Source organism: Thunnus thynnus, chromosome 17 (genome assembly GCF_963924715.1).
Source record: "Thunnus thynnus chromosome 17, fThuThy2.1, whole genome shotgun sequence".
NCBI lineage: Eukaryota > Metazoa > Chordata > Actinopteri > Scombriformes > Scombridae > Thunnus > Thunnus thynnus.
The window spans coordinates 25,867,402-25,920,000 of record NC_089533.1 but is presented as its reverse complement, the minus strand read 5'-3'; the positions used below and the strand labels follow the sequence as shown (position 1 = coordinate 25,920,000).

The 52,599-nt window shown below is 39.1% G+C and overlaps 1 protein-coding gene across 1 annotated transcript; it reads left to right on the top strand.

The window, feature by feature from the left end:
* The first annotated feature begins 28,375 nt into the window (after positions 1 to 28,375).
* rarab (retinoic acid receptor, alpha b) lies at positions 28,376 to 47,904 on the top strand. Its single transcript, XM_067615996.1, has 9 exons — positions 28,376 to 29,582; positions 40,841 to 40,995; positions 41,553 to 41,694; positions 42,253 to 42,413; positions 42,696 to 42,872; positions 43,023 to 43,227; positions 43,382 to 43,449; positions 44,950 to 45,040; positions 45,962 to 47,904. Exons 1-9 carry the CDS (start codon positions 29,384 to 29,386, stop codon positions 46,228 to 46,230), a joined length of 1,467 nt encoding a protein of 488 aa, XP_067472097.1. The 5' UTR covers positions 28,376 to 29,383; the 3' UTR covers positions 46,231 to 47,904.
* Positions 47,905 to 52,599: the final 4,695 nt, after the last annotated feature.

Genomic DNA, 52,599 nt, shown 5'->3' with positions numbered 1-52,599 from the left:
AAATATCTTTCTTTTTTTTTAATTCTGGAGGCATTTTCTATACTCATAATAAGAGGACCTGCTTACTATCAACACTGTCTTCTTGCAGTGGGAAACACAGCAACTCTTGTGTGCGTGAGTGGGTTTACATCGATCTGAAAATTGGTGCTTCAGTAATTTATACACAATACACAGCTAGTAGAGGCTAGCCATAGTGGCTGCTAGTCACATGCTAAAAGGGAAATCAGAGACATAATCCACCAAATTCTCAGTTTTATCAATACACCCATTTCTTTATTTTCTAATGAATCATCGTACTGTGAATCGAGGCAAAATGGTTCTGAATGAATTCACAAAAAATTGTTTACATGTTTTATAAAGCCAATAGCATATTTTACATCCCCCATGATATGATATCATAAAGTGAATATATTTACAATAATGATAATAATACTAAGAAGAAGAAGAAAAAGAAGAAGAAGAAGAAAAGGAAGGAGAAGAACAAGAAGAACAAGAACAAGAAGAAGAAGAAGCGGAAGAAGAAAAAGAGGAAGAAGAAGATATATATATATATACATATATATATATTTCCACTCTTGAATGAGAGAGAGTGGCTGCACCAGAGATGGGCTCCTGAATACATCTCAAACTTGGACCTAAAAAGTGGGACATTTTGCAAAATAACCTTCAAATCATCTTCAGAAAAGATTCTAAAGAAGAGGTAACAGCATTAATTAGCAGGAACAGAGGAGGAATTACCATCTTTGGAAGTATTTTTTAAATCAAAACAACTAGCTAGCTGTCTGCTAACTGCTACCTGCCACTGTTACCAACCTTCCAAAGGAAAAACTGCACTGAGGAAGCTAACGAGAAGAGTTAAGACACAGTAGTGTCGAAACGTTAGTCTGTTTGCACAATTAAAGGCTGCAAATTAATCAGTGTGCTCCATTCCCTTCTCTTTTTTTTAGAGTCTGCTGTCCTCAAACTGAGAAGCACCTGGTTCAGCTGCTTTTTGTTGGAAGATGCGTGGAGTACCCTGTTTCTACTAACAGAAGAGTTATTTTGTGAAGAGAAAGGAAGGGGCCCTTGTTGGTGGTATTCTCTCTCTCTCTCCATGAACTGGTGTGATGGCGGCGCGACCGATGTTTGCAGCAGCCTCTCCTAGTTCAGACTATGCAATGTCTTTGTCCATGTCTACGTCTACATCTGTGTCATTGTGTGGAGTGCAAGGGAAATATGTCTATGATTGTCACTTTGTTTTGGACATTTGTAACAAAGACTTTTGCTCCTCAGCTGAGCTTGCTTGGTCTGCGACGCCCAGTGGACCCAAAGGAGACCATGGTCTTGCCTGGAGCTGCACCGGAGAGGAAACATCAAAAGCAGTGCGACAGGACACGGAAGCTGGGCAAGCATGAGAGAATGCAAACTAGGCTAACTGTTAACCCATACAAACCGTACAGCAGTTCCAACAATCATGCTGCCTAATGTTCTCTGGACAGCAAAATGGATTATTTCACTCCCCCATCAGTGCTGGTCACTCGTTGACATGCCAGAGCTGTCTACATCCAACTGAGACATTTACTTTCTTTATCCTTTCTGTTATTGTTTCACTGCTGTGGGCTGGGAGGAACAGCATTTCATTTTTTTTTGTGTATGCAAATGCACAAGAAAATGACAATAAACTAAATCTTGAATCTTGAATATGGCAAATTAATGAAGAAAACAAAAAGGTATGGGACAGATTCCGTCCCAAATTAGAAGTGTGAAAAAGACACTCATTAAAATGCCTCACATAGCTGAGCCCTCACATCCTCACAACAAACTGTTTTCAAATCCTTCATAGCGTTACGCTGTCGTCATTTTCAAACACAAGCCTGTTTCAACCTGCCATGGAGAGAAAAAGTTATAAAAGTGTTTATGATACACCAGAGAAAAGTATGATCCGGTGAAGTAGAGGAGAAAAGGAACATAGAGGGGAAAGTGATTTAGAGAGCGGTTGAGGTATGTAATAAGAGACAGTAAGGTGTGATTTAGGGCTGAGAGGAAAATGGAGGAGTGGGGGCGCGTTCTTGGCAAAGATTGAGTGTCATTTAATGCGGGAGTGAGTGGAGAAATTATTGCATGGCTGCTACACTAGCTGACTATAGATGTGACACATCGCTCATAAGGCTGCTATCCCAGCTGAATGGGAATTACCCCATTAACGCAAGCTGAATGCTAACTGTTACGGCACATATTGGCCTGGCAGCAAAGAGCTGAGCTGGCTAATGACTGTATGTCACTGTAATGGTGTGTCTCTATCAAGTGGCTCTGCCTCTGCGGGATGCTTAGCTCTTCGTCGCTCCGCCCGGCCTCGACTTTTCTTCATCCTGCCACTGGATGACCTTCCAACTGGAGATTTAGCTGAAGAAGTCGTCTCTGCTAGAGGTCACAAGCACCTTGTATATATCTTCATCTTCTGCTTTGATATAGTATTGCCTCATTGTAACTTTTAAGCTACCTGGCTTGTAGACAGATGGCATTTTCTTAAATTATAGTCTCATCCAAGTAAGAAAGATTCAGATTACCCCTTTCACACGACTTGGGAACAATTAGCTCTAATGATCCAGGTGCTTCCCATATAGAAGGCAATTCTCCTTGGGCATCCTTCACTGAAATGTCCTATGAGCTGTCACCGTATAGAAAAATAGATGTGTTTAGATGTTGGGTTCCACGATGCTCCAGACATGATTTTTCACACCAAGCATAGCAGAATTTGATACAGCTCTTAGTCCTGATCTTGATTGGGGTCATTTTTGCAGGGTCAACATACCCAGGAGGATGCTTTCACACTGGCTATCTACCACTTGCGCCTGTCTTGGATCACTAGCTACTGTATGTGTGAAAAGGCATACTGAATTCAAAATATGAAATGTAATGCCTTTGATAGCAGTTGTTGGAGAGTTTAACCCTATAAGATAATTGCAGATTATTTCAGTTTTCTTTTTTCATCGGTTTGATTATTGTATTGGTTACTCGCCAAGTTCATTCCTAAGATCTGAAAACAAGGTCATATCAGTAAAACCAGTTGAGCAAGAAAGTTGTTTTGTGATAGGTTTTTTATTTTTTGTTACTGTAGGACAAAGCAAATGTAGTCATTATGTCACGTCATCATGTGCCCATGCACACATACATGAAAATGTAGATAGGAAATATCTTAGTAAGATGATATAAATCACTTCATTTGGATGTAAAACCAAAAGTGAGTGCACCTGACAGGTGAGAAATCATCCCCAACCGCACAAGAGAACTGTGTGAGTGCATCACTTGCAAGTACAGTAAGTCAAAGTTGAAACAGGAAGTCTGTCTGTAAAGTGTTTCTTGCTCTGTTGGACTTCTCAGACATGATGCTGTGTACCCATATCTCAGCACTTAACTTGGTAAGTACAATCTTATCATAAAGTATAGAAAAGATGACAAAATAAGATCCAACTGGAGTCATCCTTTAAGTCTATAGGATTTTACAAGTAGTTAGCATGGAACTCCACCAATTTTATACATTAGAGTTTGTTTACAGGTGTTGGGGAGTCCTATTGCATATGTGAAAAAGCTGTTTGTGGCTCCAGAGGGAGCTGTGTGAAGTCTGATGAATTGACTCAAGCAATGTCACTTGAACCAGCATTAGTTGGGGCTGAAGACTACAGGTTTGAAAATGAAAAATATAGAAAGAATTGAGGTTACCAGACCTCTGTAGCCCACTCCTCAACTCTGCCCTCAGCTAGCCACTCCAGGCTACATTAGCCGCTACTAGCATAACATCCAAATCTCTGACTGAACTGTCAGCAGTTTAGTTGCATTGCGGGTGATGTAGGTGCCAGGTTTTGACAAGGAAGAAGAATGCTTGGAATAAAAAAGATGATGTATCCGGTACTGCTGCATCGATTTTTATCCTTTTAACTTCAAACTTGTGATCCATATCTATGTGCGCTACATCGTAAATTTCGAAGAACTTCAATACAAAGTCAAGAGCTTGTGTTATGTAGCACAAGCAGATAGCACTTTAAATGAAACTGTGTTTCTGCACAGTGGCGTCAGCCATACAAAGAAATGCTCTTCAAAAATGAAAATGTGCTGTTGTTAGTCTTCTAAGAGTTTTACTGCATAGAGGAATAAGATATATCAGCCTTTGGATACACACACAATACTTGTAAGTAGGATGAGTTCATTGTTTGGTTTGGCTCTGCACATGAGATTTGTTGACAATAAGAAGAATATAAAAAAAATCAAACAGTCTTATCCTTCAAGCACATAGCTTTACAACAGTTTTAACTAAACACTGATTACTGTGAAATTTTCCTTTATGGCTGGTTGGGTGCTGTGCAAACTCTTATGGTACACAGAGAGTATAAAAACTGATTTTTATCTGGCACTTGGCATTGCATTTTACCTTCTGACATCACTTTCATCTTTATATCTAACTACAATAAAGATGGCTCCCCTGGGTATGATTGCTATATTCAGGGGGACTGGACTTCCTAGTTGTTCCCCTGAGACTATCTATCTATTCTTGATACAGAGTGTGAGTCTGAAAGCGGTAGGCTATCTGTCATTCATGCTATTAGTTCATGGTTATCATCAGCGGTGGCCAAGGCCATTAGCCCAAAGACATTAGCGTCAGCCATCAGCAAAGCCATTAACTCCTCTCCCTGCTAAAAGGCTACTGTCCCTCACAAAGACTCATTAAGGAGAGGTAGAGAGATATGGCAGAGGGAGATGGAGGGATGGAGGGGAAAGGAAGAAAGAAAGAGGAGGGTGGAGGTGAGTGAGAAAAAGAAACATTGAAAGAGTGAAGGAGAGAGCTCAGTAAAGAAGGAAAGGGAAGACTTCGATCATTTTAATTGTTCATTGTGTCATTTCCCTCCACTCCCAATCTGCAGTTGGAGTAGGACATATACACTTAAGCCCCTTTCAGACGTGCATCCCTTTACGTTGATGTCTCATGTCTGAACAGGCACCCTGGTCACTTTTACGTGAGCTCTTTTCAAACATAGAAAACGTTACATTGCTGGCTTCATCTATCTGTTAAAGTGATGGCTTTTTGTCATTTAGACAGAGGTGTCTCCTCTATATTAACGTTCCCTCCATTCAAACTCCGTTCATGACAGGACATTTATGTAAAGAGCTGTGTGCACGCGTGATATCTGGCACTTGGTGTGCAAGAGGGAGCAGAGAGAGAGAGAGCAGTGAGTTAGAAATCTTATGATAGCATGAAAGAAGACTGTTTTTTGTTCTTTTACAGGCTGCATCACTGATCAATTTTAAAAATGATTTTGCCAAAAAGCCTCAATTAATGAACATTGTGAGCGTGAGGGATTCTCACCACCTCATCTCTCAGTGAATCCACAAATACATTATCATATCAATTTCATCATTTAACGTTATTAGAGAGCAAATTCTGCTGTCTGTTTTATAATATCCAACATTCTTTTTTTTTTAATTCTCTTATGTTCTTATGCTCTGTGGAGACTATGTAAATCAGTGCATATTAATGTATTCAACAGTTGGCACAAATGAAAAGTGCAAATAGAGAGAGGACCTGCTGGTCTGATTATTATTGTGGTTGTATGAGGGGTTTTCTTAAACTTTTCTGCTCCAGTCGTACCAGGAGGGGAAAATAGTTTTTATACACTGATCAAACATAAGATCTCTCCTCAACATCTTAAAATTGGCCTTTTTACAGTGTTTCATAGTTTATTAAACCAATTTAGAGCATAATAAACGTTAAAAGGCCAAACAAGACATGTATTTTACTCTCTCTGCATTTTTTATCTTGTGCTGCTGTGGTCTTTAAATTACATTACATTGACAGCATTCAAGTCAGGCTTGTGCTTTGTTATAAGTGGTAAAGAAATGTTAAAAGGTCCAACTTACTAATACTGTTGTCATGACTCTTCGTAAAAGTGACCAGGGTGATTATTCAGATATGAGACCAACATGTTACTGTAAAATGCCATCAGATTAACATAAAGAGGTGCATGTCTGAATGATTAAAAGCCATCATTTTAACAGATGAATGAAGCCAGCAGTGTTAGATATTCTCTGTGATTGGAAAGGGTAAAATTGCAAACTTCTCACTGCAGACAAGGGTTCCTTTTAAGAAGGAAAGATGGATCTACCTTATAATGTTACATTATAAAATTAGATATCTTCAGTCTAAAAATGTGTCAACTATTGTATAACTGTTTGCTGTGAATCATATAATCGATTATTTAATTAGAATAGGTGATCAGTGAACATAATATAACATTATTTTATCTTTCTGCTCTTCTTTTGCTTGGCCCTATATGGGTCAAAGGGGCTGCTGCTGTGTGTCTGTACAATTTATAGTGTTCAAAGTTATACATTGCATTGGTCTTTCTACAGGACATCAAAACCGAATAAAGTAAGTTACATTCAATATAGTGAAAATAAAGCAGCAGAATTGTAACCACTTATTGACATAATGCAACCCAACGGCCAGACATGTTGATATTGGACCATACTGCAAAATTATGTGGATTAAGTCCAATGCCAATGATTTTAAAATTCTCTCCTCCTTTATGTTTGTATGCCAGCTATGGTTGGTTGAGGTTAGGGAAAGATTTTGGTTGTGGGAAAGAAAATGGTTATGGTATGGTAGTTACAAGGTTTCTCTTAATAAAAAGGTAAATGTTTAGGTCTGTGAAGGTTCGCAAACATAAAAGACTCAGTATGTCTGTCTGTCTCAACATTGGCATTGGATGAAAATCTTAAATTGTGGAATTGTCCCATATTGACATAATTCTAAGGGATACTGGGCTGCTTAATGGTAATAATATGACTGTTAGAGGGACCTAAGGTTATTAGTGTGTGTGATTAAGACATCAGACCTTTCTTTCCTTCATTGTGCCCTCCCACTCTCATACTAGAAACACTACTGCTTGAAACAGCTCTGCGGGCATGTTACCATTACCTGCTGCATCATTGCACTGAGAGAGGAGAACTGTGGAAATTGTCACAGAGAGGAGTAGCAGCTCCCTATTGAAGAGGAAAATCAGACACTTAAAAGATATAAGATTGAAAACATTCACCTGTTAGTAGACTATGCAAACCACATAACCACATCTACATGGTAACTTTTTTTTTTTTACTAAACAGGCAAACAGCATCTTGCAAGCAAACCTTTCTATTGCAGGCAATCCCACAACTCTGAATTTAGTTATCATAATGGCAGAACTACACCATTGAAAATAAGCAGAGATGCAATGCTGAGGTCACCTCACAAGAAAGGCCACTTCAGGTAACTCCAAAGTTGTCTTGTTTACATGTTGTGTCTTCTTAGCTGTCTTGCTAATGTTAGCCACTGGTAAGGCTACATTCAGGGGTTGGAGGCTGTGAGAAAGACGCAGCTTCACTGCGGCTAACATTAAGCTTGCTATTGATGGTCAGTAAATACGTCCAAACTCCAAGCTGACTTCTTACTACTATTATATCTCATTTTCTGAGAAAAAAGGTAATTTAACTCATTACTTTTGCTGTTGAGTAATTACTAAAATTGTGTAATTACTTTTTAAATGAGCAATATGTAACATGTTACTGATACATTTTTCTAAGTAACTGGCCCCCCTATGAAAAAACTGAGCCTGAGCCTGAGCATGCATGAGAGATAGATGTAGACAGAAGGAAAGAGAGGAGTGAACAGAAGTGATGGAAAGAGAAATGAAGAAGGGAAAAAAGAGAGGGCAGAGAAAGAGAAAAACGAGGGAGGTGAGTTTACCCTTTGACCCAACGTTCCATTCTGTCCCAGAATACTTTGGGGCCCACTGACAGACGCTTAATGCCTCACATGGACGCACATGAATGTGCATTAGCTTTTCAGCACGCACACACACACAAACACACACACACACACACACACACACACACACACACACACAAAAGCAGACAGACAGTGAGCTGGATGTCAATAGGTTTGTTTTGGAGCCAGGATCAGGTGGTTCACTATGTAGGTCAGAAAGAGACTAAAGGAAGAGAGAAGCCATGTGTCAGTATCCTTAATAATTAATCAATTGTTTTTTTTTCTTTCTCTGCCTCCATCTCGCACCAACTGACACAGACTTGAGACTAAATGGATAAGCTTGTAGGTAGTCAGGCAGACAAATGCGCAGAAAAAGAGACAGCCACACATCACGCTGTGGAGTTTATTTGTCCTCAGGGAGGCTTTAGCCTTGATAATCACCTCAAGAAGCTTTTAGCAAGCGTGCTGTCATCACAAGTGCGTCAAAATTCAGATTGCATGTTCAAATTTCTCCGTATTTTCTGTGGGAAAGCTTGCACATAATCACACCCAACAGATGCTTTTGAGGAAAGACGTTGTGTTCTGGTAGAGGAAGGTGGAGCCCACAAAGGCTTGACGGGTTTCAGAGAAGGGTGGTACTGCTGAATGATTGACGTCTATACCCGAGGAGCACACTTAGATGACCTCACACACACGCAGGCTGGTGACACAGGATATCCTGCTGTAGGCGTCAGCCCAAGGAAGAAGAGGAAGTGCAATCTGCAGAGGCTCAAGGGAGAGAAGCTTCAGTCTTGATTTCTTCGCACGAGACAAAAATATCAGTATGGAAACATCACAAAAACAAAAATGAAGACAGGGGCTATAAGACATTAAACAAATGTCATGAGTCATAATGTCATAAGACACACATTTAGGTGATACTCAAACCCAGGTGAGTGTAGTAGACTGGGGCTGGTTGTCATTTTTTATTTTGGCTGTTATATGTGCACAAGTTCAGCATCTTTTAAAAGATAAACAGTTAATTTACCCTTAATGAAACTGTGCTGTTAATATTAAAATGCATTTATGGTTGGGTGTGTGAAGATTTGCAACAACCATCCTCGGATTTGTAACGGTTGCTTCATGCATGAAGGTGATACTGGGGTGAATAAAAATAGACCTTTTTCACAGCAGACATTTTCAATGTCATACCAGGAAACCTAAAAATACTAACAACTGCTCTACTCCATTCATGTCTGTATTAGCAACACTAGTGATATTTAAGTGATACTCAACACTAGCGGCCTTGAACTAGAAAAACATGAGATGCAAAAATGTCAGTAAAAAGATCATTTGTTATTAAAATGTAATACAATATAATATGAGATTTAAAAAGAAAAAAGTGTTTACAGCAGCAACAACTGATATTCTCTTGGGTGAAGGAGAAGCTTTAAACAAAAATATCCTGCAAACATGAAGCAGCATCAATATAGCTAATGTGTTAGCAAACAGCTATTTACACAGTAAACATGGAGCATGATGTAACGTTAATTTGGAGCTGTGTTTCTGTCCATGTGGTGAATGTAAGTCCAATATTCACTCTTTGTTTAGCTCTGTTTTTGGTTTCCACTAACTCCTGAGAAAACTATCTGGCTCTTTAGCTGATAAATACTCCACTAAGTTCACCAGCTAGCTGCTAACTTTGTATGTCTTCCATTTGGTGCAGAACAGGTAGTGAACTTTTTAGAGCTTTTTCACTGAATACAGCTGCCTGCTGCTGTAAATGAAATTGATGAAAGCAGAGAGAGTGAAAAATTGCAGTCCACAGAACCAAAACAAGCTAAACAGCAAGCAAAACAAGCTGAAAGGCACTAAAATCTCTTTGGGGCTGAGGGAAACTGCAGTCTTTTTTTTCTTTTTGTGGATTTGAGTGACCCCTTTGATGTTACACATATCTATTTGCTACATTGTTAAAATGGAAATACTGATTAGTGCAGCTTTAAGCTTTAATTTTGAGTGACCGTGTTTTAAATTAAGGATATAACACAAATTTAAGACCAAACAACTACTTATAGCAACTCTCACAGATGACAGTAATGACAGATGTGTTTCTAGTATTTACACTCATGAATAATACATGGGAAATACACTTCAATAGAAAATAACATCCTTGACAGAGAAATACATCTCCAGAGTGTCACTGAAGGGACATTGTGATGCAAAGTTGCAGAAGCGGTTTGACAACTGTGTTTTTAAATTATTCATTTTTCGCGATGTCTTTCTGATGCATGTCTTTCTCTCACATCAAAGCCATTCTCTGGGTGAGATGAAAAACAAAGTTGCATTACACAAAACTGATCTGAACTATTGTACTGCATTGTGTTTGAATTATGTATGTGTGTGTCATGTGTTGGATGAAGACATGAAGAGAATAAAGAGATGGACTTCTGACAGTCACATCATAATTTGCACAGCCACTAAAGCTCCTTGTCAGGAAAACGCAAATTTTGCTTGAATGCATTTGAACAAACTACAGATATTGTCATTTTTCTTGAGGACAGTCTTGGAGAAACAGGAGCCAGGTAGGAAGCAAGGGAGGAGGCACAGGAAGTGAAGGGAGAGAGCAGGGAGGTAGCGATGGAGAGAGAGAGGGAGGGGAAGCTTGATGCCTGAAGCAGACGGGGAATAAAACAATGGGGGAGCTGTGACATGATGGGATTCCCCTACATTCCCCTGTTTGGCTGAGACACAGAGGCCAGCAGTGACAACAGTGTGTTTACACACAGCCTGCTTGTCATGTGCAGGAATGAGAACCATGGGGCACACATGCTTGTGTCTGTGCACAGAGAGTTTATTGTTACAGAACGTCTGTGAATCAATAAAATTAAATAAAATCTAATGTTAAAAAGGTTGCAGCACAACCTTTTCATCGCATTAAAGGTGCAGAGGAGCATCTTTGCTTTTGTGGTTTTGCACATACTGGGAACGCATACTGTAGTTGCGTATGTGATGAGAGACTGCACTTATGAACACATTGTGTAACAAGTTGCGCAGTGCAGAGCTGTCTGACCTTACACAACAGATCCAAATATTTCCACACACAGTCACACACACACAATCAGTCATGTTTTCACCCACATTACTGTCACTGCAGTAATGGAGTCAATGCAGTTGCAGACAACTAGCTGAGAGCTCTGCTCCTTTCCTTTGCCTTCAGGCTCAACGGTCTCTTCCTCATAATGTAGACTTAGGTGTCTCTGCCTGTCTGCATATGTGGCTATGTTTTATGCTCCACCCACCCTTCAATTTGATTGGTTTATCCAGCTTTGTTTCTTTTTTATTTACCACCCTGGTTGGCTTTAGGTTTTTACTCTAGTGCCAAATGGCTCTCAGTGGCATGCAGCTCTGCCAGTGTATTGATATGGCTGTAGTGTTTTTGCACTGCATTTCCCAGAGCTCACCTGTCAAGGTGTTGTCAGACTAAAGACTGATTTAGCTGTGTGTTAAAGTGTTATGGTGTAGCTACAGAGCCTATGCACATACAGTAGCTGAATAACTACAGTGATTTGTCGATTGCTTGTGTTTTCTCCTACACACGTTTCTGATGACAGTGGTGAATGAATACAACATGAATTACATTGAAAAAAGGCTCTGTTAGCGTCTCCTTTTCAGTGAAGCATCTAGCAAAGACATCACTGTAAATCTGCTGCTCACTGTGACCCCCGCTCTCTATCACAGTGAATGAAACAATTTTACGGGCAACTTAACACCGCATCTTAGCTTGTACTGTATCTCTCCCGCTTTCTAACCGACACATTTTGGTTGTTTTCAGAAATTTTAATGCCAAGATAGAAAATCAAGAATTCAGACATAGCACAGGCAGTGGAGAGTGACAGAATAGTGGATGTGACTCAGTTGTAAATTTTCCGCAAAATCTCTGAACATTGTTCAAGACTGCAAACTACTAGCTTACAAGTAGCAGAGGCAGTACCTCTACTACTACTGCAGTATGTCTACTACTGCTACTCTCCATTGCACACTCTTAATCTTTCATATTCCGTACTGTCCAAACTGCTGTCTGTTGACTGCTGCCATATGTCAGGGGTGGGAGTGAAGCTGACATCACCTCATAGTTCGGGGGTAGTTCTAGGATACATCATAGATGTTTCACAGAAGTGGACAGAATTACTGGATTTGCTCTTGAAATCGGAAAACAACTCCTGTTGCAATGAACACATGAACAATTGGTAGCATAATTACATTACTGAACAAGTAATTTACTAACTCAAAAAGTGTTTTTAGTTGACAGGATTGCAAACAATATAGGCTGTCCAGTAACATTTTCTACCTTTTGATTTGCTGTTGTTGTCAGATATGTTTATTGCTTGTCACACTGTGTGAGACGGGTCAAATAAAATCTTGGTCTCAATCTGTCTGATTTCAATTTGATCCTGTCAGAGGCTGTGTGATGAATGCATAGTGCTATGATGTAAACAGAAAAAAGTATATGAAAGCAGAGGCATGTCATCAGGTCGTCATCCGTCTGCAGGTCTTATGCTTTAATAATGCAACAAAGTCACACAAACTTTTGTTTTGCCTCCATCGTTTTAGTTTGTGTGTGCCATGAATGTATTAAGGAGATTGTGTTTTTTCCCCTAAACTTCATTCAAACATGGCTACAGACATGTCTCACAGTGCGATCTAGGACCATCATTTTGGCTTGATGACTAAAGGTTTCACCACATTTCTCCCATGCTTGTCAATTTTAATCTCAGACAGCCCAAAATTGCATGTGGGCTAAGATCATCTTAGCCTTATGATGCTTTTGAGAAGCAGCGCCAAATGCCCCCCCGCCCCCCATCACTCACTGAATATAGTGTGAAGCTTAATGAATCTGTGCCATGGTGTTGTCAAGATATCAAAATGCTATGGAGACATTAGTGCTGGCGGTAAATTACAAAAGAGCTGCACAGATCAGAGAGCAGTTGCACCACAGAGATAAGTTACAACATAACTCTTAAGCAACAACTAAATATTTACACACACGCCTCTAGGGTAAGTGTAAATCATAAAATGTCACAGAACTCTCTCATGGTAAAACAGTAGTTTTTTTGCCACACAGCATAATTTTTTCATGAATTGCTGCCATTTTACTACACAGTAATCCAGTAGAGAACTTATTTATTGATATATTTCAATGCAGCTTACTATGATGTGCTGACATGCCAAATGGCTCAAGCTAGCTTTCACATAGGTGGTGCAACTCAGTATAGTTTGTTGGATCAGCTGATTGTGTCAGCTGATGTCTCACCCAACCTGCATCTGCAGCAGCTGCCGGCTGCTCCAACAACATGGGTGCAACTTTCCAAATAGGCATTATTTGGATAAACTGACCACATACTGGGAGTCTACATGGTTACTTTCTCACCTAAAAAAAAAATATTAAAACTTAATGAAGTGACATATTAACAGTCCTATAGTGACATTGTTTCAACAGCATTCAGCCTGGTTCCACCATTACTGGGCAGCGGTACACTTCTTCCTCTCATATTGGACTAAGGGCAGACTGGACACTACAGTGACTCACTATCACCCCTGTGGCACAAGGTTGTATTATGAGACAGTACAGGCCAAAGCTAGCTGGTTAGCATGCTAACTTCAGTAGATACCTCTGCAACACAATACATATAGGTCTTTGACATAACATCAAAACTGTTATTTCTTCACATTCTGTTGATAATTTTACTTATTTTGGAATGTTTTAAACTAAAATTCTGGCCAGTTCTTACAAATTATACTTTTAAAGTGCAATGCCACTGACGGCTGCTAGATGCTGGCTCCAACTGACTCCCATTCAAAAGCCGTCAACTTCTCTCTAGAAATACTAAGTCAATCATTTTTTCAATCAAACTTTATGGTCTCAAGCTCTAAATCAGGCCCTCTAATAAGTGTGCTGGTGGTCATTTTGGAAATTATTGCTCTGTCTATAAGATTTGAAGACTTATAGCAGCTTTGATGTCTGCTGTGTGGGTGTTGATTGACAGCTGTGATTGACAGTTGGCTCGCCTGCTGCTCTCCCTGGCTCTGGGATGTATTATTTTGGTAAGGTAAATGATTCTTGATTACAATACCTGCCCTGTTAGCACAGTTTAGCTACAGTAGCTAACATTAGCCCAAGTGTGCAGCATTCGTTGTTCTCAGTAAGCTAGCATTAACTTGGGTTCAAGGTAGCGGGGTGTGTTTCCAGAGCGTGAAAGGCAACACCCCACTCTCCTTATTTGGAAGGTCCTGGATCCAAACAGAAAAGATGGCACCTCTCTACTGGAAAATCCAGCTTGAGCTGGTAGTTTGAAGCCCAGATTTGCTGACTATGTAAGCTAACATAGGCAGCAAATCTGGGCTTCAAACCAGCTCCAATGCAAACCAACAGGTGATGACAAACCTCACTACATTCATCTTTATACATAATCTATGAGTGGCGCCCAGAGTTGTAGTCATGATGCTTGACATGGACTTGAGCCAAAAGACTTGAGGCTCTGCTGAATACCTGCTCACTACCCGTTTTTTCTTCATTGCAAACAAACCACTGGTGCTGCTGCTAGAAGCACAACAGGAAAATATCAAGCTTTCAAAATGTTGCAGATTTTATTTTTAAAAAGCAGGCATGTATGTATGGCTGCATAAAGTCTTCGTTATAGTAACAGCAGACATACTCTGCATTACCTCAGCTCTCCAATTATGTCCTGTACGGTAAACTGTGCTGTCCAAGTCAATCACACAAACACACACATACACACACACACACAGAACAAATTACAGGCAAAGCCAGGAATCCTGCAGCATTGTAGAAAATTCAAGAGTGTGTGTGTGCGCCGTCATATACTCGTCATGTTTAATTACTAAATTCAGTTTGATCTGTTATTCTACTCTACTCACGCAAGGGGCACACACACACTCACGCACACACCCACACACACACACACACACACACACACACACACTCACACACAGCTTGCAAAAAGAAATAAAGATGAAGAGCTTGTTTCTAGGTTTACTCTCAAGAGCAAATGCACATATGAGTGTGTGTGTGTGTGTGTGTGTATGTGTGTGTGTGTGGTCCAGGTGTTCCTCATGTTGTGGGGACGTAAATCTGTTACACTGTCATGTTGTGAGGACTCGCCTCCCTTATGGGGACAAAAAGCAAGTCGCCTCAACACACAAACTGTGCCAAACTCAAGGCCTGTGGCCCAAATCTGGCCTGGCACCTCATTTTATGTGGCGCACAAGAGCTTGTAAAGAGTATAATTTGCATAACATATGCTGATATGTACATGTATAAATTTGTGGGTAAAGGTCATCTCAGGCATTCAGCAATTACCAGCTCTAAACTTAATTTGATTCTAAATCTAAAATCTGTGAGAACATTCATATCATACATACTTAATAGGTGGATTTAATATATATATATATATATATATATATATATATATATATATAACAATTGACTATTGCCTAATAAATAATGGCAGGCATATTAATATTAATATGCCCGCCATTTTTATTTTTCCGCTTTCAGAGCTAGTTATTTATTATTAAGGTATTACTGAAACCAATATAAATCGAATGAAGAGGCAATTATGTAATATGATAACAGATAGATACATTTATATAGTCTTACATTTACAACCGGCCCTTTGAGGGCAACCATAATGCTGATGTGGCCCAGGATGAACCCCTGCCTTTATGTAAATCATTCATTTTAGGGTGAAGACTTGATTTAAAGTTAAGGTTAGTTTAGGGTTATGTTGAAGTTAGGGTAAGGGGTAGGGTTAGGCATGTTTTGGTTATGGTTAAGGTTAGAATAAGGAAATTAATGTAAGTCAATGTAATAACCTCTGAAGTGATGGAAACACAACTGTGTGTGTAGGCGTGCCTGCGTGTGTGTACAAACACAATGCATATTTATTCCAACTACTATGTATGTTGTGTGCAATCCATGTGTATAAGCATTGAGTATAATTATTGCATTAGTATGTCCTGTGTGTCATGCTGTCCATTTTATCCAGCCATCCATCAGCTATACCTGATATTCTGTGCAGGGTTGCAGTGTCCTTCATTTTACTCTTTGTTTACTCACTTGCTCCTTCCTAAATGGCTCAGCTCTCTGGACCAATCAGGTAGAATGTTACCGTGTCTTGAGCCAATCACAGGAACATTCACTGACATGTCTCTTTTTTAAACGTCCATACATACATTTGTACTTACCTGGAAAAAAGAGCGTCATATTAGGAAAAAATATTTCTTGTTGTATAACATGTCATATATGTACAAATCAAAAATATCTGTGTTTTGTCACAAGACGCTAACCTTTAATTCTCTGTTCATGTCAATATAACTTAGTTTGAGTTAGTCTATGTAAAAGCTTAGCTGTCTCTCTGTCTCTCTACGTTACACTTTTTGCATCTGGGATTTGCCTCTCACTGATGCGTAAATAATGACAACAAAGGGATATCCACCAGCAGGGCAGAACACACACACACTAAACCAGAGGAGCATCATCATGTGCTATATATAAATACGGCACAAACCCATATACACACAAATCCACACCACCCCGCTGGCCATGACAAGCACATAACACGCAAGGCTATATGTATATTTAATGCAGCTTTGCGCATACTAACACACATGCACATACACACACCTACTTACAGGCTGCGACACACATTACACACGATGCTTGAACTGTGTGCCCTCTTGTTGTTTGCAGCAGTACAGTAACAGTACTAACAGAACTCCCTTCAGCATAAAGTGACTCTTAATGCACTGATGAACAAAAACATCCCTTCAGACTTTATCTCTGTATTTAAAACATGTGATGGCTGTAAATATTGCTAAATATAAGGCACTGAACTGTTCTTTTGGAGTTGTGTTGGTACGAAACAGTACAAACACCAACAGGATTCAAGGTTTCCATTTTGATTTTTATATAAAATTCATTTGGACCTTGGTGTACTGAAATGTAGTGAATAAAGTGTCTTAGAAGGGAACAAAGTACATGTGTTTATCATGAAAAAATTAAGCAAAACTTGGATCCACAGTGATTTCAAATTGCTTTCAATTCAGTTCTCCAAACTTGGAATGCCCATCTGCATTGCAGCCCTTGATCGGTATTGTGGTATTATTTTCAGATGGTGTTGCACTGCGATACATTTCTGGGAACACTTTTCGTACATCGTTCGGTTTCAGGTAACATCGGGTAATGGTAGACAAGGCCAAAAATTACTTTAATTTTAAGCGCAACTTTGAGTCAATAAAATCCAGCACTCAAGGCATCGCCCTAACCCACAAACAATTAGGGCAAGGCAATTTTGCCCCAGAGGTACCCCAACCAACCACTAGCAGTCACTAACATAGCGTCAAAGAGGCAACCATCACTGGCTTCCCAGCAGCCAACACTGTAAAAGAATTATGTTTACAGGAATGCAGGAACAATCTGAAGTACCGCCACCAAGACGAGGCTGACTAGAGTTCTAATCCATGTCATGTTCAACCTTCATCTAGAGAAGACTCATAAAACCAGGTTGGATGACGTGCAACCAATTCAAATGACTGAGATTCAGATCCAGATGCCTAAAACAACCTATGTTTAGCGTGACTGTAGTTTGACAAGATTATATTGAATCAAGTTCCACTAAAGCTTACTAATGCTAGTCAGTGGACCCTGAGTTTAGATTATTTTGACAAGACCTTTACCTCACAAGGATCTCTCATGGCACGCAAATCATGATTGTTGTCTGTCAGAAGCATAGGTGGAAGTAGTGTTCCATTGTTATAGCAACACAAAACATGGTTGGGTCTATAAAGCATGTGACTGTGACATAGAGACCACTGTTTCTATCCACTTCCCTTTTTCTACCAACAGTCAATGTTTGTTTCTTTTATACACAAAAACCCCATATTTTTGTAATGGATGTTTACAATTTTGAAAGGCATTGACAAATAATCTCTTTCTGCCAACAAGGGCGCCAGATCAGAAAAGCTTTTGTGGGCTGTTTTGAAAAGCAATAGCTTACAATCTATTTTGTAGTTTAGTCTGGAGGAACAGTTTAACATGTCACTGTGTTACTGGACATCAATCCAGGAAAGTCTGGATTTTGTTAGAAATTAACCAGTTCATACATGTGTTGTCCGGCCACATCTGAAGGCAAAAGTGTTGAAGAAGTGTAAATGAGAAATGAGTCACATGTGTAACCTGGTTTCTCTGAGTAACTTGGTTTCCTAAGTGCATGAATGAGTGGTGGGAGATGATAACAATAATAACAATAATGATAATATTAACTTTATTGATACAGCACTTTTCAAAAACAAGTTACAAAGTGATTTGCATAGTCATAAAAGTGAAGAGAAAAGTAGAATTCATACAGTAATAATAACAAGTGAGGTTATGGCATGAATTACTAAAACAGAGGAAAAACAAAAAGAAAAAACTGATTCAAGAGATAGCAATTCTAAAAAGTCTGTTTTTTAAGAGGGATTTAAAAGAGGAAACGGAGCTATCCTGCCTGATCTCCTCTGGCAGGTCATTCCAGAGTCACAGGGCCCCGATTCCAAAGGCTCTGTCTCCTCTGGTTTCTGCAGCATTCTGGACTAGTTGAGTTTGGAGAAGTTGTATTGACTGAGACAGGAATAAAGTGAGTTACAGTAATTTGAGCAGGATGAAATAAAAGTGTGAATGACAGTTTCCAAATTCATAGCAAATAAAAAAGATCTAATTTTTGAGATATTTTGAAGGTGCAAAAAGCATTATTGAACAGACTTCAAGTTTGCTATTGAAGACAACACCTAGATTTCTGCACTGGGTTTTGATGCAAGAGGACAGAGAACCGAAGTGGCTGGAAAAGTGTTCACTGGAAGAGTCTGGACCTATGATAATAGCTTCTGATTCATCTGAGTTTAACTGAAGAAAGTTTTGAGAGAGCCAGTTTTTAACATCTGCAAAACATGATTATATTTTGATCAATTGTGTTGTGTTGTTGGAGTCAAAAGAGAAATAGATCTGGAAGTCATCCACATAAAAATATAAACTGATATGGTACTTCTGGAAGATTTGACCTAGAGGTACCATATAAGAGAAATAAGAGAAATGGGAGGTGGAAGATTTACAGTCACTAGTGGCCAGAATTTCCTTAGAAAAGATAGGAATAAAACCAATCTGAAATTGCTCAGCAATTACTTTTTCCAAGACCTTGGCCAAAAAGGGAAGATAAGATATTGGGCGGAAGTTATTTAAAACAGATGGGTAAACAGGAGGCTTTTTGAGAAGTAGTTCAACTGTACCTGATTTAAAATAATCAGGCACTTGATCAGATGAAAGTGAAGAATTGATATTGGCAAGGACAAATGGAGAGATTGAATGAAATATTTCTTTAAAGAAGTGAGTTGAAAGGATATCCAGTGAACAGGAGGATGATTTCATTTTACACAACTACTAGAAGAAGTAGTTGTGTGAAGACTGAAAAACGAGAGCTTGAGAGAGAAGTTCAAGTACAACCTTTGTCCACACCTCCGCATACATTGCATTTAGTGGGCGTACTTCTCAAATTAGTCATTTTCAGAATATCAGAGGGTTTAAGATGCTGTTCATTGATTCAACTAGCTCTTTGGTTGATGCATACTGATGCCTCAAGGCCAGTTTGAGTGACAGTCCCATGTGTTTGAAGGCTTATCAGATGACAAAACACTGCTAAGCGGTTTATTATACTATGAGCAGGATTTTACAACTGGGGAAAGTTGCCATGGCAACAGTCATTTAATCCCCCATTGAAAGGATTTCAATATAAACAATAGAAATATGTCATTTAGATGACAGGAATGTTACATTGCATTGCATTGCAGCTGAACCAGGTTATACTTTTTTGCTGATGACCATCCGTTTTATTGCCTTTAGAACGCTCTGAATTAGCATCATTGAAAGGAATGAAGGGAAAACCTCTACTTGTTTTAATGCCTTTATTGGTCAGTGACAGTTTAGAGATGACAAGAAAGGGGAGAGAGAGACAGAGAATGACAGCCAACAAAGGTCCACTGCCGGAATCAAACCGTGTAGTTATGTGGCAGTAACCAGTAGGCGACCAGTGTGCGCTGGGAATAACTTTTCTTTTCATGCAAATGCCGGTCTGAACACAACCTTACAGTCACACTCTGTTGGATGGCATCTACTATATTTCTGACATTCTGAACCATTCTGAAGTACATCAGGGTTCAGCTGTCACAAGGCCCAGAAAACATTGAACACAAATGGAACAAAACACTATAAATGTACAAACACACCCTGTTTCACATGGCATGTACAGTTTACAGTACACTGTATGCATTCTGCATGTAAATGTGAGCTATAAGTGTTCTGCCTCCCTCCAACATTGCGTGATCATTTCTGTGCTCTACATGATGTGTGATGTCAACCATAAATTGCTCTTTACATGCATGCGTGTGTGTGTGTGTGTGTGTGTGTATGTGTATGACTATACTTTCTTTTTTACCCCAGGCGCACAGAATCACAGTGTCGTCTTATCATGTTTGTTTGCTTTCTCTTCATCACTTTTTTTCCTCTGTCTGTTTCTGTTTTCATCTCTATTTTTACACCTCTCTGTCAATCCACCCTTCTTCCCTCTGCCTCCCTCTCTCTGTTCATATCTGTCCCTCTATGTGTCTCTCGCCCCTTCATCCTGTCTGTCACCCTGTGATTTTCTTGTCTAACAATTCTCATTCGCTTCCTCTTTATTTCTCTCATTATTCCTCTATTCTGGTATATCTGTTTATCCGTCTACTTCCCTGTCTCCCCTTCCTCATATCTCTGGCTCTCTCTCTGAAAAGTTTAACCTACTTACAGCACAGCTGTCTGATGAATAATGGAGGAGAGACAGTTACTATCAGCGTCTCCATCAGCAGGATCCCGCCTTTGATCTCAGCTCCTCTCCCTTTCCCTCCTGCCTTTCCTCTCACTTTTTCTCTTCTTCTAAGTTTCTCCTCACCTCCTTTCTCATTTCAACTCCTCTTCTGTCCTCTGTTCTCCTTTCTCTTGACCTTTTCTCTTTGTACAAAAAAATAAGAAAAACAAAACCACTCATGAAAATGATGATGAATCTTGAGACACAGCGCTCCAACATTTGGACAATGTAATAGTATTGTGGTTTTATAAAATGTGAATTACATCAGGCCATTAATGCAAGTACATGACACGTGTTGGCATGTTGTGTTTACTTATTGTTTTACTTTGATGAAACCATTGAAATGTTTTAAAAGTTAAAGTGTAAAAGAAGCACAAGTACAGCAGAGTCAAAAAGTCAGCAGACTGACTCAATAAATATCAATTAAAGAGCAATGTCTAGATAACATTCAATAGCATTAGTCACTATAAACTACTGGTCATACCAGACCAAGTAAAGCTGTTGCAGCAAAACCCTGAGTGTGTTGAATTGTGCAAGAGTGTTTCTTATGAATACAACTTTGAATTTGAAAGAGAAACAATGTGTTATTTTTTTTCTTTTTGAAGTAAATTTGTCTCACTTTAAAATAACCCATGGAGAAATTACTCACTTTACCAAATCATATTGTAAATTATCAGCTTTGAACTCATCATAAATGCATCGTATGCACTAAGGCAAAAAAGGTCTAACTAATTTGTTAATAGGTTATAAGAGTCTGTGTATACTACTTTGAAAAGAATTAGAATTTAAAATGCAAAAGATGTTGCTTTTTTAATGCAAAGTCAAAGGGTGGCTACAGCATATCTTAGCATACATTGAACAAGAGCCAGGGTACATGCTGTCCATGTTGCCAGTCTATCAGTCTAATTACCCAAAACAGCTGGGCACTGAAGTTTTTAGCAAATGTTATTCAATCAAGGGGGAATGGTGAATTTGTTGGGAACTTTCCCCCTCCATCTGTACACATTCATGCCCCATTAATGCATGTTACCAACTTGGCATCTTCCCTGGAGTTTTGTGTTTTCTCTTCTCACAGGTGTCAACTTTCCGTTGCAGACCACCTGCTGTCTGTGGCTGCAGACCACCTGCTTATATATTTATTTATTATTATTGTATTTATTATTATCGTTGTTATTGTTATTATTGTTGTTGCTGTGCTTCTCTGTGTCTCTCCCCTCCTCTCCCGCTCCCTCTTTCTCTCTCAACCCAACCGGTCAAGGCAGATGGCTGCCCTCCTAGAGCCTGGTTCTGCTTGAGGTTTCTTCCCGTTAAAGGGGAGTTTTTCCTTGCCACTGTTGCCAAATGCTTGCTCATGGGAGAATGTTGGGTCTATGTAAGTTAATGAGTAAGGTCCAAATCTGCACTAAGTAAAAAGTACCCTGAGATAACTTGTGTTGTGATTTGGTGCTATATGAATAAAATTGACATAACCATTTTCAGATTAATACATTTTTGGTGCACTTCTAACTATTTACTGCACCTGGAACCAAATTTGCAACATGTTTTCAGTTTTTCTTTCTCGTTTTGACATATTCTACTTATCAAAACAATTCATGACTATGCAAGAGTCTTGTTGGATGCCCTAATTTATCTGAACTTTGTGAGTGGTGATCATTTGTGAAACAACAGTGCTTACAAGGCCCATGATGGTGTACGCAGGATCAACTCAAAATAAACTACAGTTCATGATAATTAAGGGAACATTTCACCCAGTGCAACATTGTGTCATGGAGTTTTCAATAGTTTTTGGACAACAATGGATCTGTGTCACAGAGGAATAAGATATGTCAGGCTTTGATACACTCACTATTCATTGTTGGTTTTGGTGTTTTCATGAGATTTATTAACAATGAAAAAAAATTACAACATCATCAAAATGATACTTTAACAATGCAGCTTTTTAGTTAGGTGTGAAACCATGACCTATACATAACCTCTTACCCTGCTGTACCTCACCATCCCTCCTTTATACTCCTTTACCCTCTACTTTCTCCTCCATCTCCTCAATAATAGCCATTAGTTGTCTCCAATGAGACTCATAGTATTGAAATCAATAGGAAAAGCCTAAGCTTCTCTCTAGACATAGTCATTGGGCCTCATGCAACAACATTTTCATATTCTTATCCTTAACCTCCCTTACATTATTCTATGAGGTTTTCCTGTGCAAGTTTTCCAAGACAATTTGTGGGAAATTTTAATTCACAAAAACGTGACCCAAGAGTAAAAGGAAGAATTTCACACTGCAGAGCTTTAAGTCCTGGTGTGGACATCAAATTTTAGCAGTATCAGTAGAAAAACTGAGAAAATATAGTTGCCAACGCTGCCATCACAGAGATGCACAGTGATAACAGTTTGATAGGACATTAGATACCAAAAAAAAAAAAAAGATTGCTAAAGCAAGTGGTCCATGACTAAAATTGGAGGCAGTCAAAGGGACATAGCGGTAATGCAGATAAATAAGAGAATATATTTAATTGGAGGTGATGTTACATGTCAGGTTTTATAAGGGAGGATGTTCACTTGGACAGACCTGCATAAAGACCCTGAGGCAGCTGGTGGAGTGAGAATTTTTCTACTGAACTGTAAAACTCATCATGCTAGTAAAATAGGAAGTAAAAAAAAACCTTTTGTTGAATGCGTCATCAACAAGCCATGCAGAGGAATATTCATTTTACATTATTTCAGCTATTTTTTTGTGCAAGTGGTTCCAGCATGAGGCCCAATGAGTTTGTTGGGTTTTTTTTAGTTTGAGTTTTCAGTTCCTCTTAAACCTCTTCATACTTATTCACACTTTCACTTAACTCAAACTTTAAACATCCCTTTGAACTTCATCACATTGCTTCAGCTTTTTCATTCCTTTCACAGTTTTTATGTTTTATATTACAGTTTAAGTTTAATGCTCTTTCCAGGCCTTCTCAAATGTTTACATAGTTGTGTATTGCGCAGGATGTTCAAAGCTGAAGTGGGTGACATCACACACTCACTGTAGCTTCTCACCTTCACAGGAAATTCAACTGATTCATGAACTTATTCTTTAAATGCGATTATAAGTGCTTTCACTTCTTACATGTCAGCTGACACTATAGAGCAGATTTTCATTCTCCAACTGAAAATTAAACTTCTTATACCACTTCAATGTAAACTGGAATTTCAGCTGCTTTCATCATTTACTCTTCAAACAACACTTCAACTGCTTTCAAAGGTTACACATCAGTATCTCAATACCTGATATTTCAACTGCTTTCACAACTTCACTTAGCACCTACACTTAAATGGACACTTCAACTTCATTCATTCATTCATTACACTGAAACTGCTATTTGAGCTTCTGTTAGCATTTTTATTTTGACTGCATCTTTAGTTGTTTCTGTATTTATCTGTGTCTGATGTTTCAGTTGCAACATTTCAGCAGCCAGCACCAGTACATTTTCTTCACAAAATGTAGCCATTTCTAGTTCCATAAGATCTTATGCCACCACGTCCTTGTACAGCCACAATGCCTTACAGAATAAATAAACAGAAAATCAAAATACAATAATGGTTCAAATGTTGTGTGGTTCCCTCTCACACCTTCCCCCTGCTTCCCCATCCCTCATGCTCCATTGATCTCGCCCTCTTTCCCCCCTCATTCACATTCCCTTTAACAGCTTCACTGAGTTGTATTTCTGCTTACTGAGCTGGACATAAACCACAAAAAAGCAATCTTTTTACTGCCTTTTTCTCATTCCCTCTGTTGGTCTGTCTGTGTTTGTATTTTTACCTCTTTATCTTTGTAGCTGCTGAGCTACAACAGTGAATTAAGACAAAGAATGAAAAGACTCCAGGTTAAAGATGGTCTGACATGGTCTGACAGCAGCGGTGTTATACCTTCTGTAGTTAGAGCTGGATGTGTGTGTGTGTGTGTGTGTGTGTGTGTGTGTGTGTGTGTGTGTGTGTGTGTGTGTGTGATAGAGAGAGAGAGAGAGAGCAGACAGTGTGTTAAGCCTGTCAGAGAACTGCTGAGCTCAGTGTTCCTGTAACTGTTTGTTTGGGCTGTAGATATAAACCAGTATGTCTGCTATCATGGGTGTGTGTGTGTGTATGTATGTGTGTGTTGTTAGGGGAGTTATACAAGTTATATAAGTGCCATTTGAAAGCATAAGTGGACTATGGGTCAATATGTCTATTCATATATTGTGCGGCTGTGCATGCATGCATGCGTGTGTGTGTGTGTATCTAGGAGAGAGAGAGATAAGCACACATTCTGACAGGATTCCCCCACTGAAAACAAACACTGACACACACGCACACACCACCTCACACACACTATTTACATAACAAGAAACATGTGAATATGAGTTTTGACTTTTCTCAATGTTGGTAATTCTCATATTACTACAGTTACGCCATCTCTATTGCAAACCTTCTACTCATCACGATCACTGCTGCCTATCATAGTGAATGAGAGAACGTAAACACTCGTGGAATAGTCTCACATTCAGTGATGAAACAAGGTGGATACGTATTGTTGCACGTATCACAAAGTAAATGAAGGAATGTAGACTGATCATGCACATTACATCCATCAAGTGTTGGTGTGATATTTTATCAACAGGAGACATCAAAACATACGCAGTAGGCCGCTATTTAGGCTAACTTTTTAGGTGTAAAGAATAAGGCTGACGATTTTCTTGTTGTCAACAAATCTCACGTGCAGAGCCAAACCAACAATGAATTGATCTACTAACAAGTATTGTGTGTGTATCCAAAGTCTTATATATCTTATTCCTCTGTGCCGTAGACCTTCATTGTTACCCAAAAACTATTAAAAACATGTCAGTGAGCCACACTACTGATCTGGCTGAGATGTTCCTTCATTATAAAGAGTTTGGTCATGGTAGTTTGTTTTGAAACGGCTCCAAAGACCAATAACATTGATCACGTTTTCAGTCTTTGGAGAGTATAGACTGCATGTGCAGGAACGCAGTTCTGTGCTAAATATCACAACCTCTTGATTTTGTAAAGTTCTTTTAGAATTTTACAATATGCAATGTAATGATGATGATTTTTTGACAATGAAGAAAATATAGAAAATCGCCAACCATATCCTTTAAGGCAAGTCAGTTATGAAACTGTTCCACTGTCATTGGACTAATCTAAGATCAACATTAAGACTTGCTTTCTTTGTAAAACCGGCCCCAGATTATGTACAATAAGTATACGACATACAGTTTGTCAGGTGCAGCTGGTTACGTGCAGTGATTTACCACTTCTTCCACCACAGTGTATTTATTTGAACTTTTCTCTTCACACCACCTGGTTGTCTATCGCCACCAGCTATCTTGGTTTGCTCTTTGCAAGGGATTTCCCGCTTCTCATAGAAAATGTGTAAGGTGTATTTCCGCCGCATAGTGTATCTAATGCTTTTCTTTCCAGTTGATATGCGTGCTCTGCTGCTGCTTTCACATTTAACCCACTAACCCTCATCCTCATCTCCATCTTCATCCTCCCCCTGCTCTTTGTTGCCACCCCCTCCCCTCTCTCCCATCACCATTTTCACCTCACCCCTTCCTCTGTGGTTTCCATAGATTTAATGTCCTGTATTGATTAACAGGCAGCGATGAATGTGATGTGTTTCTCCTTTCTCCACTCATATTTTAACCAGCAGCTAATCAATACAGGGAGGCGTCACAGCAAGGACATTGGCTCACTTATAGCAAAAGGATTTAAGCTGTGTGTGTGTGTGTGTGTGTGTGTGTATGTGTGTGTGTGTGTGTGTGTCTATGCATTCATGCATGAATGCGTGCACGTGTGCTAATGTGCTTCTACATCTGCATGTACAAAAATATATGCAAACGCCAACCATACTTTGAATGCACATGTAAACACTCAAGCTTCTATAAAATAGTCGCGTCAGATTAGACAAGAAACCAGGCAGGTGAGAAAACAATCTGACTCATTTAATGGTAAAAATAGCATCAGTAAAAGAGTGAAACAGTGAAAATAAGATCCAGCTACACCAAGAAAGAAGGTGGAAGGATGAAAGGGTGAGACGGTGACCACACTACAGATAATTTAGGGTTAACTTATTGAATTACCAGAGACATTTAACCTGTTGTGCAACACTTTAGCCTTGGTGACATTATTTTCAGGATCACTTATACTCATTCTGACTTTTGGTTGTAAAATTTAAAGATTTAGCTTTATAAATACTGCCTTTTTGAAACTGTTGAGTGTTTCTTGTATTTTTTCCATATATGAAGGAGTAAAAATTACAAACACCATACAGTATAATGCAGTCTAATGGCTATGTCATTCAGTGTTTATTTTTCTAATTTCAATGTACACTTTCAACACAAAGTTTCATGCAAAATATTCCACGGACATTCGCATTTTTCTGATTTTGACTCTGATTCAGTTTTTATGAAGTGGAATAACCTTTGTCATTTTCAATTTAGCATATAGAAAAATTACAGATATAAGAATACATCAATGTATGTTTGGGGTTTAATAACGCAGACAGTTGTCTTTTTCCCCACGGTCAGTCCCATCACAGTTGACTGAGGTTTTGTCTTTTCTTTACAATGGTCACATTTTTTTTTCTCTCACCTCTCCAAGAAACACCGACTGCAGCATTTTACTCCCTCCATATCCACATCTACCTCCCTGTCCCTGCTACCTGTCCCGTACATGAGCTTTGCAAGATTGGACCCAACATTTACAAAAATGAATGACTGGTCTCTTCATTCATACTTTGTATCAGCTTTAACAAAATAATGTGGAAAACATTTAAGTAGTAGAATACTACTAAATAGAATAGTAGTAGAGTTGTTTCATATAACACTACAAATGAAAAAAATCCAAGTAATTGTAACATTATTTTTATTTTCCTTTATTGTAATACTCATTCTTGGCTTAGGATTTTTCAGTCTTGGTGTCAATGCAATGTTTATTACAAATAATATAATTAGTATTAGTATTATAGATGGTTTAAATTACATATGGTAAAGGTGGACCTCGTAACCATTCTGCATATTTAACCTAAAATAATGTGTTGTGTTTTATATGCTGATGATAAAGTTTGTATGTAAAATGTTAGTTTGTAATGTAGCTCGTAACTACAGCTGTCATTTAAATGTGGTGCGGTAAAATTACAATATTTCCCTCTGAAATATATTGTAGTTGAAGTGTAAAGTATAAAATGGAAATACTCAGGTAAAGTACATGCACCTCAAAACTGTGCCCAAATACAGCACTTACTAACAGGTACATATATTGTATTTACAGGTAATGTGCTATACAGGTAAGTATGTAAGTATTTAAGTACATATACAGGTATGCAATAATACAGGAATATAAGGTGTGATAGTACTACAGAGTGTAAAAGGCTACTGATACAGTAATGTTAGTGGCCAATATTCATGACAGTGTTACAGTATTATTAGTACAAAATACAAAGAGTGCTAGAAAGTTATTTTATTCGTTTATTTGTTTAGCCACATTGTGACAGTTGGCAGGAAACATGGAGGCACGCGCAGGGGCAGGTAGGTGGAGCTCGTGCGCAGCTGGTGTCACTCATCAAACCGGAGAGATAGAGAGAGAGAGAGAGAGAGAGAGAGAGAGAGAGAGAGAGAGAGAGAGAGAGAGAGAGAGAGAGAGAGAGAGAGGCCGCCGGGTACAGACCGGAGGTTACCACAGGACACTGTTGCCTGTATCGCTGCTGGACCCTCAACAACTAGCAACAAGAGGCGCTCAAACCCCAACTGTCTCGGATTCTCCTCGACGTACCTCACCGCCGGCAATTTTACCTGATATTATTCTGATATTCTGCTACTTGGACACAGAGCGGCAACTTCAGAGTCATATGACAGCGCGTATTCAGCATTAATGTGTCGGGACTGTATGTTTTTCTGTTGTGGACGCTTGGACTCTGTGAACCGGAGCGACCGGAGCAGCGCGTTTTCACCGACTGGACCCCTTTACTTTTCGGTGTGAGACACATTCATTTACGGCATGCACGGGTTTAACGACAAACACTGCTGGTTGTCATATTAAGGAGTAGACTGTCTACAAAATGTACTGTTCGCCTGGCTGGCTACAAGGAACAGCTAGCGATAGAAACAGTTTAGCTACTCTGTAAACGCAGAGGAAAGGCTGGTAACGATACCGACGTAGAACCTGTACAGAACAGAGGAGACGCCACATGTGTGTCGGAGTAGTAATGTAACGCCACACTGTTTCCTTTTTGTGGTTGTTCTCTTTTTAACATTTTGTGCTACAAAGTAACGAGGGCTCGAACTCCTTCAGTACAACAGTTAAGTTTGTGGCACTTGTAGCATTGTGACTGTAAAAAAAGACGGCAAAGAAGACGACAACGTGTATTTTGTCATCTAAACTAGCTCCGTTCGTGCTAAACGACATAACGGAAGGCAAAGTTTGACAGCAAGCTGTGCTGCTCCAAGGGCTGAAAGGTCACAGCGACCGGTCATCCCTCGTTCTCTCTCCTCCTCCTCCTCCTCCTCCTCCTCCTCTTCCCATCAGTCTGTTATGAAGATGTGAACTCTTCCCTCCCTCCCCTTCCTCTTTCTCTCTTCGCCGTCCAGGACGCTTTGATCTTTTTTTTCTCTGTTTGGTACAAAGAGATCAAACGCGCCTCCCGGGGATGTACGAAAGCGTGGATGTTGTGGGTTTGAGCCCCAGCCCCAGCAGCCCCAGCCCCGGCTCTTTTCTGAGCATGGACTACTACCACAGACCCCCGGGGCTCGGGCCGGAGAAGGGACTCCTGTCCGGTGTAGGAGGACTCCAGCGGCCGTTCGGAGGGTCCTTGGTGACCGGCAGGCACTGGAGCGGATCCAGCCACTGTGAGTCCCATTGAAAAATTATTTGCCATTTTGGACTTGTGAACAAAATAACTACAGGGTACACCACCATAAGTCAGTGTATATAACCTAACTTATAAAAATAAAAATAGAAAAAGGGGCTGCAGGCGGTTTGAACCCTTGTTTATGCTGTGATATTTGTTGTCAGCTTGAGGGTGGGATGCCAGGTGGGATACGTCCTAGCCTCTTCTTTCAGTATTAGTTACCCTGCAATCCTTTTAGTTTCGTATTCTTATTAACTAGACTACACTCCACTAATCCAAACAATATGCAGCCTCACTCACTTTTACTTAACTAGCCTCATTTCTTGTGTACTCTGTATTTTAGTTCCTCACACCATGTGTGAGTTTGTTTTACTGTACTGTTGGTATCCTCACTATTTAAGTCAAGTGAATATTTTGAGATGGAATGTTTTATATTTTTGAACATTATGATTGACCAGATGAATGAATAATGTCAGGGTATAGTAATGAACTTTAACTTTGAAGTAACTAAACTGCTACAAGGTGAGTCTTTTTAGGTTGCATGTCTTCATTCTGCACATTGTGAATACTGTACATGAGAACGCTGTTGGTTAGTTTCAGCTTGTGACTGCTGTTCCTCTTTGCTGATGCACTTTCTATGTGTTGGCATGTTTATAATAATTATACATACCAAATAGTGTAGCTGTGTAAGCTGTCCTTAGCCAATTTTATTCATCTCATGTTGACAAACCCCTTATTTTTTGACAGATGCTGCTATTTTGCACTCAGGTCAAGCTGACCCACCTTTGTAGAAGTGTTTGTGCTTGTGATGATGTTACCTGAGAAATTTTCCATCAGGTTGTCAGTGTAGCTGTATGTCTTCACTGTGTATTATAACTCAAGGGTTTGGTTCATGTTTTGAATGGAGTGACCTCAGTAGGTCAGCAGCTGCCTGCACTCATTTACCAAACCTAGCCCTTCCTGAGCTCCAGCTCAGTGCTTCTCACTGGGTGGGAATGAGCTCACAGCATTTACAGCTTGTCAACATAAACCACACTGACTTATAATATATGGATGGTTTTAAACATGTCACAGATTCTGTGAGTTAGATACCATTTTACACAACACAACTGATAAAATCACAGTGAGCATAGTATTAGAAGGGTAATGTGGACTTCTAATTGAATTAACTAGAAATGAAGGGGCATGCTTTCCAAAAAGTATTCTACTACTACAAATAATAATATAATTGATGATTATTAAAGCCCCTGTGTGGGGAATTTTTATGTGATTATGGCACTTTTCAAATAATTATGGCATAAGCAGAAAAAGTGAGACAAACCTGGTGAAAATTGGTGCAAAGCCCATTTATCTCAGTGTCCCTGGTTGGAAAGTCAGACATTTTAACATCCTAAACATAGGGGCTTTAATAAAACAGGGTATTTATATGGCATTATAAAACCAAGACAATAAAAGGGAATATAAATACTATACAATTAATACTACACATATTAATAATATGTTATATTAATGGTAACACTAATTATTCTAATAACTAATCCGAATGTTAAAAAACATTAGTAAGTATTTGTATGTGGTTATCATTTGGCATGTAGTGATCATTTCCATGATTTCACAATAAAGGATATTTGAGCTGTATCAGTGTATACTGATACAGCTCTGATCTGCGTTTACCAAAACCATAGGATTTATCATACTTTGTTGTGAGGAACATAAACATGTTTTTTTTTTTCTTCTCCTTTTTCATTTAATGAAAGAAGCAAATCTCTCAAATCTTACAAGTTGTTGTAACACAAGCAGCCACACAAGAACTTTGCCTAAATAAAAGAAAAGACCAAAATTGGTAAAATTATGATTTAAATCAGGAACTATCTAATGAAAATAAACAATACCAGACGTTTAACGCCAGCTTACAGGGCAGTTTTTGATATCCGGTTCTATGAGCACATTTCAAAAATATATTAAGCTTTGAGAGCTAACTGTGATAAAGACAGATATTTCCATACAGCAGTTTTCTATACCTGCTTAACATATGCAGGATGGTGGGGGGCAGGTGGAAATCCCAGCATGCATTGGCTGAGAGGTGTGGTACACCTTGGACAGGTTGCAGGTCTATAACAAGACCAACACACAAACACAGGACCTTCTTGCTGTGAAATGACAGTGCCGCTCCACCCCAGTGTCACATGTTAGACACAGTCAGCCCAAGAGTCAGACCGTAACCCAAGGGTGATGACGTGGTGATGTCATTATGACAGGGCCCTTGCACAACTGAGTTTAAGTCATAAAGATAGAGAGAGAGAGTGCAAAGTGGACTCCCGTTGGCCTGCGAGAAACAGAGGAAAAGAGAGACGTATAGAAGCAAGAGAGGAGTGCTCATAAATTAAAGCTGTAAAGATAGGGAGGATTGCCCTCAGAGTGTGTGTGTGTGTGTGTGTGTGACTGGAATGAAGAGTGTCAAAAAGGTTCAAAGGTCAAAGGCCGTATACAGACGCAGGCACACACACACATTCAGCGACTGCCCCAGTGACATGCAAGCAGTGGCTGGGGGATAGTGGTGTACTCTGCGTGTATGCGTGCGTGCGTGTGTGTGTGTGTGTGTGTGTGTGCGTGTGTGTGTGTGTGTGTGTGTGCGTGCATGTGTTTGGGTGTGATCCAGAGCAATGACTCACTGACAATTGGGAAGTGACCTACATCTCTCCCTCTCTTTATTTCTCCTTCTATCTGCCTCTTTCTTTCCTGTGTCAGCTGCCCAGTCATCACTTCTCTGCGCTGAATGACCTCTCTTTCTGTCTGTAGGAGACACACACAATGACGCACATACACACACACACACACATTCACTCACACTCACAGTTTGTCTGGGAATGTGTGGGTATACTGACCAAGTTTGACCTGAGTGTGAGTGTGTGAAAAGGGTGGAGGTTGGTTGCGTGTCAGTGTTTGTATCTAATAGATGTCTTTATATCTGCGTGTGTGTGTGTGTGTGTGTGTGTGTGGGATCACACTGCCATCAGATAAAAGCAAAAAGAGTGGCAGTGGAAAGCTGGTTATTAATTCATTCGTTCTTGACAGAGTCCTCTGGCATTGCATGTCTTTGTCTACATTCTACTGCAGGGATTTCTTCTCTCATGTCACATCTTCACATCTTTTGTATTTATTAGACACAGGATATAAAGAAGAAAGAGAATGATATTAAGCTTGACCGCTATTAAGTCGTACCAATTTCTAATTCAGAGTACACTCACATTGCTGGCATCAGTAAAACTTCAATACAGCGTCAATAAAACTGCTACAGAGCTAAAGCTTGTTGTTGCCATTTTTGTTTACTTTGCATTTTTCTGTTTAGAGCTGCAGCGATTAGTCATTAATTGATTAGTTTATTGAGAGAAAATTTATCAGCAACTGTTTTGATAAGAATAATTGTTTTAGTCATTTTTGAAAGCAAAAATACCAAACATTGTCATGTGATGATTTAATGCTTTTCTGAACAGTAAACTAGTCTACTAATCTGTGGGTTGTAGACTGCTGGTCGGACACAACAAGACATCTGAAGACTTCACCTTTGACTCTTGGAAATTATAACAGCCGTTTACACTATATTCAGACATTTTATAGATAAAACGTTGAATTGGTGATCAAGATAATTGGTAGTTGCAGCCCTATTTCTGTTCATGACTTGTTGGCAAGTCGATCAGATTTAAACAATGCGCACAAGTCTTCTCTTATATACCATGTACAGTAGAGATGTCCCGATCAACCGTTTTTTCTAGTCCTTTAATATTGCTGACATTAAGGCCAATCCAATACTTTCATTTACCTAAATGACACAGCCGCCCAGTACACATGCAAAACACCGCCTGAAAATGATATAAGATATAATTAATTCATCCTGTAAGAAATGTTTTAGCCAAGGTTCAGGTTCAGTATACATAGTAGAAATAATTATCTTGAACCACAGAAGATATGCAATGTTAATTAAATATGTATCTAATACATAAATTTGCCACACCTTGTTCTTCACAAAACCGGGAGAATGCAACCTCTGAGATTGACTTATGACTCTATTTGTGTTGTCGGAACTATAAAAAAAACTTTTTTTTGCAAAACATGTTTTTGCACCAGTTTTTTAGGTGCAGATGTGATCCATTCCACCCCAAACATGCCGTATTTATCAAACAGACACAGCAGGCAGGAGCCGCAGTTTATGTGTCATATGTGCAAGTGTTTGGAAGGTGCGCCCCTCTCCTCATTGTGTAGGAACCTAAGGGAGGATCACAGTCGATTATGTTTTCTTCTGCCGAGCTTAGTAAGGTCACACAATTTGCAGTTTAGCAGGGAAAATTCTCAGCAGCTGCCCGCTTCTCGTGTCTAAAACGTAGGCGTAAACATAGCGCAGATGTGATTTACAAGAGACACAAGGAAGGTTGTAGAGGGGAAAAGTAACATGCATCAAATATAGGCTTATGTATAACTAAAGTACAATTATTAGAAACAAAAATTAAAATTAAATGAAAAATGCCCAGCACAAAATCCTAGCCGTCATCAAATGCCTTGTTTTGTCCACCAAATAGTCCTCAACCTAAAAACGTTTAATTTATTATGATGTAAGACCAAGAAAAGCAATGAATTCTCACATCTTTGAACCTGGAAGCATTTTTGCTTGAAAAGTGAATGAAACAATGTATTTATTATCAAAGTAGTTGCACATTAATTTTTCTTTTGATCAACTGATCAATTAATTGACTTGTAGCTCTAGCTCTAATATCAACTCCAGATCCTGCTCCCACATAATGTCACCACAGGAAATTGAAAAGTGTACAGGTGAAGTTAGATTACTGACCACACTCTGAGATTATGGTAACTATTCCTTTACCTCTCTGGCTGTATTAGGCCAGTGTGGGCAAATCAAGGAGCAGTGACTGCTTTATAGCAGTTTTGGTTTTATAGGATTGTAGTATCAATGTGGTCAGGTTTAAATCTCTTCATTGGACTAAAACAGATATTCCCACCTAGTTATTTTATCTATAAATGGTCTCATAATTGAATTTTTTTAAGAAAATGTACTATATTATGATATATATTGATATTATGATATAAAATTACATATACGCTGTGCATAATGTGGCTCAGCAATGTAGCCACAAAAATGATGTTCAAGACCTCTGGTCTACACCTTGTTAACTGTCTGGGGAGGAGAATTCAGAATAGTAATTAGAGACTGGAGTCGAAGCTGATATAACATGCTCTTCATTCAGGAACTGTTGGCTGGCATAAAGCCAGGACTGCCTGGGGACACCATTTAATGGTATTTTACATAAGATTTGGTACACAGCTTACCCCAGCACTGGCTAACATCTAACATTGTCACTATTGGAATTGAATTAAACTGATCTGAGGGTGGACTGTCTAGGCCAGGAACAAGGACGAACCAGACTTGAAAGGCTGTAACTATGCATTGTTAGTTGTAGACCTAGCTGGGCTAAACCCAGTGGTTGTAATTAATGTAGGCTAATATTAAGATTTACGTTTGACTTTTATGCTCTTACTTTTCTTTCTGCTCTGAATATATATAGTTGGTTACAGTCACAGTTTTGTCCTTGACAAATGTAAGGCAGCTGCAGCTGTAGGTGTCATCACGATGTTTGTATATAGTTCATATTGTGTACAGTACTCAGTTTCTTTGAAATGCATACAGTACAATGACATGCTTCCACAATTGCAGTCTATTGTGTAATCCTGTATTATATAATGACAATAAAGCTGACCTTCCCACTTCACCTTGGGAAAGCTTAGAGATACAGATCCTGACAGTGATAACAGAAGCAGAGGAGGTGGCCACTGATTGAAGACTAATACACCAAGCCATAGTTATACATTAACATCCAGCTGGCAGCTGGTCTGACTGCAGGCTGCAGGTTAGCTTGGCTCTGGGGATGGTGACGATGGTTGGTCCACCTCTTTGGTCCAGACAGAAAAATTGCAACTACTGGAATGAGTGCCATGAAATTTCATGGGAGCATGTTAGCATTGTCATTGTAAACATGTTAGCATGCTGACATTAGCTTGACATTAACAGTGTGCCTTAGCACAGCTGCACACAGCTGTAGACTCTAAGATTGTGTCTGAAATCACGCCCTCGTTCACTCATTCACTACTCCCTACATAATAGATGCAAATAAAAGCAGTGAAGTGAGATTTGGGAGCCATTTGAATCATCATCATTTTGCGTCATCACTGACAGGTGTAGGGTCATACAGCATTTTCACATCAATAAAATGTGCCACATTGCATTATGGGATTGTAGGCAGAAAGTAATGTACATACCATGGACGCTGTTTTTTGTTTCTTTTTTGAGGGAACTAATTTGTGCATAAATTTTACACTCACAATTTGGACACATGAAATGGTGGACAGTATAATGCACTGATAATATAGCGCACTATGTCATATACAGGCAGTGAATTTGGAAACACGTCGTGTTCATTCCATATTAGAGTTATTGTAATTTACAGTTTCCAACTTGTAAATAGCGTTCACATTAACGTCCAAGTCATAAATATGACTGGGAAACTATTTATCTGAGTTGGTGTATTTAATAGATATAGCATGATAATGTCAATACAAAGTATTTTGAATTCTCAAATGACCAGCTATGTAATAATACAGCACTCTGCATGAACACTATTCAGTTGCAAACATGGGACTCTTTCAACACCAGACATCCCATCAGACCTGAACTGCCTTAGTCTTGTTCCCAAGACTCATGAAAAGCCACAAAACATATTATTAAGACATCATTTCATTCATGATTATTAAACCAAAAAACCAGTGAACTGTGGTCACAGTTTTGTTTGGACATGTTGCCGCCTGCGTCATGTCCTGCACACTAAAGCAGAAGCGGGAAGCAATAGAAAGAGATCAACGAACGCACAGATGAAAACAGAATAAGAGACACTTGGAAATAGGAGAAGAGAGAGGGGGAGAGGAACAGAGGGAAGTTTAAAAGAGGTCAGACAGTGCTTTAGGGAACTGTTGGCTAGTGTGTCAGTGAGAAGAGAGCAAAGACAAATAGAGGAGAGATGAAGAGGGGGAAAGAAAGATGGAGGGATGGTATGATGGCAGAGGAGGAGGAGGATATCTTCTCTTTATTTCTGTCTCTCTCCCTCTCTATGTAAACAGAGCAGGCCAGTAGAGGGGAGTTGAATCTCCTCCATAGTGGAATGTCTGGTATGGCTACTAAAGCAGGGGGAGGGTAGAAGTAAGTGTGTGTGTGTTTGTGTGTGTGTGTGTGTGTGAGTGTGAGTGTGAGTGTGAGAGTGTTAGGTTAGAGGTTAGAGGAGGCAGAGTGAGAAAGAGAGAAGCAGAGGAGTTGTGGATGGCCCTGGTTTCTTAATCTGAAGGGTCGCGACCTTAAAATGTGTCACAGTGTATCTTTGCCAGGTCTCTGAACAAAAATAAAACAAGCGCTTTGACAGAATAAGCCCGGACACAGAATTAGAGGCAGGATGTTGTGGTTGAAAAGTTAGAACATAACCACGGTGCACAAAGGGTCCGTATTTTCACAAAGTCTGGTTCATACTAATACCAGACCCATCAGATCACCTTTATTTTCACCACACACAATCAATACATGATGAATTTGAGGAACAGACACCGAGATATTCTGACTTTTAGTCTCTAGTATGGATCAAACTTCAAAAGCACTGCATCTAACATCTCCCATAATGCAGCTCAATAGTGCCTTTGATTATGCAACGTTCATATCAGCGTTATCGCAATTACGAAATTTCGATTTGTAAATAGCGTTCACATCAACTTCTTAGTTGTAATGACGACTGGGAAGCTCAGACTTTTTGAAATCTCCAATTCATTCCATGTGATGCTTCATAATATGGAAGTTTCTGAAAATGTAGCAAGTACAGACCCTTCACTTCAGCCAAAGTCTGTCAGTCATTGCAATTAAACCCAGATATAATGGATATAGTGTTACATTTTCAATGTACAGTATTTTTAACCCTCACAACTCATACGATGGTGTTGAGTTGTCTGATGACTGAATCTTTCCCATCGCTACCATCCATCCTATATAGACATGAATGTGGCATTCGGCACACTAATGACATCATCAGGGTTATTTTTTTTCAGACATTTGAAAGATCCTCCAGAGCCACAGAAGATAATTATACAACTGTGAGTAAACTGAACTTCATTAGGGCTTGGAGATATGGAGAAAATCATATATCACAATATTTTGGATCAAATACCACGCTATCGATGTTGCAACAATATTGTAGGGATGGCTATTGGTGCTTTCACAAAATATTTACACAATGAGATTTTTGATAAATAATCATCAGTAATGTTGATACAATGAATAAGTGGGTAAAAGCAAATAATAGAACAGCTAGAACAGTCTGTTAAGTTCAGAAAATTCCATCACTTGTAATTCAGCCTTTAAAACCAGGAAAAGAAGAAACACTTATGCCATATCAGGATATTACAATATCCAAAATCTTAGGTGATATCTAGTCTCAAGTAGGGGTGTAACGGTATGCGTATTTGTCCCGAACCACTCGGTACAGGATGTTTGGTTCGGTACGGGACTTTCCTTGGTTTGGTATACTCTGTGACCCAAACAATTACTGTCAAAATAGTTTAATGATACACTTACTCTGATGTGCAGAACAATAATTCTAGAGCGTGAGTCCCACTTGGAACATTTTGGCTGTGCACCACTAATACATCCATGTAGCATGCATGTAAGCTAGCCACCTTAGCCAAATTAGCCTGGTTACCCTGGTTACCCTGTAGTGTCGCTGCCATCAGAATGACAAACGAGAGACTCATAACACTGACAGATTGTAACACTATTATTAAAATATGCTCTGTTATCTCTGTAGTGAAACAATACTGCGTCTTCCCGTCCCCCTCCCCACTCTGTGACAGTTGGCTTTTCAATCCGCCTTCGAGTGAAGCCGTTCAGAATGATAAAAACATTTGATTTCTGACATGGTCAGACAGCATGTCATAAGAACCAGTTCTGGGAGAAAAAAATTTAGTTAAAAAGTGTGGCAGTAAAAGTAGTGGTGGTTTGGTCCCTCTGACTGATATATTATTATACATGACATCATTAGATTATTAATGCATCAGTGTTAGAGCAGCATGTTACTGTTGTAGCTGCTGGAGGTGGAGCTAGTTTCAGCTACTTTATATACAGTTAGACCATAAATCAGCAAACCACAGCTGTCACCAGGTGTCCTTACTCCTTTCAAGAAACAGAAAGGTTGTTTTCCTTTTCCACTGCAGCACAATTAAACTGTTTCAGTAATGTTTATGGTCAGTGAGCAATTGTTGGATGTTTACATTTTTCAAAATAAAAGACCAAAATGTGCTTTTTTCCTGCTGTAACGTGCTGAATCTGCTGAGATTGTACCAGACAGTGACCCCAAAACCGAGGTACATACCGAACCATTAATTTTGTGTACCGTTAAACCCCTAAAATCAAGTAACATACCAATATCCACAATGACAGTGACTCATATGAACACAGAGAAACTCCCTTCATAGGAGGGACAAAAAACAAGACAATATGAAACCAATTAACAAAAACAACAAACAGAAAAAAGTGGGTAAACCCTGTTCAGCCAGCAATATGTCCCTAGACACAATGACCCATGATAACCCACACTGTGTAATGAATAATCTATATCGTCCTCTGAGAAACAGAGATCAATGAGATATAGTTTTCAAACACGGGTGGTCCAGAAGCCATATTTAGGCAGTCAATCAGCTCCAAAGTCCATGGAAAATGATATTCATTCCAACTGTAGACACCATCCACAGGTACAACATACATAAATCTAGGGGCCAAATAAAGGGGCCAGATACATAAAACTCTGTGTAGATTCATGACTAAAAGAAAGAAACAAGAAGGAAGAAATGCTGTTTCACCGATTGTTGCACCAGCAAGGTTCTCTAACAGAAGAACAGCTGTCATTACACGTGACTATTAGGAACAGCTGTGTGACTCTTGATAGCATCCATATCATTAATCATCACATGGACCTGTAAACCATCATCAGTAGTGATATCTCAGAAATATAATCAATGATTAGTTTGTAGTGCACATATCCAAACTTAATAATGTGTGACACAACTAAGGATAAAATAAAAAGAATATTAAAAGCAAAATAAAATGTTGACTCCTATGTAGATTAAAAGAATGATATTATTAATCACACAAAGTAATTAATCAATGTTACGTTTGTAAATGTGCCTTTGATTAGCATTTTATAAATCTCTGTAAACGCAAAAAAAGGTTACACAATTAGTGCAGCTGGTTATCAAACTAAACAAACGTTAAGATTCTTATCTTCTATTCCATCTCCACATCATCACATAACCCCCAGATCACTTTAGAAAAACGTGCGTAGGCCTGGTCTGTGAGGAGCACACATTCTCACCATACATCCTGTGCCGTTTATGTGCGCACCATACTATTTCATGTGCTGGAAATGGCGTGTGCATGGTTTTTGTGCACACACATCGTTTATGCATCTGGTCTCAGGTCTAACATTTTTATCAATGTTTCTCTAATTGGGGGAAAAAAAACATTGTAACACATAACTGATGACATGATGACTATCCTGTTTCAGAAATAACAAGATAATTCAAAATAAAAAGCTGGCTTTCAGTTAGCTTATTTATGATACAGCTAACAAGACAAACAGGGCAGTTGGTGTCCAAAATATACTCAACCTGAATCAACTTTGACATTAAAAGCATAGTCCCCAAAAAGCACTTGTATAGTATTATCTGTTGTATGTGTAGGTCACCTGCTTCAACAGTAAATACAATAATCTGTAGAAAATGCTCAAGATGAAAGCAACAAACAGGACGGTCACTCTTCTCCGCTAATTAAGCAATCGGCTCCTCCGACAACTTGTGCAAACCTTTTTTTTTTTTACAGCAGACATTTACACAAGAGCTGAATTTCAGTGCTGATGCTGCATTTATCATTGATCACTAGCTTACCTGCATCCATGATTCAGTCTTGTACCATCACCATTTGAAATGGTACCAAAACTAGAGGACACTGTCACTGCAGATAAATGAATACAATAAAAAATGTGTCCAAATCTTAACACAGCTTCAATCAAATACAAAGCAGAGATACTGATTTCTGCATTGTAATTGCAGTCTGACTAAATCTCTAAATCTCCCTGTTTTCCTTCCCTCTGTCTCCTGCTGCAGCAATAGAGACTGAGAGCACGAGTTCGGGGGAGGACCTGCTGGTCCCCAGCCCCCCCTCACCACCACCTCCACCCCGTGTCTACAAGCCCTGCTTTGTATGTCAGGACAAATCTTCAGGATACCACTATGGAGTCAGCGCCTGCGAGGGCTGCAAGGTACACAGCTAAACATATGCGTGAGCTAAACACACAATCCCGACAAACATACACTACACTGCAACACTCACTCTGGGTAACTGTACAGATGCAGGCTGCCGCTAGAAACAGAGCGTGAGACTACCGATTATTTGCATATTGGGTCAGAGTAGAGGCCGTGACCTTTACACCTCCTCTAGGATCTGTAAGCCTCTTTGCTTCATCTAATCCTACCCACACATAAAGAATCTGTGCATGCAATTAGTATCTGCTTTAATATCAGTGTGTGGGTTTTTGTTAGCTTGTAGTCAAGCTCATGTCCTGTTAGACCATGAACTGACTTGCTACCAGCGGTCCATCATCTAAATCACTCACTCTTTACTCAAACAAATGATTTTACTTAAAGCATTTTAAATAGATAAGCTCACTCATCCACTGTGTTTGTGGTAGTTATGATAGTTGTGGATGGAACAATTTTGGTTCAAATGCCACACAACACCTTCACATTTTCTGTTCAGTCCCTCCTCTCCCACTGTAACTGTATTCCAGTCATTGCCTCAATGTCTTTGTTTGTTTAGGGTTTCTTTCGGAGGAGCATCCAGAAGAACATGGTGTACACATGTCACCGAGACAAAGTCTGTGTCATAAACAAAGTGACGAGGAACAGGTGTCAGTCCTGTCGACTGCAGAAATGCCTCGACGTCGGCATGTCCAAGGAGTGTGAGTACAGTATAAAGATCCACTGTCATCCTGTGTGTCTGTGTGTGTTTGTGGAGAAAAGTGTGGAAAAGGAAACGCTTCTTAAAAAATCCACTTTACTGCAAACGGTGAAAATGTATTAATAACCTTATAATCACAATATAATAAAAGCAGAACAGAGCACAGTGACACAAGTGACTTCTATACCTCAAGCATAGGTCATACAGTTCAAGCTTCTACATTTTACATTTGATGTATTTTAACCTTGATATTTGTCTCCCTCTGGTGGCATTTTATATTTTACACATGTCCCACAAAACTCTACCATTAACTTGCAATAATCAGCCTCCTGCTTTTTCAAAGTGGACGTTTACAATTATATCTACAAGTACAAGCCAATGGAAAGCATAAAGAAATATTCCTGTTACTTTATTCATCACAAGAAGAAAGCATTGGGAGAGCAGCCTTTTTATACTTAAAAAGAGATGATAAATAATCAATATGGATTACAGCTCATTTAGGCAACTAAAAGTTTGAAGCATCTGAGTTAAATCTTGCCATCTTTACCTCCACCGGCAGTGGTGCGTAACGACAGAACGAAGAAGAAGAAGGAAGAGAAGAGGCAGGTGGAGGCAGAGGTCTACGTCCTGTCAGCAGACACAGAGCAGATGATTGAGCGTGTTCGCCGAGCGCATCAGGACACCTTTCCCTCCCTCTGTCAGCTGGGAAAATACACCACGGTACTAACACGGACACCACAGCTTTTTATTACTGAGACTTACACACGCAAACATGAATGAATTTGCATTTGTGTTTCCTTTTGTATTTAATAAATGAATCATTCAGTCGATTACATGATTGTCTTGCACATTTCACTCAATAATGAAATGTTCTATAACACAGAAGTCAAAACAATTCTGAAGTGAATGAAATAACATAAAATTACATAAAAAAACAGCTGTTAAATAAATGAGCTGCTTTGTCTCTCTGCCTTCCATCCCTTACCTGACTCCAACCTGCAGAACAACAGCGCAGAGCATCGTGTGGCTCTGGATGTTAGTCTTTGGGACAAGTTCAGTGAACTCTCCACCAAATGCATCATTAAGACAGTGGAGTTTGCCAAACAGCTGCCCGGCTTCACGACATTAACCATTGCTGATCAGATCACCCTGCTCAAAGCCGCCTGCCTCGACATACTGGTGAGCTTATTACTTTAGTTGCACACAGAAACACACACACACACACGTTAAACAATTCCATAACCAAGACAAGCCTTCCACACATCTGTAACCTGAACAGACATGGCACAGCAGGGAGCATCCTTTAAAAGACTCATCCTCTTTTCCTAGATTCTGAGGATCTGTACTCGCTACACCCCAGACCAGGACACCATGACCTTCTCAGACGGTTTGACTCTGAACCGCACCCAGATGCACAATGCCGGGTTCGGGCCGCTCACGGATCTGGTGTTCTCCTTCGCTAACCAGCTTCTCCCACTGGAGATGGATGATGCAGAGACAGGATTACTCAGCGCCATCTGCCTGCTTTGTGGAGGTACTGCACTTGATTTTTGTATGTATAGATGTGCCTGGAAAAAAAGTTCAATTTTAATTCCTGCTCTTCCTAATTGATTTTTTAAATAAAATGTATTAATTAGCTCATCATAATGTCGGGTGATTTGTGTATGTGTGTGTGTGTGTGCGCACAGACCGTCAGGATCTGGAGGAGTCAGAGAAAGTGGATGTTCTTCAGGAACCAATGCTCGAAGCCTTGAAGGTTGGACATCTAATTATATATATATATATATATTACATTAACACCATTTCCTTGCAGTAATGTCAAAAGTTGCATTCCAAAATAAGATATCCACCAGTTCCATAACAAAGTCATGTAGTCATAAGTAACTGACATCTGTGGGTAACAAAATGTAATACACGTTAAATAATAGAGACAGAGTGCAACGTGTCATACCCCGAGAACTACGCCCACCAGAGGGGAAAATAATTGGTGCCATAATATGCAAGCAAGGGCTGACATACTAACAAAATCCCTGTAGCTAGCTAAAAACATTATATTTCAGCATGATAAAGGATTATTTTAGCACCATATGTCTACCAGAGATGAAAAGGCAGTTTATAGTGTTTGCTGAAATCTGTTACATTGTATATGTTAAGATGCAATGCATGAATGCAATGGCTGACAACATCTACAGTAGAGATAGCACAACTGTATAGCAAACCACACCACATAACAGGCTGGCACGACACTTTTCACAGCTGATATGGCGACTACAGGTTGTAAACATGGAGCTGCATGCTAGTTGTGCAGTTCAGGTCGGGTCTGTGTCTTCAACCACACAACACACAGCCCTGTAACGTTATCTACTTTTGTCATCTTAAAGGCTCAGATCTTTCACTTCGGCAGCTTATAAAAACTTAGTTGTGGGTTCTTTACCCTGTTGGTTGTGCTTCCCACCAAACAGCAGCTTTTAGACATTTTTCTGTTGTTTGCTAGCAGACAGAAGTGACCAAGTGGCACCTTCACTTGATACAAAGTCAATAGAGAGCAATGAATTGTTTTCCCCTCCAGGGTGGGCAGGACTTAATTGCACTATGTCTCTATAGCAATACAGTATTCAAAAATAACAAATCCATTCTTATTTAAAGGGATAGTTAGCCTTTTGGGAAATATGCTTATACACTTTCTTGACAAGAACTAAATTATAAGATTGATTGATTAGAGGTGCTGTTAGGCAAATTTTGTTACCTTTGGACAAAGCCAGGCTAGCCGCTTCCCCTTGTTTCCAGTCTTTGTGCTAAGCTAAGCTAACCTGTTGTTGGCTATAGCTTCATATTCATCACAGCAAGTGAATAACTGTATTTCCCAAAATGGCGAACGACTCCTTTAATGCTGCTTCCTCTGAATGGTCTCTCAGCAGTGGTGTGGTAACCATAACAAAAGCATTACAACTGCTGCCAGAGAGAGAAATATTATGACAGACTTGATTTTAAAACACAGGAAGTTAAATATTATCAATAGATACATTGTTAGCTATACAAAGAGAAACAGATCACACACACGAGACAAAGTAGAAAAGTGACCAAAACAGAAGACAAGTGTTAATACTCTCAAGCACCAGTGGTTGATGACAATACAGAGATAGTATTATAATCACAAAGCACATTAATGACAACTGGGCCCATAAAAAAACAAACAAACAAAAGACAGACCAACATTCATACAGAGAAACTAATACTTTTACCTCTGTTTGTGTAGATCTATGTGAGGAGAAGGAGACCTGAGAAACCCTGTATGTTCCCCAAGATACTGATGAAGATTACTGACCTCAGGAGCATCAGTGTGAAGGGTGAGACACGTGCACACAGATGAAGATGCATGTGAAAGTGCATATGTGGTTTACCTCAACTGCAGAGAGAAGGTCTTTATTTGAAACAGGCTCATGTTAGAAATACGACTTTACTCCTAATTTCTCCTGTTTTTAGTGTTTCATCATATTTGATTAAGATTCCTCCTTGTTTTCTGACCTGCTCCCATTTTATATGTAGGTTATGCTGTTTGCTGTTACTGCAAATTCAACACTTTCTCTATTTAGTCTTGATAAATTCAGTTTACTGTCAATTCCACAGTACAGTTGATACAACAGTCATGTCATACTCATTACTCACACCACAATACTGTTTTTATTCACTAATTATTTCCAATTGCATACACTTTTGAGTCACTGTTAATGAATGAAACTCAACACTTCCTGCAGATGTTTCATATTAAAAGTTGAACAGGAAAGGGACGGTGGCATTTTGAGCCACTTGAAAGCTTTTAATGTGAAACATCTGTGCAGGAAGTGCTGAGATTCCTTCCTTAACAGTGATTGAAAAAACGGCAAAGAAGAAGCGACTCATTGTTCCTCAGTGTCATTTATCATCTTTATTTGTTTGTATTGGCTATTACTGAAGCACCAGCTTTTATTTGAGAATATATGGTATGATCACTTTTCAAGTGGAAGTAACAGGTCAATTACGGTAATTATGGTAATAAATACAATTTTCATCCTCGTCATGTCACAAAAACAAAAAGGAGGGTTTTGAATTAATTTTCAAAGTAAATGTAAATACTTGATAACTGTATTGTTGTGGTGATTTCACCAAATTTCTTTGTCTTATGAGAATGTGTCTCATAAAAAGCAGAGTAAAGGGTTAATGATGGAAGATCCCCACATAATGACTTGTTCTGTTATCCTTAAATTTCCTTCTCTGCCTCCTTCTCCCAGGAGCAGAGCGAGTGATCACACTGAAAATGGAGATTCCCGGCTCCATGCCTCCTCTCATCCAGGAGATGCTGGAGAACTCTGAGGGACTGGAGGGGCACGGAGCCGGGGGAGGGAAAGGAGGAGGAAAAGGAAGAGGAGGAGGAGGAGGAAGCAAAGAAGAGGATGAAGCAGTGCCAGGAGGCTGTCATCCATATCCGTCCCCCAAATCTGTTCCTTCTCCCAGCCCGAGCCCCGTGCCCTGCTCTCCCTCTCCCTCCCCTTCCACCTGAAGCTCTCACTCACTCAGCACCTCTGCTCCACACAGCACCACCCGGTGGGCACGATGTGGTACTGCAAGAAAACCATCCACACAGCAGACTGACAGAGAATGAAAGCAGAAAAAAAACTGCACCTAAATAACAGATAATCTGGAGGACAAACAGAACAGTAGTGTGACTCATCTCTGGAGTCTGAATGTCTGAATCCATAAACTCTCTGGGTTGATTTTACTGGTAACATGTGGATGTCCACAACATCAATTAAACCGTATGCATGCCAGGAGGAAGGCAAAATATCTTTATACAAGTGCTGCAGATAGGATGTGTGACGATGAATGAGAGCAGGTAGCTTAAACCGTGCTGCTCATTGTTGACATGTCATGGTTTTATACATTAAATGCAAAAAAATTTCACATTTTTTAAAAATCTTTTTATAATGCCTAAAAGGTTAATTATATGCAGAATCTGGCTTTATTTTTGTCAAACATAAAGTTATCAGTGACATTACCCCACTTTGTTTAGTTATTTTAGACAAATTTTGTTTGTTTGTGACAAAAACCCGCCGTATTTGGACAGAAGAGCCCAGTGATATTTAGCTGTACCTACCTGTGTCTTACTGGTCAGAATCCCATTGACCTCTCAGTAACAAGACTAGAAAGCTCAGTCCGGGGGAGGTTTACAATCTGACCTGCAAAGTGTGTGAAGCGAAATGAAGGATCACGTTGACAGATTGAAGGTTGATGATTCCTCTTGTACATTTCTTCCCTTATGAAAAGTCATGTATAGTATGCTAAATCATTATGTGTAATATATTGTATATAAAAAAGGCTGTGAAATAAGTTGTTGGACTGAGACGGGCTGATAGAAGAAGTTATTTTCCTAAATGTACATGTGTATATACTGTATTTCCCTTTTGCAGCTGACCCTGTAAAGACTTCATCACCAACCCCCCCCCCCACACACACACACACACACACACACACACACACACACACACACCGCCTTCTCCTTTCTTTCCCCTCACAGACACATCAGGGAAAAATAATAATCCTTCACTCCATTTTCATTACCTGGAATCAATCACAGAAATGTAAACGTTAATTGGAGATTTTTTATAGCTTAAAGTAAATGTATTTCTCTGTGTATCACTTTGTAAGAATAGATGTAGTTGAGTCGTTTTGAGATGCAGCTCCAGCAACTCAAACAACCTCAACAAACTGTGAAACATAGCAAATTATTCATTTCAAAGTAATGCATTGTCTGCCTATTGGTGGACAATTTCAACCAAAGCAAACTGTGATTCCAGGAGTGCAAACACCCCTCACTGGGTGTTCTCATCTGGTAACAACCCCCCACCCCCCATATGTGTCACTAGAGCCTGCAGATTTACTCTATGGTTTAATGAAGATAATGTGGAAATCTCTTGAGCTTCATCAGTGACGACAGCTGCTGCCAAAACGTGTCTCAAAATGTTCAAGCTGTATTTTGTTTTTACAGTCTACACCACTTACTGTCATAGTCTGTTTACACAGTGCCACTGCCTCACTACAACATCTCTACTGTCAGGTACAATCTTGCAACTCCAATTTCAGTGTTGTCTTCTTTAATGTATGGCAAGGTTTAAACTCATTGGAAAGTATAAAAAAAATACAGGGAATTCAATAAAGAAGTATGATTTTCTTCTTATATCCTAAAATGTGTGTGTTCTTTGGTGTTCCCTGTGAAATGCTGTATCTATTTTGATATTTACACGTTACCTTATATCAGAATACCCAGGAACATGGACTACTGATCCAAAATCTGCAGTCCAACACGTTTCTTTTTTTTGTGCATGCATGTAGAAAAGTACAAAACAAACAGAAATGAAAAACTGCCAGTCATTGGAAGAAGCTGCTAATTATAATGACATGAATGCCCGAGCAGATAAAAGGGAAAGCAATACAAGGTCAGTCCATTTTGTAAATACACTAGTCATCAACTTTATAAACTGATATTAAAGGATAATGCTGGCGATTTCTTTAATATTACCATATTCCTCTGTGCCATAGAGCTCCACTGTCTGAGGAAACAAAGAGGGAATTTGATAAAAAGACTGTAAATGTGTCAGATATCCACTTGATATGACTAACTCAGACTGCTGAAGCCTCATATTCTACATTAAATCATGTTTCCACGTTACTTTTGGAACTGTCAAATTGAAAGTAAAATTGCATAATCTGTTCAACAAGTTCTACAAAACTAAACCTCTTCAAAAATATGTAATACTAAGCTTCATGACAAACTGCCACTGAAAATTTGATTTGTCATCTCTATAGGAGCAAGCTCAAGCAGTAACACTACATAGTCAGCAATGCACTGCACAAACATCTAAAATAAAACATTCAGCATGTGGTAAACGCTAAACTCAAGGCTGGTAACACATTCTCTATACTGTGTGTATGTGTGTGTGTGAGTGTATTCACTGAAGTGAGAGCGAGAATGAGAGGTCTGTTTATAAGAAAGGAGAAGTTATACACCCCGCATATGTCTGTCAAAGGTCTTGTTCTTCACACCTATCGGCTCAATATTTCAACACTTCACCGCCTAAATTAAAGATCAGAACATCTATTGCGCTCCAAAACGTCTGTAATGTGATGCTGTGTTATGTATGATTATACAAATAATTACAGGCGTGTTAAGACGATGTAGTGTTGAGAAAATGGAACGTCTTGGCGTTGTACTGTGCCTTGTTGATTAGTTAGTGGGCCTCATTAGTTTCTTGCACAGTTTGTATTACAGTGCTGACATGTTTTCAAGTAACAAATTTTGGTTTATATGGTAAGTTGTATTCATTTCTTGCTTGCAAATGCCCTACATATGGTGAGAGTGACCTTAGTTGTCGTAACTGACTTTATGTAAGACCTCCCCTTAGCTACACCTGGCAAGCTATCCATCCTCACACACCTCATATAAAGTTTACAGAGCTAAACTTTTACCACTTCCAGTTTGTTGTAACTTTTGAAACAATGAGTCCTGGATGTCAGACAGAGGTGAACGAACCCTGTTTGGTTCCTTAGCTTTCACATTTGTTTGTATTTTCAAAGCATTCATTCTTTTTTTGCTCAGCCTGAGTTTCCAGTGGCTGGCTTTCATTCCCAGACAGTCAGGCCACTAAAATGACACTAGGAAAATAAACACAATTCAGAACCTGGCTGACTAAGTTGCGACAGATTTAGTGTTAAAATGATAAAAGTTATTATAGTTAGCAGCACATCTTGTGTTTGTGTATGGTATATTTGTGTGTGTGTGTGTGTGTGTGCATACATTGTGTGTCTATGTATATGTCCAGACTGATTATAAAATGTAAACATGTTACAAAACCAGTTATGGACATTAAATGCATTATAGCATTACCTAGTTCATTCATTAGCTCTTATTTCAAACACAGAGTGACTGGACTGAATATTTGTTTAAAACTAGATGGAGCATTTTGTTCTGTTGTCCATTAAATTTGAAGTTGCTCCTTTTACTTATTTTAAAGTGTGCACAGATGGCTTTTTGTGAGTTTTGATAGCCAGTCACTGCAACTGCTGTTTCCCTTGTGTTATGACTAAATGTCTACTGAAAAATAAAATGATTGCTTCAATGTCACTGTTGTGGGCATAGTGTTAGTTTACAAACCGCCTGACTGAGCTGACCTAATGGAAAGCTTGCTGACTAATGAAATGCTCCTTTAGAATGATAATGCTGGCAGTACAGGTAATGTTTTAGAATTACCAAAAGAGCAACGTCCAACTCAACCTGATAACATTAAATTGAGCGGGACAAGGGTTTCAGGTTGAGTGAGACAGAGCTTCTAAGAAAAAAACAACTCACAGCAAAAATAAAGTTATTAAAATATTTGAAAATATAATTATTTGATAATTAATAGTTATTGATGGGATAGTAAAATCTATAAATATGAGCAAATATACATCAAAATTGCAGTGGTAGCTCATCAAAATTACATGGATTAGCCTGCAGGAGATGCATACTGAAAGAGACAGAAAAAGGGAGAAGACAACTAATAAAGGAGAGCAGAGAAGCAGCAGAAAAGGAAAATGATTGAACCAATAGAGAGAAAACAGAATAAGAGAAGCCACAGAGGAGAACAGTAACAGGAGCAGCGGCAGGAAGGGCCGTGTCTAAATGGATGTGTGGATTCTATTTCAAATAAGCCAAATGATATTAATACAAATTTAGGTTTTTTTCCTCACATGCATGATGAGCTTCATGTATAAAATACAGTCATACTTTGTCAACAGTAGTGTCTCATTCAACCTGAAAGTTATACTTCAACAAAAGAGGGATGCATATGGGGTTTGTTTGGCTATAATTTTAGATCATTTCTAAAGTTTGATTTCTCTGCAAGCATGTAGTCAAGTATTTGAAGTAATAATAATTATTATTATTATTATTATTTATTTAAGCACTTATTGTTATTGCAAGATTTATTGATTGCAGCACAAACTCTCATTCAAAGATTTCAGCGCTAAGCCTCAGATCTCCACTGACCCTAGAACCACCCCTGCTATAAATTCCTCATCATTTGTCTAAGTGTAAAGTGAGAAAACTTGTGCCACTGAAAACAGAAGCAGAAAACCAGCAAGCCACACTGCAGCATTGCCTCTTTGTGGCTACACCAACCCTCCTGAGCCTGGACGCTTCTCTATGTCACCTGCATTGACCAGGATGTTAAAACCTCTACCAAGACTGGTTTTTGGTGAGTTAAACATGTGCTGTGTGTGTGTGGAGTCAACATGTTGCAGTATGTATGTCAGCTTTTTGTGTTTTCACTGCAATAGTCATGAAACAATTTGCACACATGATGCTGGCCTAATTAATTCAGTGTTTATATTCAATGACTTACAGTTCCAGCAGTTTAAATTATGTCACAATTCTACATCATAATATGAAAAGAGAAACATCTAGATATACCAGGCATCATTTTATAAACATTTCTTTTTAATTTAGTCGGACATATTTGTGCAGAACTGATGTTTGTGCAAAGTGATGTTAACAAAATATTTCGTCGCTGTACCATGGGAATGAACCGTCAGAATGTCCCATGCTGTTTATTGGACAGTAAACAATTGAAAGACATCAATTATTAGTATGACAACCAATCGAGAAATCTATACTTGATACCATTTGATACCAATTGTAATGTCTGTTGCATCTTTCCAATTCTCTTTATTGTGAACAATCAACGATCAAAAGAGAAATTATATAGAAATTTAAAAGACTACATACTGTACAACATCCTGAATATACATTATACAATGTAATCTATTTCAACACGTGTAACAGTTCATGCCATTGAATTAGCAGCCTAAATCAGAAACAAGTATATGTACTTCTATACATTTTAGTTTATATCATGAACTGAATTGTCTTTTTTTCTCTCTCATATAGTCTGTGTTGTCTTGACCTCATTTTCACGTGCTGCAGGTCAGTCCATTCTCCTGTTTGATGCATACATTTCTTGCTGTTTTCCATTTATGTAAAATATGGAAATTTTAATGTTATGACTTCTGTGTCTGAGAGAGAATCGGATCAGATTAGCTGGGTCCATTCGATGCTCTAAACACCTTGGACACACTGGCTGCCATAATCCAAAGTGCTTTCATCTCTATTTTTCACATAGTTTATTCCAGTCCAACATATCAATGAGTGCAGTTGGACAAGTTGCCAAAGTTACATAGCACTTCCCTAAATTACACTTAAGCTTAAAACAAACTGTAAAAACTGTAAAAATATTCTGAAATAATTTTAAAAACAGAGCTAAGCTTTTACCACTTCCAAATTGTTGTAACTTTTGAAACAACGGGTCCTTGATTTCAGACAGAGGTGGATGAGCCCTGTTTGGCTCCTTAGCTTTCACAGTTGTTTGCATTTCCAAACCATTGACTAGTAAATTAAACATAATGTGGGACCTGACTAAGTGGTGACAACTTTAAAAAATGTTCACCAAATTGCTGATTTCACCATAGTTATTACAATTAGCAGCACATCGTGTGTGTGTGTGTGTGTGTGTGTGTGTGTGTGTGTGTGTGTGTGTGTGTGTGTGTGTGAGATGGCGCCTTGCCCCTAGTAATGATCATAATGATGATAATGAAGTGTTGAATGCGCTGCAGGCCACAGTTTTCCTGCCTGGCTTGAACATTTATGTAAAATGTGGAAATTTTGATGTTATGTCTTTTGTGTCTGACAGGAAGTCAGATCAGATTAGCTGGGCCTGGGTCCACTCGGTGCTCTGGAAGAGTTGAAATCTATCACAACAGTGCCTGGGGAACAGTCTGTGATGACAGCTGGGGCTTAAACGATGCTAAAGTGGTGTGCAGACAGTTGGGCTGTGGGTCG

Excerpts from the sequence above, each read along its gene's own strand:
- rarab (XM_067615996.1), top strand. The coding sequence starts at position 29,384 with ATGTACGAAAGCGTGGATGTTGTGGGTTTGAGCCCCAGCCCCAGCAGC. Across the intron at positions 43,228-43,381 it reads CATCTGCCTGCTTTGTGGAG|ACCGTCAGGATCTGGAGGAG; the intron begins GTACTGCACTTG and ends GTGTGCGCACAG. Across the intron at positions 45,041-45,961 it reads CAGGAGCATCAGTGTGAAGG|GAGCAGAGCGAGTGATCACA; the intron begins GTGAGACACGTG and ends TCCTTCTCCCAG.